This window comes from Sminthopsis crassicaudata, chromosome 3 (assembly GCF_048593235.1).
Source record: "Sminthopsis crassicaudata isolate SCR6 chromosome 3, ASM4859323v1, whole genome shotgun sequence".
In the NCBI taxonomy this organism is placed as follows: domain Eukaryota; kingdom Metazoa; phylum Chordata; class Mammalia; order Dasyuromorphia; family Dasyuridae; genus Sminthopsis; species Sminthopsis crassicaudata.
The window spans coordinates 394,881,728-394,953,816 of NC_133619.1; the positions used below are offsets into that span (position 1 = coordinate 394,881,728).

General features: G+C 39.0%; 1 protein-coding gene across 2 annotated transcripts; it reads right to left on the reverse strand.

Annotated features, from left to right (window-relative positions):
- Positions 1-9,544: 9,544 nt before the first annotated feature.
- On the reverse strand, positions 9,545-57,172 carry TMPRSS13 (transmembrane serine protease 13). Of its 2 annotated transcripts, none has more exons than XM_074302228.1 (13): positions 57,022-57,172; positions 33,422-33,782; positions 32,214-32,318; positions 28,995-29,117; positions 27,351-27,480; positions 25,256-25,348; positions 23,316-23,359; positions 20,742-20,904; positions 19,739-19,914; positions 14,896-14,994; positions 13,473-13,615; positions 13,135-13,287; positions 9,545-12,027 (listed from the first exon to the last, which is right to left on the reverse strand). In XM_074302228.1, exons 1-13 carry the CDS (start codon positions 57,040-57,042, stop codon positions 12,001-12,003), a joined length of 1,638 nt encoding a protein of 545 aa, XP_074158329.1. In that variant the 5' UTR covers positions 57,043-57,172; the 3' UTR covers positions 9,545-12,000. The 2 variants fall into 2 exon arrangements, with proteins under 2 accessions (XP_074158329.1, XP_074158330.1); XM_074302229.1 differs by having other exon boundaries at positions 19,739-19,911; positions 57,022-57,171.
- Between the last annotated feature and the right edge of the window lie 14,917 nt (positions 57,173-72,089).

Consider the following 72,089-nt stretch of genomic DNA (forward strand, 5'->3'; position numbering starts at 1 on the left):
GCAGTTTGGAATCATGCCGAGAAACTTCATTATCAAACTCTTTGACCCAGCTATACCACTACCAGACCTATGTTGTTAAAAAATTCAAAAAAAGAGGAAAAAGATCTCTATGTATAAAAAATATTTATAGCATCTTTTTTCATGGTAGCCAAAAATAGAAAATTAAGGAGCCATATTCCTATATAGTATATTCTTTCTTATGAAAATGGCTAAATAAATTGTGGTATATGAATATAATGCAAAATATTGTGCCATAAGAAATGATGGATTGTACAATTTCAAATGAAACTAGGAAGACCTTTGTGCCCTGATATAGAGTGGAATAAGCTGAACTATACAATTATATAATGACAACAACATTATGGAAAAAAGTACTTAGAAATACTTTAGAATTCTTATCAATGCAATAATAAACCATGAATTTTTAAGCAGAAGAGATAAACTTAAAATGGAGAAAATCTATTTTAGAATAAGGATAATATGGAAATTTATCTTACCAGACTATATGGATATATATTGAGAGATTTGTTTTTTCTTTTCTTTCTTTTTTACCTTTAATTTATTTATTTGATCAATGGTAGTAGGAAAGGAGGGAATAGGAATGAAAGAAGCAGATTAATAAAAGCAGAAAAAATAAACTTAAAATGGAGAAAATCTATAAAAGCAGAAAAGATAAACTTAAAATAGAGAAAATCTATTTTAGAATATGGATAATATGGAAATTTGTCTTACCAGACTATATGGATATATATTGAGAGATTTGTTTTTTCTTTTCTTTCTTTTTTCCCTTTCCCTTTAATTATTTGATCAATGGTAGTAGGAAGGGAGGGGATGGGAATGAAAGAAGCAGATTAATTAAAAAAACAATTTGCTACTTAAAGAAATAAATAAACATTTTTGTCTTCTCTGACCCTCCCGGAACAACTTTAGGACCCACTTAGAACAGTGAGCTGGGCTTTTACTTATATTTGGTATTTCATATTTACTCATACTGGTATTTCAGAGATAAAAGGCTTGGTTAAAAGGGAGGAAAGAGAGAGTAGGAGACATTTCTTCTTCTGGCCAAATACTCATGTTAATTGGAGACAGGAGTGGTAACCTCAAGGTGACAGTCTTAAATGGCATGAGAGGCCCCTGGAAATACCTCTGCCATAGGTGTGGTAGGATTCTGTGTCTGAGGGCAACCAGGCATCTGGCATACAGCCCACAGGGAATTTTCCACTTTTTGCATTTTTCTAAAAACTCCTAGTCCCCAGCTCATCATCTGGCATCAGGATTGGACCGCTCAGCTTTGGGGATCTTGCCTGCCCACACTACTTAGTCATGTACCCTATATCAGTAGATATTGTGGAGAAAAAAAGGTGGAAAAACACAGTGCACAAAAATCTCTCCCCCAATTTCTTCCCATTGCATAAGGACTCTTTTCCCAAGTAAATATGGAAAACAATGCTCTGTTGTATGTGGGTGGGTGTGGGTAGGGGTGGGCAACAAGGAAAGAGACCAACTGGCTGGATTATAACTGTAGCTGGCTCTTACTCCAAAGATCCCCCACTCCAAGAAAATTCCATGGAATCAAAAGAGAAGTTGTTTCCCATGCGGGTGACTATTTGATCCCCTCAGCAGCCCTCAAATTCAGATGCCCCTCTGTGATATCATTCAATCTTTCCTCATCTGGATTCCACCACTCCCCTTCCTCACCCTGCGGAGCTTGGATAAGACCTGGGAGGCTGTCATAAACATTTCTTTGATCTTTTAAAGTCTTAACTTACCAGTCTGAAGCAAAAAAAAAAATGTTTTCTCTTTTCCCAAACCCCTGGTCTTTTCCTATGCAACTCTTGGGGACCAGACCAAGCTTTTTGAAAAAATAATAATAATAACTAAAATTCAAATAAAAAAACTAGCCCCAAACCCCAAAATATCTTATAAAATATAAACAATCAAAAATTATTTTCGTATGAATAGAGCATCTGTATGTAAGCTATGGAACTCCAAATGGAGAGAGAGGCCATGTGTGGTGAGGAAATAAGAAAAAGAAAAATGAGGAGGAGGAGGGGAAGAGGAGGAAGAGGAGTAGCATCTCCCAATCTCTGCTAGAATTGGCAGGCTGGGTCCCCAGAAGAGAGCTACTGCTACTTTCAGGGTTCTAGGGATAACACTAAGAGACTGTGCTTCTCCTACTGTAGATTTTGAATGCCAAGTCCTTATTGAGTCACCCAATAGTCTTGATTAGTTTTTATCAGTTAGTTTACTCAGGTATTACTCGGTTTTAGGAAGAAATCTGGTTGAATGCAGCAGCGTATAAAAAATGGAAGTTCCCATTTGTAGCTTAGGGATGAGGTGTATATATCTGTATGTCCCCTACAGGTTTAATGTGCTATTAAAAAAAAAAAAAAAATACGGTTCTATAATTGTCTTAACAAAGATAAACCTAAATTTGAAAATTTACTTTCTTTACTTTTAGAAAAATTAAGGCTGTGTTAAGTCATATGTGACTGAGATCTGGTTCCTGAAGCTAAAACTTCAGAGTTAAGAGTGCCTGGCTTTTAGTCTTTATTTTGACCCAAAATCCTTGCCATATACAACCAACCAACCAGCATATATTACTGTGCTAGCGACATCTAGTGGGTTTATCTAATGTACTCAGTTCCTACTACAAGATGACCTGGGAGGGTTCAATTTGCATGTTCTGAGCCCTTGGACACTAAGTCCCGGGTTTGGGTTTTCTGGAGATTTCATCGTGGTCTGAGGAAGAGAATCCGACCCTGGCACTTGATGAAGATGTCACATACCCCATTCTCTCCCTACCTTTCCCCACCCCACGTTTCTCTGGGATGATGAAAATTTCAGAAGGAATCTATTAACCTACTTTCAACTATTATAAATTTCAAAAAAGGAAACTGAGAGCAAGAAAGGTTATGTTACCTATCCAAAGTCACATGGATTTCAGGGTTCAATCCAGCTCCTCCAACTCTAAATCTAGTTCATTCCTAAGGAAATGTATTCTTTCTATGACATTAGCAGGCTAACGGGACCAAGCTTCACATATATCAATACTTGGACACATGGAGGCAAACCTGGGAAATTTTGCAAATAAAATCGACTGTGTCCTTGAGCATCACTACTGTGGGGAGGGATAGGACTGAAATGTTCGATCTAGGATATATGAAGGGAACAAGAATAAGTTAGAAAAGATAAGTAGGGGAGGCAATGAAGAAAGCATCAAATTTGTAATTAGAATAATTTAATATCAAGGTTAGAATAGACTTTAGATTTAGATTTAGACTAATAAACTCCTGAATTAGAATTCCCTGACAATATTCTTAATTAAAAAGTCCTAAAAAATAAAGAATCCTTCAGACTTCTTGAAGACCTTTGATGAAGGAAAACCTAAAGAGATGGACCATTGATTCCACTGTTGGATAGTTCTCCTTGTTATGTATTTTTCCACACTAAACTGATGTTTGTCAGTTTGTAGCTACCATTCTAAATTAATAGTTCTGCCACTGGGACCAAGCAGCAAAAGGCTATTTTTCTTCCACATGAGAGCCCTTAAAGTTCCTGAATACAGTTATTATGTGCCTTTCAGTCTTTTGTTGGCTAAAGACGTCAGTTCCTTCAACCAGCCCTCACATAGTATGATATAGATATTAATAATTTGCTTTTCTTCTTTTTTTAAGTCAGATTAATCAATAGTTTATTTTTTCATAAAAGCAGCTCCTAGTTTTGGTTATTATTTCAATTTTTATTTTCAGTTTTATTGATCTCATTTAATTTTCAAGATTTTCATTTTAGTGTTTAATTGGCAGGTTTTTTTCTTTTTCTGTTTTTTTTTTTTTTAAGTTACATGCCCATTTTTCTCTTTTCATTTCTCTCTTTTATTGATGTACATTTTTAGAGATATAAATTTTCCCTTAAATAATGCTTTGGCTGCACCCCACACATTTTGGCATATTGTCTCATTGTTATCGTTATCTTTAATGAAATTGTTCTTGATTCTATGATTTGTTTTCGGTTTTTGACTCACTCATCATTTAGGATTAAAATACTTAGTTTCAGATTAATTTTTAATATGTGTTTCTATACAACCTTTTATTGATTGTAATTTTATTGCATTATAGTCTGAAAAGGATAAACTTAATATTTCTGTTTTTCTGAATTTGTTTGTCAAGTTTTTATATTCTAATACATGGTCAATTTTTGGGAATTTGCCATGTTCAACTGAAAAACATCAGCTTTTTTCTATTCCCACTTAATTTTCCTCCAGAGGTTTATCATTTCTAACTTTACTAACATTCAATTCACCTCAATTTTTTTCTTATTTATTTTATGGTTAGATTTATCTGTCTCTGAAAGGGGAATGTTGAAGTCCCCCACTGGTACAGTTTATTCTCTATTTCTTCCTGCAACTTATTTAACTGTTCCTTTGATGCTTTGCCATTTGATGCATATGTGTGTGTGTGTGTGTGTGTGTGTGTGTGTGTGTGTTTAGTATTCATATTGCTTCCTTATCTTTGGTGCCTTTGAGTAAGATGTAGTTTCTGTTATTATTTCTTTTATGTAAGTCTATTTTTGTTTTTTGTTTTTGTCTAAAGATCATGATTGTTACCCCTGCCTTTTTCACTTCAGCTAAAGTATAATAAAGTCTGTTCCAACTCCTTATTTTGGCTCTGGATATATTGCTCTGCCTTAAGTGTATTTCTGGTACACAACACATTGTTACATTCTGGTTTCTAATTCATTCTGCTATCTCTTTTCATTTTATAGGCAAGTTTATCTCATTCACATAAACAGTTATGATTTCTAACCGTTCATTTCCCTTCATCCTATTTTCTTCCATTTATCCTTCTCTCTCTCTCTCTCTCTCTCTCTCTCTCTCTCTCTCTCTCTCTCTCTCTCTCTCTCTTCTTTCTGTGTGTGTGTGTGTGTGTGTGTGTGTGTGTGTTTGTGTCTGTCTCTCTCTCTGTCTGTCTCTTTTTATCTTGTTACTCCTCAAAAGTCTGTTTTGTTCTGACTGCTGCTTCCCTTCACCCCTCCATTTCTTTTATCTCTTTTTCCTGCTAATTCCCTGTTGGGAAAGTTAGATTTCTATACCCAAATGAGTGGCCATATATTTTCTTCTCTCTTTGAACCAATTCAGATGAGTAAGGTTCAAATTACCTGCCCCCATCCTTCTCACACATTGTAAAAGCTCTTACAAGCCTCATTTATATGAGAGAAGTTTCCCCATTCTTCTTGGTCCCTTTTCCCCAGTACATCTTTCTCTTTGTGTTCATTTTTTTTAGATCCTCTCAACACAATCAACTCAGTCCTTTACTGTCTGTGTAGAGTCTTTCTAACTGCCCCCAAAATGATACAGTTTGTGGGCATTATATGTGTCATCTTCCCACATACAAATGTAAACAATTAAATCTGATTTTGTTCCTTATGGCTTTGCTTTCGCTTTTACCTTTTTATACTTTTATTTTATTTAAGAAAACTTGGAAAGTCTACATTTCATCAAATAATCATTTCCTTCCTATATGATTAAATTCAATTTTGCTGAGTTAATTATTTTTGGTTGTAACCCTAGTTCCCTTGCTCAAAATATCGTATTCTAAGCCTTCTGCTTTTTAAATGTATAAGCTGCTAAATCTTTTGTGATCCTGACTGTGGTTCCACAGTATTTGAATGCTTTCTTTCTGGCTTCTTCAGGTATTTTTTCTGATGTAGAAGTTCTGAAATTTGACTATAATATTCCTGACAGTTTTCATTTTGGGATCTCTTTTAGGAAGTGATTGCTAGATTCTTTCAATTTAATCCTTTGGTTCTAGGATACTGAGGTAATTTTATTGGATAATTTCTTGATATATGATTACCTCTTTGTTAATCACAATTTTCATTGTCTAAAAATTCTTAAATTATCTCTCAGTTTACTTTCTAAATCAATTTACTTTTTATGAGATATTTCATATTTTTCTATTTTTTATTCTTTTGACTTTGTTTTATTCTTTATGCTTCATTCAGGCATTAGCTTTCACTTGCCCAATTCTAATTTTTAAGGGGTTATTTTCATTGAGCTTTTGTGTCTCTTTTTCTATTTGGCAATTCTGATTTTTTAAGGAGTTATTTTTTCTATTTTTTAGCCTTTTACCAAGTTGTTAATTCTCTTTTCATAATTTTCTTACATCATTTCACTTTTCCCAATTTTTTGACTCTTATTTGATAGATTCTTTTATCTCTTCCAGGAATTCTTGTTGGGTTTATTTCAAATTAGAGTTTTCTTTGAGGCCTTTTCTTGTAGCTGTTTTGACATTGTCTTCTGAGTTTGTCTTGTTCTTTTCTATAGATTTTATGGCTAGATTCCTGTTGTTTTTGTTTGTTAATTTTTCATCCTATTTCTTGATTTTAAACTTTATAAGATTAGGCTTTGTTCCCAGGCTGGGAATGGGGTTGTTTCCAGGTTTTTGCACTGCTGTTTTCGGAGCTAGTTTTGAGTGTTTGGAAGTTTTCAGTTCTTCCAAGGTGGTGTGATCTAGGGACATGTGTAGATACTGATATCCTGGTCTGCTCTCTGGTCCTAACTTGGATGACTTCTAATTCCTTGTAACCACAAGAGCCACTGTTTCCCAGGACCCCTGACTCTTTGTGACCAAAGTGCTCCACCCATCCTAACTTCAACCTGGAAGTGGGGATAATCAATAGAGTTCTCAAACAATACACTGTCCTTCACCCTGCACTAGCACAGGGGTCCCCTGTAATTTCTTTCTGATCACTTGTCCAATCCTCTTATTTTTTTCTGGTTTGAGAACTCTTGAAGCTTCTGTTGCTGCTATCATTGCCCACAAGTCCCACTGCTGGTGCACTCCAGGTCAGCTCCCCATCCCATTGTCCTAGATCCTTCCAACTCTCTAAGTTGTCTTGGTCTGGAAAATGTCTCATCTGGATATTTTGTGGTCTCTGTCACCTCAGAATTTGATGTCAGGAAAAATTTTAAAGTTGTTTTCAGGGGAATGTTAGGAGTACTTGGCTATGCTTCCTCCACTTGCCTCTACAAAAGGCATGGTTTTGAGGCTCTTCACCATAGTATTCACCCTAGTCTGAATTTTCTCCTGCTTATCATCTTCTTGCCTATAACATGGCAACCAGAATCAAACATAATATGTCAGCTGTGATCTATACAGCTTCTACAGCAGGACTGACACCTCCATGGTCCTGGGTAGTAGAATTTTCTCTTGGCAACCCAATATCACTTTAATTTTTTAGCAACATTATCACAGTATTGATTCAAATAAAGTCTGAAATTCAATAACAAAAAAAATTTTTTTCAGATAAACTGCCATCTCCCCATGTATTATTTGGGTAGTTGATTTTCTGCACTCAAGCATAACTTTACTTTTATGCCTATTGAATTCCATCTTAAAATATTCACCCCAGTATTCTAGCCTGTCAATATATTTTGGCATCTTGGCTCTGCCATCCAATATACTAATCATCTCTTTCAACTTTGTGTCATCTGCAAATTCCAAAGTCTGTCATTTATGACTTTGTTCAAGCAATTGACAAAACAAGTTCAAAAATGCCTTCCAAGCAAAGGTCTCTGGAGTACCCTAATAAAGACCTTCAAAGATGCTATCTTCAGTAACTACTCTTTGGGTCTGGACATGCAATCAATTTGAAATACATCTAGCTATACTTTTTGTCCAGCCCATATTTCCCCATCTTGTCCACAAAAATATCATAAGATTAAACTCTGTATTATTCTTGTGGTCAAGATGGAGATGTGAGATTAGACAATAGTAAAATTAATTGCAGTCAGAGCTAGTTGCTAAATTTAGATAAATTAAATTACTGTGGCGAACTAAACATATTGCTAAAATATATATAAACTCAATCTATAGTAATCTCCTGATCTATCAGTTTTGTAAGTTGGCCAAAAGTTAAGTGAATTTGATTTGATATGATCTGTTTCTGATGAAACTATCCTGTTGTTTTGGGATTTTTTATGATCTTCACTTCCTTTTTTAGATGCTACTAACTATACCTTTCATAATACATTCTAGAAATTTTTTTTTACAGGAATAAAAGTAAAACTTGTAATTTTACTTTCTTTCTAGAAAAAAAAAAGAGATACTTCTCCTGTTCTCCATAATCTTTCATCAATCACACCGTTTCTTTTGGTACTTATATGGGATATAGGTTGGGTCTTATGATTTGAATTTATCAAGGGCAAATAAGTTCTCTCTAACTAACTGTCACATTTATAGTTACAACCTTGTAAATGTTCATTAACTGACTGACTGACCTATTATCCACATGTTTCCTGCCTAAATATTATTCTATTCTATTCTAAAAGCATTGTCAAAATAAAGTTGATTGAAAAGGTCTGCCTTCTCTCCATTATAAGTTTACATTTTCCATTCACCCTAAGTACACTTCTTTTCTCCGTTATACAGCTTTAAAATGAAATCAAAAATGTTTGTTGTCCTAAACTTTTTGGGGGGATTGTCTACTTAAGCAGCTCATCATTCTTACAAGAATTGACTGTCTCTTTGACTCCTTTTTCCCACTTACAATTCTTATCTCCATATTTTATACAGATTTTTTAAAAAATCTTGGGTTGCAGTTCAGTTCTTACAATCTACATTGGTCTATTGAAATAATTTCCCCCTTTTCTTCCTCAAAGGAATTATTTTTTTGTGTGTCTTCAGAATTTCATCATTGAAAGCTTATCCCCAATTTTAAGAATATCCTTTTTCTGAACCCTCTGATCTCTGCCCTCCCAAAATTCATATAAGACTACCTCTCTTTCTTTTTATCATAAATTCTAAGATGGTCCAGCCACTTTTCACTAAGCCTCACCATTTCTGCCCCAGCAACCAGTTAAGATTATTATTAAGAAGGACCTAGTCCATGCTAGTATTTTCCTTTGCTGTAGCTTGTTCTATCTTTTGAATGATTGAATTATAATTAAGACCAGCCAAGAATATAATAATAGCTTTGCCTTTGGCAGAGGGAGAGAGTTCCCACAGATGGCCAGATAATTGAAGTCCCCCATTAGTACTATCTAAGGCCTTAATACCAGGCTTTCGATCTATTTTCTAAATGTTTCATATAGTCGGGCATCCTGTCCAGGTGGTCTCTAGCACAAGGGTCAAACAGAGGCTGTAGGCTGTGCTGCTTGCAACATTTCCCAGTTGGCTGTAACCAAACTAAAATATAATGGGGAACTATTTAACAAATTAAATAAAAATACCACAGAATATATATAATATTAATATGTGATTTTCTAAGCCAATATAAGGACAGCAGCCCTTTTCTTTTTGAGTTTAATACTACTGATTTGTAGTATTCTTGTGATCACTTCTGCTGATTACTTAAATAAAATTATACTCCATGATTTGTAAGATCCTTAACAACTTTCAGGTCCAAAGATCTCTGAAATTTCCTTGCAAAATGGAAATAGCAGAGATGTAAAAGGCCATAAATTTAGTTTTTGATAAAGGAGGAAAGAAAGGGAAAAGGAATAAAAAAAAAAAAAAGAATCAGGACTGAGGTAGGAACAAAATGAGGGATGTTTGGGGCTTTATTTTGTCAATTTGATTCAAGAAATATTTAATAACCACCTACTTTGTACAGACACTGTGCTAGGAACACAAAAACAATCCTGCCCTCAAAGAGCTTACATTCTACTGAAATACAGGAGCCAAGGAGCAACAAGCACATTGGTAAGTAAATAAAAATATATATACAAAATAAATATAAGCTAATTTCAGGGGAACACTAATAATGGAAAAATCAGGGACGGCCTGTTGTAGGAGGCAAAATGTGAGCTGAATGCTAAAGGGAACTACAGATTCCAAGAGGAGAGTGAGGAGAGAGAGCATTCCAAATACAAACCAGGGACATGAAATGTTGAGAATGTAAATGGGAGGAGTGTGAAATCAGTCTGGAAAGACAGATTGGAGCCAGGCTTTCTGATGAGGCAAGTGGGACCAATGGAAGGGGAGCTATGTGGTCACAGTATGCTTTGGGACTCTCAGTTTGGCAGCTTGGTGGAAGATATATCAGAGAAAGGAGAGGAAGCAGAAGTGGAGAAGCAGCGGGTAATAAGGAGCAAGGTGGAAAGGACCAATGACTTGAGGTTGTGAACCAAGTATCCCAAAGATGCTGGTAATTTGCCAGAAATAGGAAAATTAGGAGAGATAGGATGAGGGGACAAGAACTTGGAATCCGGGACTGTCCTGCTAAGTCCTGGTGTCATGTTGCAGAAATGTGGCTGGGCACCCTCATGACCATGAAAGGAAGCCACCATAAGGCTGCCTCAGGCTAAGAAGGAAACCTGGTTTTGAGGTCAGCAACCCATGATGACTCCCTAAAGTTGAACACATTTTATTGTTGGAGCAGTTTGTGTGATGTAGGAAAAGGAAAAGAATATCCCAAGGAAAGGGGCCGGCATCCCCTACAGGGACATTAGCCAGTACATCTCAGGGCAGTGATCCCTGCTTTGGCAAAGAAGTGCCAGGATGTGGATAGAACTTGGTTTCTCTGCTCTGATTCTTCTCTTGCTGATGACCCCAAGCATAAGCAAGGAAGCCCCCCACTTCCCACAAGCGGATTGTTCCCTTTTTCTGCACCTGCTGCCCCATCTTCTGGCTCAGAGGCCCATGAGGGAGCAAGAGGTACTCCTGGGAGAATGAGAAGTGTGCAAGAAGAGGAAAAGACATTGTCCACATGTTCAGTATCTGGAGGGAAACGGGAAGCTGTCCACACTAGTATCTTCTGGGAGCAAAACCAGCTTGGATCCTCAGAAAGAGCAGTGGGGAGATGAGAGCAGGGGATGTACATCCAAGCTCATACAAAGGGGCCACATGGTCACACCCAAAGGGGAGAAGAGGAAAGCCTCTAGGGAATCTTAAGGCACTGAGGGCTTGGGAAAAGCCCGTGATAGGAAAGATGTATCTGTCCACAGGATTTTGCCAGGGATTCTCAGAAGCCGGGGCAAGGTCCCAAATCTTTACCACTTCCAGCCCTCGAGTCTTTCAGGTGGGGAAAATGTGGTTCACTTGCTGGGAGCCAAAGGAAAAACCAGGTATCTCAGAAGCCTGGCAAGTCTAAAGGAGTCCTAGGGGGACCTCTTGGACTCTGATGCCTTCTGGCAAAGTCCAGCTGCAGACTATGGACACAGGAGAGACTGGGAGGAAGATGTTGGCTCTGAGATTCTGTGAAGACCTCAAAAATATCTATCTAATTTCTTTACGATTCTTAAAAAAAAAAAAAAATCAGCCCTGAGATGGTTGAGCAGCAGACACAGTTTACTTTATAGCTGCTTCATTGACAGTCATGAGGTGGGATGGTTGATATGGTAGATTGAAGCATTAGAAGGACAATGGGGAGAGGTCCGGAGAGCCTTTACTAGATGGACATTGCAGATCCAGCTGAAACTTCCTTCTGGAAAACCATTATCTAAGGGCTAAGGGAGAATTTGTTTCACAGGCCCTCTACACACAGCCCACCTCCAGTACGGCTGCAGACTAAAGAATTGAGTGCCTTTGTCAACTTGTCTTTTTGCCACAATCCAGAAGTCAGAAATAATAAGAGCAGGAGAATGTATAGGTCATTGAAGGTATCTCCAAAGCTCCTCCATGACCCTGTTTGCTGAATCCAACCATGTCAACTCCTTTCCCTCTCTAAACTGGTGTGGATATCCCTGTTGAAAAGATCCATGGAATTCAAGGTCAACTCTTCCAATATTTTCCAGTTTGATTATGAAATTAGGCTCTTTTCCACTGTAATAATGTTGCCCAGCTTGGGAAAGCAGGGACACATAGGCACACAAACATACACACTTGTACATGCACACACACATACGTAAACCCATTGAATGAGATAATAAAGTTACTGAAAAGCATCTTTTGGGTCCACATTTCCAGGTGATACTGGAGAAATCCCTGTTGCTTAAGTCACAGGTAAGAGCCTTCAGAGTCACTGCTATGAGATGATCTGGCTTGCCATGCCAGCTGTTTAGGACTTCTGGCCCCGCACCTCACCCTGTGAATGGAAGAAAAATACAGAGCTCATTAGAAGGGCACTGAGGAATTCTCCTTGCCCTACTTAAAATGCATTTGTTCCCTGCCTCTCAGTTCATGTATCCATTCTGATCCTATCTTGGTAAATGGAATAATATATTGGCTTATGCCCAATTTCTTTATACTACTTTTTAGTTTTTCTCAATGCTTTTTTTTTTGCCAAATAATGAATTCTTATCCCACAATATCCCACAATATTGCCTTTACCTTTCTCAAATACAAGATCATCATATTTATTTGTTAAATTTGTTAAAACTATACGTATTTATCTTCTGTTCCATTGAACTAACTTTCTTTTTCTTAGCCAGGATAATGAAAAGTGAAATGATCAGAACCAAAAGAACATTGTATACAGTAAAAACAATATTGTTTTAAGGATGACTTTGAGGGGCAGCTTGGTGGCAGCACTAGTATTGGAATCAAGAAAACCTGAGTTCAAGTTTGCTTTAGATACTTAACATTTAATAGCTATATGACCCTAAGCAAGTCACTTAATCCTAAATTCCTTGCCAATAATAATAATGATTTTGAATGAATAAGTCATTTTGATTAGCATTAATGTCCAAGTTAACTATATGAAGAAAGATGCTATCTGCATCCAGAGAAAAAATGATAAATAGATGTACAGAATAATTATATATGTTTATATATACATATATATGTATACTTATACCTATTTGTGTCTAATAGTAGCTATCTCTGGGAGGGGGGAGAAAAAACAGGGGGGAAAGGAAATTTACATTATACTTTGTTGTGTATTTAAAAGAAATAGCAAGTTTATATAATGGATTTGTGGTTTCATGTGCAATAATCATTTAAAAATTGTAATATGTTATAGAAATGCTTGTTTTATGCCATAATGTTTCAGTAATTAATGTTACATTTTGATTATTATAGTAAATTATTATTATTATCTGTTTTATAACAAAATATATCTCATTAATTATGTAACAGTTTTCAAATGTCAAAAAAAATAATAAAAAGACTGGTATCCAATCAAACTGGACTATTGGAGAGCAAGGTCTAATACCCCCACCTCTCTCTAAAGAGCATTTTCTAGTTTTCTCACCTCCATTTTGCTATAAATCCAATGAAGGACTTCTGTCACTTTGGTATATACACCAGGTTTGTTCTTCTGGCCACAGCCTGTGCCCCAGCTGGTCACACCTGCGAGGTACCATCGGTTGTTCCTCTCACACACCAGTGGTCCCCCACTGTCCCCCTATAAGGAGAAGAAAGTGGTCACAAAGAGGGAAACCAGATTCTTCCCCAGGTATCTTAGGCATCTTACTATAGGGAAGCTTGAGTCTCCATTCCCCCTTTCCCCCAAATCTCCTCACTCTATCCCCTGAGACATTAGAATCCACTGTCCCCTCCCTCTCACCCAAATAGAAGTCATTCCCTCACCTGGCAAGAATCTCTCCCTCCACGAAGGTCCCCAGCACACATCATTCGAGGAGTCAGGTAATTATCGTAGACCAAATAATTATTGCACTTATTAAAGTCAATGAGATTGACTTGAACCTCTCGCAGGTAAGGGGAAGTCTTCTCTTCATGAAAAAAATGTGAGAAAGGGGGAGCAAGAAAAATGGGGAATGAAACCCAGAGTTTGATTTCCAGCCTCCAAAGCCAGTCCAACCTAGCCCAACCCATTCTCCACAGCGCCCGTGACCGGGGAGATCTCCTGGGGTTGTAGAAACCTTTTTGTTGGGGTCTTCCAAGTGTTATTGCTCTTTATACTTGACCCTAGACCCAAGTTAAATATATACCCCTCAATACACCTCTATAGATTCTAGTTGACACTCATAAACGTATACAGATACACACACACACATAATACTTTGATTTTGCATAAACTAGTCTACAAGGCACCTTCACATACCTGCACTGGTCCTCAAAAAAGTTCCTTGAAGAAAGCAGGTCAACTATCCTCATTCCCATTCTACTGATAAGGAAATTAAAGTTGAATGAGGTTGCCTTAAGTCATCTGACTGGTAACGGGGAACCTAATTCTTTTACTTCCAATATGCTATATTACCTTGTTTTCTGCATATGCTGCATTCATGCATATATAACCCCCCAAAATACCCTGCAGTTACACATGCATACACACAAAAAGAAACACTAACTTTACACAGGCATATAAACACAGACTTCTCTTACAGAGACCAGAAGCCTCCATCTGGTTCCTATCCCACTGCTGCACTTCCCCCAAGCCTTTCAATCTAAGAAGCCATAGAACACAATCATCATCATCATCAAAATGTATTTATATGTGCCCTAAGCATTTTGTGCAAAACATTTTATGTTATGTTATCTCATCTTACCAACCTTAATAACAACAAGTAATTGTTGCTATAATCCTCATTTTACAGATAAGGAAACTGAGGCAAACAGCCAAGTTAAGTGACTTACTCAGACTCATACAGCTAATATTTGAGGCAGAATTTGAATTCGGATTACCTTGATTTTAAGTACAATATTCTATTTTACTGCATTTAACACCAAAGACTTAAAGCTAAGCTGCCTGCCAGGACTCCTGGCTCTTTATGGTCAGTGATCTGTAGTAGTGACTATTGCTAGGGTCCTCCACCTCTCTCCAGAGGCAGATAACTTCCCTCTGGAATGCTCAGACCCCCGGTGCTAGTGGCTTCCCTTGCTCACAAGATCCCTAACTAGATTCTGGGGCGCAAGCCCCCCAATCTTATTCCCCACAGGTTATGGTCACTTCTGTACATAGCTCCCCTCTGGTTCAGGGCAGGGAAAGTAAGACTGTGACTCAGGCTGCCCACCACCAGCCACTGTCTCAGCATCACTGCTGGCTCCTTACCATCCGACTCCTTCGTCTTGCCAAAGCCTGTGATCCAGCAGGTCTCATTAAGACTGAAGGTTTGCCCATGCATAGGGAGGCAGGCAGGATGGACGTGAGCTACAATAAAGACACAACAGCATCAGCCCAAGCCCAGCACTGGAATTTTTTTTTCAATTTTTATCATAGGTATATAATCCACCAAAGGAAAAGGAAAAAAAAAAAAAAAAAGAATCCATCAAATGCCCTAAAAATCCTTGTTCTTCCCTCACCATGCTCCTGTGTCCCCCAGAGATCTCGGAACCCTCATGAAACCTGACACTGACCCCATGCCTTTTCTCAAGGAGGTCTCATGCCTCTAGGACTTCCTCTTCCCTTTTCACACATATACACATTGAATTTGAGAGTAAGAAGGAACTCTAAGCCTACAGCCATCCATACTTTGGTTTTACCCCAGTCCCAAGATCAGTGTTCAGACCACCCAGAGCCATGATAGGATTAAGTGTGTGGGCTGTGGACACTGAGCATCCTGGAAGCAGCTCCTTTGCTGCACACTGCGGCTCTCTTGTACCATCCATGCAATAGAGGGACATCTACCTGACAGAGCGCACACGGGACAGTGCTTTGTAGTCAGGGGGCACTTTTTACACTCTTTATTTTAGAGAGAAGAAAGCAGTAGTCTGAATTCCTGGACATCCAGGCCAATGGTCCGGCCTCCTAGAGCTATACCCATTCCACTCTGGTGATGGTGTCTCCCCCTTATCCCTGAGATTAATCCACAGAAGGAGGATCCAAGGAAAAGGGCTTCTAATTTGTTTACCATGGCTCCAACTCCAGCAAAATGCATAGAAGAACACTGAATAGAGAATCAAAAGATCTTGGTTCAAGGCTAAGTTCTGGCTTTTGCTAAGTATCTATGACCTTGGGGAAGCTACTTCTGTCCCCAGGCCTGTTTTTCAAATGAAGATTTGAAAACTGATTACTTGATCTCTAATTCTTTCTAAAATGTGGTCTTGAGCATGTCTGAAAATGCTTATTAAATTAAATTTCACACCTAGCAAATCTCTCAAGTATGGGTCCTTCCACTGCTTTCTCTGTTTTCCATTATGGGCCTCATAGGCAGAGGTTTTGTTTTTTTTTTTTTTTTTTCCCTCCAGCCTCCTTCTCTTCCCTTCAAAAGTTGTTTAAACTTTCCCATTACAGACTTTTCCTGCACAGGAATGAGTATTTCCTCTTGATAGTCTAAACATATTTTAGAGATGACAAGTTATCACACTTGAGACTCCCCCACCAATATCTAACCTGCATTCCTCAAAAGGGGACCCTCAAAATGGAAATCACTGAGGCAGGTCTTGTGATGGTCACAAGCCCTGGGTAGGCTTCCCGGGATCTCCCTGTGCCCCACTTCCAGTCCCACCCTATGCACCAGACCTCAATTTCCTCCTCATTCCAATGGACTAATTGCAATGACTCATGGTGTCATCTTCATAATTAAAGAACCAGATATCAGCCAGTACCCCAAGTCCCAAGAGCATGACAGTGGCAGGATTAACAAGGTTAAGATTCCTGGGACCTCCTGCTGGCACATGTTAGACACAGAGGAGGCATATTCCCACTATTCCTTCATTTCTTCACACCTTTGTAGGGCCATAAGATCAAAGATCTGAGAGTGTAAGGAATTCCCAACCTTTTTATTTTGCTCATGAGCAAACTAAAGTTCAAGGAAGCTAAGTAAGTTGCAGTAAACTGTCAGAGGTTAGATTTGAACCCAGGTTCTCTGTCTCCAGAGCTCTGTGTTCCTTGTACTCATTTTATGGGCAAAGACCTTGATTAGGGAAGTGATTTTTTTTTCATTGTCACATGGCTAGTTAGTGAGAGGAACAGAATTGGAGCCCAGAGGTTCTGACTCCAAAGTGTTCTTCCCACAGCATCAGGATTGATTGCAGGTCTTCATTCTTTTTTCCCTCTTCCCCAATTCTTCCCCATCTTTCAAAACCCAAATCAAGTGTCTCCTCCTCCATAAAGCCCCTCTTCGTAGCACAAATTACAGTGATTGCTATCCCTCCTTTGAACTTCCAAAATCCTTACTACCTGAATCCTTCTTTTGGTACTTATGAAAACTCTCTCCCTCCCCATCCCTACCACTGAAAGAACAGGAAAAACAAAACCATGCACATGAAGTCAAACTCAATTCCTGTGTTGACTATGTCCAAATCAAAAAAAATAAAAGTTTCAACCGGCAGTCTTTCACTTTCTATCTATAAAGAGGGATAGCACACACTTTTAAGAGTCATTTGACATTGTGTGGGTGACATTCCCAGATATTCTGGAAAGCAAAAGTGGAATTATGCCCCCTCAAAAGTCACAAAATTGTTCATACCCTTTAATCCAGTGGTAACACTACTATAACTATGTCCCAAATAGATCAAAGAAAGATAAAAAGGATTCATATATACAAAAATACTTATAGCAGCTCTTTTTGTGGAACATCAAGGGATTGGAATAAATTATGGGATGTTAATATAATGGAACACATTAGAAATGATGAATGGGATAAATCAAGAGAAACCTAGGAAAATTTGTATGTACTGAGGCCGAAGGATGTGAGAAGAACCAGGAGAACAATTTATAGAAAGATAATAATAGTATAAAGACCAACAAATTTGAAAGACCAACTATAATTCCAGAGGCCTGATAAGGAAGAATGGTGGCGATGGACTCCTCAAGAGGTAGATAACTTATAGGACATGACCAATGAAGGAATTTGTCTTGTTTGACTATGAATTTTTGTTTAAAGAGACTGGTTTTTCCTCTTCTTTTTTTCAATAAGGGGCAGAGGTAAAGAAAGATGATAATGAAAAAAATAAATTCTTGCTAATTGAAAACAAAAAGAAAAGAAAATAACAAAAACAAACTGAACAAAAATAAAATAATAATGCAGATATTTGATCTTTCCAGCTGGATTGAAAACTCCTGGAATCTAGGGGTCACAGAGAGAAAGTAAGGGATAACAGCTTCTGTGAAACAGACCCAGGATTTTTTAATGCAATGCATGCTCAATATGAGCCAACAGAACAGCAAAGCACTCTCAAACCTGGTAGTTCCTTGACTAGTTCAGGGGGTCTATTCTTGCATTGGCAAGAATATTCTCTCTACTCACAAAGTTTACAGCTTTTCTTTGCCATAGGAGTTAATTTTCATGAATTCCTGTGGCCCAAAGATACAACATCTAGGTCAGCATCCAGACCAGTACAAAAAGCCTCTATAGTCAAAATCTTTCAGCACATTAGGAGGTACCATAACATATGCTCCATTGGTCAGGATCACCTCCATGCTATAATGTAACCGCAGAAAAGGACTTCAGGTAGAGGTGGCCCAAATACAATCGTGGGCTATATCAGTATAAGCATAAAACAAGTGAGGTGTAAGTCCCTCTGAATTCTACCCTCACTAGACTCTGCTTTGGATATGGTGTTCAATTCTCTGAGCACCATATAAAAAGTTGGAGGAATTTAGGATTAGAATAACTAATTTAGGAATTAGTTAGAGATAACTTAACGGAAACATAATAGTTGTCTTCAAATATTTGAAGGAATGTCACCTGGAAGAGGGATTAGATTTGCTTTCTTAAAAAGGAACATGACTAGAAGCTTCAGATTTCATCTCAATATAATTAAAACCTCCCTAAAAATTAGATATTTGAGAGCAAGATGGAGCTCCTCAACGAGTAATTAAATTCCCCATAAGAACATTTAAGAACAGGGTTAGATGACATTTCTTTTAGATATTGTAGAGGAAATTAGTATTCAGACAAGACTAGATGACCCTGATCTCTGCTTGTTGAATCCATACCCATTTTCCAAAATACTGCTCTAATAATCTCTATAAACTTTTCTGTGGTACCACCAGCCCAAAATTATCTTTTCAAGATTCTCAGACTCTTTTGGTTTTTACTCTATTTCTCCATGGCATCTATAATGTATTTATTACATGTTTGTGTTTAAAATACTTTGTATTCATTTCTTATAAATTCTATAATTGTATTTGTTCATCTCCATCAGTAAAACGTAAGTTCTTTGAGGGTAGGGATCTTCACTTTTGCTTTTGTCTTCCCAGTGCTTAGCACAAAGTAAGTGCTAAATAACTGTTGATTGATTCATATATATGCGCCATGTGACCCATGCCATGTGATATCATGGGGAGCTAGGTGGTACAGTGTGGGAAACTTATCTTCCTGAGTTCAAATCTGGTCTCAGACACTTATTAACTAGGTGATCTGGACAAGTCACTTAACCCTGTTTGTCTGTTTCCTCATCTATAAAATGAGCTGGAGAAGGAAATGGCAAATCACTCTGACATCTTTGCCAAGAAAATCCCAAATGGGGTCATGAAGAGTTGGACGTGGCTGAAAAAAAAAAATTGAACAACAACAGCATGCCATCATCATAAATGAGATTATATAATGCCTTAAGGTTTGCAAAGCACTTAAAACATGCTTTCCTTTGCTCTTCACAACGAATCTAAAAGCCAGTGCTGCACGTATTATTATTATCCTGTTTTACAAATGAGGATACTGAGACTGGGAGAAGTTGCCCAGAGACACATAACTAGTATCAGAAGGGAGATTGAAGTCCAATTGTTCCTGTCTCAAACCTAACTCTCCATTCACTGTATCATGAAAACAGTCTCAAGTTTCATCATGTTCTCTCCCTGTCTCCCTTCCTCCATACCCCAATGTTTTGCACACAGTAGGCACTTAATTAATGCTTAATGAATGAATGAGTGACTTAATGGAGGCTACAAAGCTTTCTCTTTCTCTGGTATCATCTCCAGGGAGATCTGGGAAGAAGGATCTTGAACTCACCAGAAAGGGTCAAGGGTTTGTCAAGCTTCATGAGAGCAATGTCATAATCATCCTGCTCATCAGTATAGTTGGAATTGATGATAATCTGGGAGACAGAGGCTGCTTCAGGCAAGTGGAGCAGGTTAGTGGTCCCAGCATATACTTTCCAGCCCTCTAAGATCTTCTCTCGGGTCCTGCTAGAACAATAGTGAGAGTGGTATTGTGACCAGACGCCCACCTGCCCTGGCTGGCAGGTAACATCCAACCTCATTGGAAGCTCAGTGGTAAATGGGAGGGCCTTTCGGAGGGACAGAGTTTTTAAGGGTTCACTCACTCTGAGCTCCTGCCTCTTACTACACAAGCTAAGCAGAATACCTACTACTGCTGCTCCTCTCCCACCCAAAAATCCAGACACCGGGACAGCTGTCCATCCCTGACACCCCTGTGCCAGAAGGGATGCAAATGGGAAATTGCTCCTGTTCGATCCTTTCCCCATGAGCTCTGATTCAGTGGTTGCTGCCACAAGAAAGCCACCTTCTTGACTCCATTTCACAAATGCAATCTCATTTTCTCAGTAGGTTGAGGCTGCTTTTTCCCCCTGCCATCTTCCCCTTCTGAAATGTCCCAAGAGAGATGAGGAGAAAGAATGTTGAACTTAGCATCACAGGACCTGAATTCCAGCCTTCAGACTTGCCATTTCTGAAATCATTTAACCTTTCTCCACTTTCTAATCTGCAAAATAAGTGCTTTGGGCCAGAGTTCTAAGATGCCTTCTAGCTCTAGGCCCATGGCCTCGAATCGTGTTATTTAATTTTCATTCTACAGAAGAGATGAAGCTCCTGAGAGAGCAGTAGCATCTTTAACCTCCCCCTGACTGTGAGCATGACCAGCTGAGATAGCCCAGATGCATGGAGGAGAAGGAAATTCTTCACTTGGGAGTGTGTCCCAGCCCTTACCAACCATGCTAGTTTGGAAATTCCCTGCCCAGCCTAGCCCACTCTGCCCGTCCCAGATCCTCACTTACACAAAGAAGCAGTGGGCGGCTGTGAGCACCCACTGGGCATCGATGAGGGTCCCCCCGCAGATGTGAGTGGTACCGAACTGGAGACTAACTTGCCAGGGCCATTTGTTCTCAGGGGCCAGGGCTCCCCCCACAATCCGCCCAGTCATGACCCTCATACCACAGCCTGTGAAGGAAAAAAGAAGGGGAGAGACCTAGAAACTCTGATTCTTCACTGGGCTCCTCAACCTGGGCTCCCCGCTGTTCCTTCCTGGGCCCAGGAAAGGCTGAGAAGCCCCACCCCTGCAAAACACACCCACCCACACCCGCTGCATCATGTCCCAAACATGACCTGGCTTTATCATTTCCTAGTCTCACATTGCAAAACTGCAGGGACCTGCTTTGGGCATCAGTCACTTTGAGGATTGTCTAGTATTTGGAGATTCCAATGAGATAACATATGTAAAGCACTTAGTAAAATTCAGTGCTATTTAAAAATCTGTGAGGGTGGTGTAGTACTCTGTTGTTGTTTTTAATTATTCTCTCTAGTCTCTGAAGGCTATGACACTTCCTCTCTTTTTCAATCTAATTTTAATATCATTCTTAAGCAATATTTAATTAGGAGAATAAATCTATTTTTAAAATAATCATGTGATATACTTCAAAGCCCAGATTAAATATGTTTTAATTTATTTTAAATTATATTATATATATTTTATCCTCTACTCCATAGCTCCCAGATAACTGAGGATAACTCCTTATTCTGATTTAGCATATTCAAACAATCTATTTCATCAATGAGTTTCTTTGGTGATAGGTAATATGCAGGGGTAAATGCCATCGATAGAAATGCCAGGCCTGGAGTAGGGAAGGCTTATCTTCATGAGTTCAAATCTAGGCTAAGGCATTTAATGGGTGATTCTAGGCAAGTCACTTTGTTTCCCTCAGTAAAATAAGCTAGAGAAGGAAATGGCCAAGAAAACAGAAAATAAGGTCACAAAGAGTCAGAAAACTGACTAAAAACAATTGAACAACAACAATACTCTGGGGTATGTTGGTAAAAGTTTAACAAGGAAAAAAATATTTGCATACGTGCTTTAAGTTTAATCAACATGACACTTTTTTAAAGTCCAGACAAACAGCAAAGTCATAAATCAAGCCCTAATTTGTAGCAATAGCCCATTGTTAGAGCTGGCTCAAGCACATACATGCTAATAGGGGAGCAAACTTCAAACAAAGCACAGATTGGACAGAATTCCTCTAGAGGTCAGCGGTCCAGAAGCCAATGAGGAAGTTTACACTTTTTGTGATGCGGGCAGAGGGAAGAAATGATAGCTAAGTGAGCTTTTGGGTGCTCTGTCTACTAAGAGACACATCTGAGCTAAGACTCCTGCTTACTTACCCTTGTTCTTTTGAACAATGTTGTCAGAGTCAGATAGAAATGGGGCCACTAATCTGTACATAAGGATTTCTGCAGTTCACAGATTGACTTAGTTTTAAAATGTTATGTCACTTATATTTTGTCGTACTTTTTTTCCCAATTACATTTTTATCTGGGCCAGGCTGTGTTTTAGAGTAAGCTACATGTTTGACATTTCTGTCTTATAATACAATAGATTAAATATTCCCTTCTGGGCCTGAGTGCATTAAGCTCCACTCTGACCACAGTCAATGGAAATATGAAGCCATCATTCTGGGAATACAATGTGACATTGAGAGATTCCAGCCCTCTTCCAAAAGCCTGGCTTATATTTTGTAATGTTATTAGTAAAAGTAACACTGGCTAGCATTTACAAAGTACTTTAAGATTTGCAAACTGCTTTATAAATGTGATCTCTCATTTGACCTTCACAACTACCCTGTGAGGAAGATGCTATAAATATTCCCATTTTACAGATCACAAAGTTAAGGCAGACCAAGGTAAAGCGACTTGTCCAGGTGCCACAGAAAATGAGTCTCAGAAGCAGGATTTAAACTCAGGGCCTCTGACTTTTCAGTGCTTTTTCTCCTGCATCAGAGTGATGTTAGGTTAGAGGTAGACTGTCCAATCAGTAATAATGACTCATGTTTCTCTAGCACTTCACAGCTTACAAAGCATCTTCTTTATAACAGGCCCATGAAGTAGGTAATATAGATATTATGATTCCCATTTCACAGACGAGAATACTAAAGCTCAGAGGGCCAGCATGGTATAGGAAGGGGCACTGGTTTTAGAATCAGGAAGAAGTAGATTTAAATCCTGCCTCACACACTTATCTATGTGACCATCCCTATTTGTCTCAGTTTTTTCAACTTGTAAAATGAAAAAAATTGGACTTAATGGCTTCTAAATTTCTTTCAAATTTTAATCCTATGACCCTATAAATGGCTCCCCTACAGCCCCATAGCCAGCAAGTATCAGAACTCTTGATTTCTGATTCTTTTTGCTCCTATCCTGATATTCCATAAAAAGCTGTGTCTCTCAAGTAGTCTGTGGTCCAGAGCCACAGAAGCCTAGCCACACACTCCCCTCCAATTCCCTGATGCTGCTTTTAGCCCAAACCTGGCTCCCAGTGGGGCCGGTTCTACTCTGATCCAACAAAAAGGAAATCTTCTTACGGGTGCACTGAAGAGAGATGAACTGATGGGAAGGGCAGTCAGACCTAGAGAAGGAGATACACAAAAAGGTGGGAAGCAAAAAGGACAAAGTCATCACCCCAAGAGCCTCCCCTGATCCCCCCAGTCGATCTGTATTGCTACTACTGCAGCCATGCTGTTAGAATTCACTTCACATAAAAAGTCTAATAATACCAATCCTTACAGGACGAGCTGACTCACTGCCAGTAGAGCTAGCTATTAAATGTTGTTCTTGGGCAATCAGTTGCTCTTGTGGCTCAAGACCTGCGCTTGCCAGGATAGATGGGTTCCATAATTTATCTCTGAATAAATCTGATTTGTGGAATCTATGAGGGTGGTGTAGTTGGAAAAGTCCTGAAGTTGGACTCAGAAAACCTTGATTAGAATCCCAGCTTAGCTACCTTTTGACTGTGTGACTTTAAGCAAACTGCTCTGTTTTTCTATACCTCAGTTTTCCTATTTCTAAAATGAGGGGATTGGATTGGCTGAATCTTACACCATGAATCATGCTTATCTTCTACAGGCTCAGCGCCCTATTTACAGAGTGCTGTTAGTATTCCTCTGTTTAGCTCCAAAGAGGAGCTCAGGAAATGCTATCCACTGACAAATAGCAAGGTTTCAGGCACAGGAGACCAAGCTGCATCAGAGAAACCCATATCCATGGCAATGTTGGAAACTCACCCCCCCAAATCCTGACAGTTCTTGTAATTGCCTTTATCCTTCTACCACATTGATATATTCACCCTCCCCATTCCTATTCAAAATCCATTTCCTCCTAGCAGATTTATACTGAAAACAATGTAATATTTACCTTGGCATTAGCTTTATTAAATGTTATATTGTGCTTGTGGGTTCAAATTAGCCATTCTGTCCTTAATGCCAGCTTTCCAGAAGCCCACAAAATAAGAATTATATCTACATGGCATGTTCATTCTAAAAAGGCATTGCATATATGCTTATAGGCCATAAAAGAAGGGGAGGATTGAATTTCCTGTGATCTCCACAGATGTCACAAAATCACAGAATTTCAGAATTGGAAGAAACCTCCTAGGTCATGAAACCATGGTTTCCAAAAGTTAGAGCTGGAAACAGTCTTAGAGGTCATTTACAGATTTAAGAACGTGCTCTCCAGAGAGGTCATGGGACTATGCCCAACTATACTTGAGAAAGCATCCTCGATAACTTTCCCAATAAGTCATTATCTATCCTTCGCTTGAAAATCTCTAGTAAAAGTGGGACCCTCCACCTTTAAGAGCAAAATATTCCATTTTTAATAGCTCTAATTATTAGGAACTTTTTCCTACCATCAAGCTTAAATTTGTCTCCTTACTTGCTCCTAGTTCTGCCTTCTAGGGCTAAAAAGAACCAGCCTAATTCCTTTTCTAGATAAAAACCTTCATATACCAGGAGATAACAATCATATTTCCTTCTCCTCATCCCTTCTTCCTCAACCAAGTCACATCTCTTCTCTAGGCTAAAACATTTCCTATTCCTTCAACTGAACCTTGCATAGCATGGTCACCAGCCTTCTCAGTTTGCTGATCATACTTCTTTGATCCAGAACAATTTTGTTAATGTCCTTAATAAAAAGGGAAGCCCACAATTCCACAGTATTCAGACTATTAAACTAACTACTAATTATTAATAATGACAGAGAGACTTTCCCTTTCCTTTGCTGGAAACCATGACTTTCTGAGCACAGTTAAAGATGGTAAAAGTTTTTTGGCCACCATGTCACACTACTGATGTACTTGCCCATGGCTATAACCCAGGAGTCTCAAGTTCCACACCTAATCCAAGTTGAAGAAGATCCCTAACACCAACACTGGTCCTCTAGCCCTCTGGCCCACCTGACAGGTGAGAAAGAATGGAAGGACAGGTGGCCTCCAGACAAACTGGTAGCATACCTACTTGATCCTTACCTCTTGATGCTCTCCTGGATGGTGTTGTTGTACTCAGACACAGAATAACTACCGAAGACCCCTTGGAGAACAACTTCACCTGTGTAGTGAGCACTGCCAAGGAAAAGGAGAAAAGAATGAGAATCCTTGAACCCCTGGGGGTTCCCGCTCCAAGTCTCTGAACTTTAACACAATCCTGAAGTCAAATGATAAGCACTCACAATCACATACTCTTAACACTGATGGAACTCTTTCTTGACCCCCACCCAAAGCATTTTTGCCTATTGTCTTGTTTTATCCTTACAATATCATTGCAATGATGAATCGCAGGCACTGTCTCTACCTACTTCAATCTAGTAGAACAGCTACTTTGCCCTTCCTAATAGAAGTTCCCAGCATCCTTGGTCATCTCTCCCACAAGATAACAAGAATATAGGACTTGGATCTGGAAGGAGTCTTAGAATCACTTAGGTCAACTCTATTATTTTGCAGTAAAGAGACTGAGGCTCATAGAAGTGAAATATCTTGTCCAAGATATTATTTAACTGCCTCATTCTGTGGCATGAGATCCGTGCAATTACTGAATATCAGGTGTGAAATGGATATGAGAAGTCATCTAGTTTACCTCACTATCCAATGTAAGAGACTTCTCTATGACATCTCCACAAGTGGTGATTGAAGCCTGACTGCAATTATCTCTCTCAACAAGAAGTTCATCATTTTTACTATATTTATAGGACTTTAGCCAGCTGGATTCTTGGACAGCTCTCATGGTTAGGAGGTTCTTTCTTAGGCCAGAAGGAAGATTAGACTAGCAGGATGGCTTTGAAAGTGATAAGATGAACTTATTAAATGCTTTTTTTTAAAAAAGCAAGTAATAAATAATTGACATAAGCAAATTCATGTACAACTCTCTTCTGCTCTACTTTGTTATACAAATACTCATTCTATTTGGTGTTTGTTAAGATCAATAAAATTTAAATAAAATAAAAAACTAATTCTTAAAATTGTTCTCCCTTAGCTTTATATGAACTGATGCAAAGTGAAGTGAGGAGAACCAGGAGAATGTTGTACACAGTAACAATATTGTAACAGTCATCAACTGTGAAGGGCTCAGCTGTTCTGATCAAGACAATGATGCAATTCCAAAAGACCCATAACGAAAAATGCTATTCGTTTCCAGAGAGAACTGACTAACTTTTGAGTGTAGATTGAAGCGTATTTTTTTTAACTTTATTTTTCTTATGTTTCCGGGCATGTGTGTGTGTGTGTGTGTGTGTGTGTGTGTGTGTGTGTGTGTGTGTGTGTTTTCTTTTTCAACATGGGCTAATATAGAAATGCGTTTTGCATGACTTTATAGCAATACAATATTACTTGCCTTCTCAAAGGGTGGGGAAGGTATGGGAGAGAGGGAGAATTTAAAACTCAATTTTTTTAAGTGAATGTTTAAAAAATTGTAAAATTTGGGAAATATATGGGAAAATATTTGGGAAAAATAATTGGGAAATATAAATAAAAATTTGTTTATAGTAAAAAGTGTTCAAAGTTCTTTCTTATATGACATTCATTTTAGGACCCTTTTTGGGATTTAGAAAATCATTTCAGGATGGGTCCTTTCATAGGTGTGCTAGAACTCCCTCATTGGATTGTGAGGTAAATTAAATAAATGACTTTTCATATCCCAGTTTTCAGTGTGAAAATTTAATACCTCAAAAATCAGCAAACACTGCAAATCAGGGCTTGATTTATTGTTTTGTTGATTTACAGACTTAAGAAAGTAATGAAAAAAATTTTAATCATGTTGACTAAACTTTAAAATGTCATGCATTATTTTCCCCTCAGAGAACTGATTGTTAAATATTTACCAGCACACCTTTGAGTTCTTTGGATCCCAGCCATTTTATTAAATAGCACAGCTGCCTCTTCAGAGAATATTTTAGGCCAAAGGTTTAGTTTTCAGACTAATATTTTGTTAATTCAACTAATATTTAGCTATTATCAGACTTAGAAAGCTTTGGAGGCTGAGGGGGGGCAGTTGGATTGAAGGCAATGGGATGTAAAGCATGAGGGCATAGGCGCAGGACTGATGAAAGGATCAGTAAGCATCAGAAAGTACCTCTGAAAGCCAAGTTGTTGGCAGATCTTTTCAGAGTAGGAGTTGTTCCAGCCATCACTGCAGACAGGCAACCACTGGTGATGGACCCCAGAATAGAGTCTAAGCAGAGACTTGTCCCAGTCAAACCTCACTGGAAAGAAAAGAGAAAGTCTCTGAGGCTTGGGATCTATGGAGTTAGAAGCCAGCTTCACAGAACTGAAACTGAGAGGAAGAAAGCTAGACATACTGAGGGCTTGGACTTTTGTTTGTACAAGGAATAAGATTCCAAGACAAAATCTCCAAAACAGGAACCCAGCCAGGAAACTCAATATTCACTGAGGCTCAGGCATCCTGTGGCGGTATATGAAAAAAGAGAGGACACCTCAGTTGTTGTGTTGATTAATTTTGCTGAAATACTTTTTTTTTCTCTCCCCTTTTAAATTTTTTTGTGATAGGGAATGACTTACTGGAAAAAGAAGATTCAGTCACTTAGTCAACAAACATTAAGCCCCTACTTCACGCCAGGCATTATACAAAGAAAGATTAAAAAGAATTACATAAAACAACAATCTCTCCTCTCAAGGGGTTCATAATCGAATGGGGGAAGCAACATAAACACAACTATGTTCATAAAAAATTACATATATATATAATCTGTAAAATGAGCTAGAGAAGGAAATATAAAACCATTCTAATATCTTTGCCAAGAAAATTCCAAATGGGGTCACAAATGGATTGAATTGAAGCAAGTGAACAATGACAACAACAGCAAAAATTGAGGATAGTCTCAGAAGAAAGGCACTAATATTTTGGAGGGCTAGGAAAGAATAGAGGAGAGATATATTAGGAAGTGAAGGTGAAGTAACAAAATCAATAAAATTATAAATAAATATTTATAGATTTGTGGATAAATATATATAATATATAAATAAGAATTATAAATAAAATTATTTTTAAAACTAGAGTTTTTGTGATTATTGTTGCTTTAAAAAAAAAAGAAGAAGCAACTTCCTAAACCTTGGTTTCCTTATCTATCAAATGACAAGATTGGACCATATAATCCCTGATGTCCTTTCTAGCTCTAAATTGATGTCCTATGCTCCTAATCCCCTGGGTCATAAGACCTTGGCCAAGCTAACTGTCCCTGGGAGGGCCACAGCTGACCACTATGGTTGGGATGGAAAAACTTCTTTAAAAAAAAGACATCCTGTTCTAGGAAAAGGTGTGAGGTCCACAGAAGAGAGAGCAGGGACCACAATCTAAGCCAAATTCATACACATCAAAAGATAAAGCATCCTAAATTTGGAAATAGAAGGTATCTTTGAAGTACCTTAGATTCCAACCTATTTATAGAGAGAAATTCCCCTGAAACACATCTAGGCATATATACTGATCCAGGCTCCCATGTGTTTAGAATATAAACCCTAATATATATATATATATATATATATATATATATATATATATATATATATATATATATATATATATATTCCTAGATGTTAATATTCAGTATCCTGACTGGGGATGGGGCAGACATAGGAATCTTTTGTTTGTCTCACATTCACCTTCTCACCTACAGACCCTGCTGTGCATATCCAAGCACAGGCAGGATCATTCATACTTATGCCCAAAGTACTGCCCGCCCACCCTGATCCCACTTACCGCATCCCAGCTCATCACTCTTAAACTTGCAGTCCACAATCCCATCACAGCGCACGGCATTCCTATGGCAGCTCTCGGTGGGTTCCTTGTACTTGATCTCTGTGTGGCCCTTCCAGAAATAAACTGGGAAAGAAACAGGAGGCTCAGCAAAGAACCAGAGTCTGGCAGAAACAGAAATCTGGTTTCTCTTTAGGACTATTGGGTTCTCTTTCACCATTTTCAAAGAATAGATAATCGCAAAGGGTTATAACATGGAGAGCAACCTCAAGGGAATTAAACCAAGTCCTTTCACTCTTTAGACTCAGTTTGTGAAATGACAGACTTGGACTGGTCCAAGTTGGTTTAAACTATAAATGGTCAAGAAGGTAATGTGACAAAGTGGAGAGAGAGAGCAATGAACTTGGACTTGGAAAACTTTGGATTCTGCCTCTGACAGCCCAGTTGTGTGACCACTGGACAATATTCTTAAATTCTCCGAACCTAGGTTTCCTCATGTGTAAAATTAGGTTGACAATTTCTATACTACATACTTCATAGAAAAGTTGTAAGGTTTAAATAGTATCTTTATGATAATAGGTAAGGTAAAAGTGAAGTGAAAGTGAAAACTCTCATAAGTGACTATGAATCCAAACTTAATGGAGAAAATGTCCTCTATGCTGTTAATGCTATGTGCCGTTTGTCCCCATCACATCTCAGCCCTAAAACCCCTTGAGATTCTTTCTATACCACTAACCCACACAAATTCTGTCCACTGACTGACTTCCACCATCCCCCAGAACTTCAAACATTCATTACAGGCTTCCTTTCCTCTTTTTATCCATTCAATGAAGGAGCCCCTCAACATGTTATCCTGACCCCTTTTAAATTCATTCCCTCATTAACTATACTGGATTACCTCTAAAGCCCCTTCTAACTCTGATGATAGATGACTACCAGTGGTAGACAATGTGACATAGTCAATAGAGAATTGCCTAGAAGCCAGAAGAACCTAATTTCAAGCTCCACCTCTGAAAGGTATCAAGTTGTTTGATCAAATTGATCAGATTTAATCTTTCAGTATTCTAGGACATCCTCTAAAAAAAAAAAAAATATATATATATATATATATATATATATATATATATATATATATATATATATATATATATATATATATATATATATATATATATTTCAAGAAGCTACTGACTTGCACTGGTGGAGGGAATTTCCTTACCTGTGAGTTCACCAACAAAAGTACAGAAACATTTATATCCATTAATCTTTTGGTGAAAGAAGACTCATCTATGATCACAATCATAATTACCATCTCTTTGTGGTACATTAGATCATTTTGCTGACTCTATAAGCAATGAAACAAACACCACAAGCCACATACCACAATCCATCCCGTTACTTTTTTGGTCATACCTTTTCTAATAACTCTATCCAGCCCTGAAGTCTCATCTAAGTTCTAGTCCCTACTACTTCAGCTGACTCCTAGTCATCTCCACATCCACATCCTCATCATCACTCACATTTTAAGGTTTACACCTTCCTCACCACAGGCCTATGAAGTAGGGATAGCAAATATTATTAATTCAATTTCACAGGTGAGGAAATTAGACTTTGAAAAATTGAGTGATTCTCCTAAAGTTAACGTACCTCATAAGGGTTGGAGCTTGGATTCTAACCCAATATCTTCTGACTACAAGTTCAAATTTTTCTACTACATAATGCTATCCAGTATCTCCTCCATCTCAATGTCCATCCTCTCCTCATTTCCTACTGCTGATATTGGTGGTGCCATTCTCCCAATACTGCAATCTTGGATAAGCTTTGACTTTTCCTTTCTTTAATATTATCTATCAAATCTGTTGCTAAGGCCTGTTACTTCATCCTTTGCAAATCTCTTGAATTCGTTCTTTCTTTTTTGTTACCGTTACCATCCCTCTAATCTAGACTTTTTCGTCTTGGATCACTATTTTAATCAATTGGTCAGTCTTTCTGACATCAGTATATCTATTCCTGACTTGCCCACCTCCAAATCAAACCATGATGAATATCATTTAATTAATTTTAAATGCCACTTAAATCCTATCATTCCCTTTCTCAAGAACCTACAATATCCTCACTGTGTATCAGAGCAAGTCCAAAATAAGATTACTGAGACTTAAGTATGAGTCCATTATCTGGTCCATTTTACCTAAACTAAATCTCTCTCTTACCACTTCACATTACATATCCTTTGCTCTGTCAGTCAGGGCTGAATCCTCACCAACTTCAGAAGTTGTTTCTATGCTTATTCTTACTTGCTTCACCTACAATGGAGCTGTGCATCCCACCTGGAATGAACTACCTGGAATATCTTTTCTCTTTCTTGTTACCAGTCCAAAGTATAGCCTTTCTAAGTCTACCTTAAGTCTTCCTTCTTCCATAAAGTTTCATCCTACATATTCTTCCAAAAGTTTGGTCTCAGATACTTAATTGTGTGACTCTGGATAACTATCTAAACTCCTATGAGTCTTGGTTTCCTCATTTGTAAGATAATAATAATAGAATAATGGAAGTTATACAACATTATAATGTTTATAAAGCACTTTACCTATATTATCTTCTTTAATCACACAATCTTATGAGGAAGGTGCTATTATTAGCTCCATTTTACAAATAAGGAAACGGAGAGAGTCAGATACTGACAGGGGCAGGGTTACACAGCTAATAAGTGCCAGAGTCAGTATTTGAATTCAATTCTTCCTGACTGTAAGCCCAATATCCCATTGTACCATCTTTCTGCCTTTTGATGGAGATGAGACAGTAACAGTTCCTTCCTATAAAGATATAATATATATATATATATATGTATATATATATATATATTAGGTATATGTTAGGAATATTAAACAAGATAATATGTGTAAATTGCTCCAAAAGCCATTAAGCACATACATTAGCTATTATTATTATTGTTAGGGGAAAAGTTAAGTGGGTTGTTTCTGGTCACTTCCTGCCAAGGAATCAGAGTATCACTGAATAAGAAGGAATCTAAGGCCATGACCATTATGATCCAGAATCTGCTCTATGCCATGCCAGACATATGGATGACTAGCTTTTGTTTGAAGGCCTCCAATTAAGGGGCACCCACTATTTCCCAAGATAACTCATTCCACTTTGGGAGAACTCTAATGAGGATGCACTTGACCTTGTCTGCCCAGCCCACCCAGCCAAAGCAGGACTCACACAACAGGATGAGTGCAACAACCAAGGCAATGAGCAGCAGGATACAGCCAATGAGGCTAAGTCTCTTCTGGCTCCCCTGCCAGGTGATCTTGGGCATGGACACACCTAGGAGTAGGGTGACAGTACAGGAAGGTGAGGTTCTTGGGAAGGATACAGGTACCGTAGAAGAGGGAAAAGGAAACAAAGTGAAGGAAACAAATCCCACATGGGACCTGTTAGGGCTGTAACTCTCCATAAAAAAATTCTCTCAATTGATTGACTTAAACTTCCCCAAATTGCAACCATTTAAAGCAAAGTACCTAGACACTCATTCCCACTATTAGGAGATCATTTGGGTCTGGGACAAATTGGTAACATGTCCAGGGAATTAGGGCACAGTTGGGATGGCTAGCAGAATGAGCATGGATAAAATTTGAATATTATAAGAAGTAATCCATTCACAATGACTAATTGTCCTGTAGATCAGTGATTCTTAACATTATCGGTACCTTAAACTTCTTTGACCATCATTTGAAATCTGTGGATTCATTTAATGTATTCAAATAATTGAAGGAAATGCCAAATTTCATTTAGAGGTTGTGGAAAGTTAAAATATTTTTTTAATCACTCAAGTCCACAGACCCTCTGAAATCTATCCACAGGTTCTTTTCCCCACCTCACACCCCTTGCTGTAGAGGAATTATCCATTGACATGCTTCATCTCCTTCAAGAGAGGGAAGCTTTTGATCTTAGTCTTTCTTCACAGATGGATCTTGCTTACTGTCACTTCAATCCAGAGCTAGCAGTGTGTGGAACCAGATGGCTCCATAGCTAGTTAAATAGGATGACCCAGTGGGAAAAGCTGTGGTTTTTAATTCACTTTGTAATGGACTACCCCATGCCAGGAAATCAGAAGATCAGACAGAACAATAGCAGTCAAAGTTCTTATAGATCTTACTGGTACTCTATATTCCCTACCTCCTGTATTGCCATAGTGACAGTGGTCTCCTATTTAATTATTTCTTCAACATCTCAATAAATACTCAGTGATTGATAGGTCTTCATCACCAGCTCTTCTTATTCTCTTAACACATATAAACACACCCCAATTCCAGAAACAGAACCATTAGCTGAACCTTCCCCCTTATTCTGTGGGTTTAAAATGCCTACTCTTTCCCTATGAGCCTCAATCCTGCTTTTGTTCCCCTTCACTCAATATCCCATCTTACTTCTGCTTTCTGGGGCTGCTCGTGTGGCTGGAGATGATCTTGTCGGGGTTGATCTGACAGCAGATCTCACTGGGGTTGATCTAACCAATCTGACTGGGGATGCTCTGGCAGGGGATGAACTTGCTGGGGATGATGCAGTGGATGGTGATCTGTTGGGTGATGACCTTGCTGGGGATGATGCAGTGGATGGTGATCTGTTGGGTGATGACCTTGCTGGGGATGATGCAGTGGATGGTGATCTGTTGGGTGTTGACCTTGCTGGGGATGATCCAGTGGATGGTGACCTGTTGGGTGAAGACCTTATGGGGGGTGGTGTGTTGGATGGGGATCTCGTGGATGATGACCTAGAAGGCAAGGCATTCTGAAAGGAGAGGAGATGGATAGGACATTTTTGGTAATATCCCTGAACTTTCAAATGTTTATAACTCCCAAATATTCCCAAACCAGCAGATAGAAGCCACATATTAAGAGTATATTTTTCTATGAAATTTCTTTATAAATCAGAGTCTGAAATGGTTTCAGCATGAAACACTATAGCTCCCCCAAACTATCACCTCTAGAGATCTGCTAAGGGTAAGATGGGATCTTGAGGGCAATTGGACATTTTCCCGGAGGGCCTTTGGGGCTTTTTCTATGCAATGGAAAACAAAAGTGGAATTAAGTCACCCTAGACCAGGCTTACAAGATGCTAGATATATACAAAGACAGAAAAATAGATATAGATAGATAAATATAAAGAGAGAGAGATAAAGACAGAGAGAGAGAAAGAAAGAAAGAAAGAAAGAAAGAAAGAAAGAAAGAAAGAAAGAAAGAAAGAAAGAAAGAAAGAAAGAAAGAAAGAAAGAAAGAAAGAAAGAAAGAAAGGAAGGAAGGAAGAAAGAAAAAGAAAGAAAGAGAGAGAGAAAGAAAGAAAGAAAGAAAGAAAGAAAGAAAGAAAGAAAGAAAGAAAGAAAGAAAGAAAGAAAGAAAGAAAGAAAGAAAGAAAGAAAGAAAGAAAGAAAGAGAGAGAGAGAGAAGGAGGGAGGGAGGGAGGAAGAAAGGAAGACAAAGGGGGGAGAAGGGGAGAGAGAGAGAGAGAGAGAGAGAGAGAGAGAGAGAGAGAGAGAGAGAGAGAGAGAGAGAAATGTGGTTCATCCTTCATTTTCAAAGATAACTAATGACATCATGGCTGATGTATTGACTCACATATGAATTGGATTTAAGTAAGGCAGAATTGTGCAAAGTCATCACCTTCACTCTCTCTTTCAACATCACTGAAGTCCAGTGCCAGGACAAAAGTCAAGACAAATGGCAATGGCCCAGGATATAGTTGATGACTTTGGCAGCTCTGATGTCTGACCAAGCTCTGAGTGCTCCACCACCCACTTTAGTTGCCTTCATGGCCATTGGAACAAATTGTTCTCATCCACCCATTGCACAGGGAAAGTCTTCACATGCCTAGGATAGTGATGGATTTGAGGACTATTAGTTAACCTCAACTTCCTTCAGTCTATCTGCTGAGATGGTTTACCAGAGTGTAGCTGCTTGCACATGCTGCAGCTTCTTGGAGCCACAGGATAGAGAGTCTTAAGTGGCCCCCAAGGTTGATGAGCAGCCCCGAAAAGAGCTCAGCAAGCCCTCACAGCAGAAATGTAGTCCTAATCATCCCATATACTTCAGATGGATGACATACACCTGTACTTATAGCATACACTTCCCAGAGTTGTTGTGAAGATCAAGTGAAATAATATTTTTAAAATATTTTTTAAAAAGGCTTAGCACAATGCCTGGAACATAATAGATCCTTAACAAACGTTTGTTTCCTTCCTTCTTTCCTTCCTTCCTTTCTCCTTCCCTCCCTTCTTTCCTCTCTTTCACCACCCCTCTCTTGGTTCCTCTTTCCCTTCCTTGTTTCCTCCCTCCATTCTTCCTCTCCTCTCTCTTTTTTTCACTCTCTCCCTTTCTTCCTCCTTCTTCCTTCCTTCCTTCCATTCATGAAGTGTTTTCTATGTGCCAAGCACTATATTAAGCATTAAGACATTCTCTGGGCTAAAGTTCACATTCTAAAAAGGGAAGACAATACAAAAAGAAGAGTTGGTAAGGGAGGCGAGAGACAGGGTGAGGGAGGAGAGGGGCACAGCTGCTGCTGGTAAAAAGCTGGAAAACATGGGGAGGGAAGAACACAAGAAATGAAATGAGCATGACTGAGGGCCCCTCCTGAGGCAGGGCTGGGGACTCACCAATCCTGAGAGCAGTCTCAGGACACAGACATTGAGCTACTCAGCTACCAGTAGGCATCAGCACTAAGAGACCTGGGGAGGCTTCTTAGTAAAAGCCACCAGACCTTGGGACCTGCAGCTGTCCTTGGCCAGTGTTTTGGAAGCCACGTCTCCCCCTCTCATCCCCCTGCTGAACGCTAGGCCTGTGGAGTATCCGATTTCCCCTTCCAAGCTCTGACTACCACCCTGGAACAGGGCCCGTGTGCTGATGCATCTTTGCTGCCGGGTATTTTCCAGCATCCAAGCTCGCTGTTCTCAGGTGATGCTTCCTGTTTGTGCCTGGCACTGCTGCAGCTGGAGCAGGCCTCCTCTTCCTTCTTCCAATCAGCCCCTTGGGGATAGCAGGCCAGTCCCTGTGTCCCTGTGCTCCTCATATAATTCTTGATCCAAGCTGCTTGGAGTGATACCAATCAAACTGCCAAGAAATTACTTTACAGAGCTAGAAAAAAATCATAACAAAATTCATCTGGAAGAACAAAAGGTCAAGAAATTCAAGGAAATTATGAAAAAAATCAAATGAAGGTAGCCTAACTATACCAAATCTAAAATATATTATAAAGCAGTGGTCACCAAAACCATTGGTACTGGCTAAGAAACAGTAGTGAAACAGTGGAATAGATAATGTTTATAAGACACAATAGTCAATAACTATAGTAATCCTAGTGTTTGATAAACCTAAAGACTCCAGTTTCTGAGATTGGAACTCACTATTTGACAAAACAGCTGGGAAACTGGAAACTAGTATGGCAAAAACTAGTCATTGACTAACACCCTAAACCCAGATAAGGTCAAAATGATTGATGATTTAGACATAAAGAATGATATAAGCAAATTAAGAGAACAAGGGATAGTCTCGATCTCACATCTGTGGAGAAGAAAGAAATTTATGGACAAAGAAGAACTAGAGAACACTATGGAATGCAAAATGGATAATTTTGATAATACTAAATATAAAATATTTTATACAAGCAAAACCAATACAACCAAGATTAGAAGAGAAGCAGAGAACAGGGGGAAAAGTTTTTGCATCAAGGAGCTCTGATAAAAGTCTCATTTCTAAAATATATAGAGAATTGATACAAATGTATAAGAACACAAGCCATTCTCCAATTAGTAAATGGTCAAAGGATATGAACAATTTTCAGACAAAGAAACTAAAGTCCTTTCTAGTCATATGGAAAAATGCTCTAAATAATTATTGATTAGAGAAATGCAAATTAAGACAATTCTGAAATATTACTACACAACTCTCAAATTGTCTATGATGACAGGAAAAGATAATGATAAATGATGGAGGGGATGTGGCAAAACTGGGACACTAATACATTGTTGCTAGAGTTGTGAACTGATCTAACCATTCTGGACAAAGAGCAGTATCTCCACTGGGTCTATATCCCAAAGACATAATAAAAAAGGAAAAAGGATCCGTCTGTGCAAAAATGTTTGTGGCAGCCCACTTTGTAGTGGCAAGAAACTGGAAACTGAGTGATGACTGTCAGTTATAGAATGGCTGAATAAGTTATGGTATATGAATGTTATGGAGAATTATTGATATATACAAAACGATCAGCAGGATGATTTCAGAGAGGCCTAGAGAGATGTGCATGAACTGATGCTGAGTGAAGTGAGCAGAACCAAGAGAAGAATATTGTATATAGCAACAACAAGATTATTGTGATGATCAACTCTAAGGAACTTGGCTTTTTTCAACAATGAGATGATTGATGCCAGTTCCAATAGACTTGTGATGGAGAGAGCCGTTTGCATCCAGAAAAAGGACTATGATCACAACATAGTATTTTCTACCTTTGTTGTTGTTGTTTGCTTGCATTTTGTTTTCTTTCTCATTTTTTTCCTTTTTGATCTGATTTTTCTTGTGCAGCATAATTGGGGAAATATATATAAAAGAATTGCACATGGTTAACCTATACTGGATTACTTTGCTGCTGAGGGAGAGGGGAAGGGGAAGGGAAGGAGAAAAATTTGGAACACAAAGTTTTGCAAGGGTGAATATAAAAAAACTATCTTTGCAGTATTTTGAAGGAAAAAAGCTATAATTAAAAACAACAACAAACTGCTTAAGCTGACAGGTGAATGAGGTAGAACCGGGAAGAGTAGGCTCCTAGGAGTCCCAAATTTAGAGTTAGAAGGGACCTCAGAAAACTATCTAGTCCAACTCCTTATTTTATAGCATGAAAGGATTCAGCATCTAGGAAAGCTAAGGGAGAGATGGCCAAGGTCACACAGGGAAAAAGTAGCAGAGCTGTAATATAAAGCCAGATGCTCTAATTCCAAGCCATTACATATAGTCATGCTGAATAAGAAACTGGATACTCTATAGGCCAAGTTATGCCAGTTGCTTTGGGGAACATAAAGAAAGTTGGCTCTGAGATCTAATATATTTGCTGTGCTAGGTGAGTATGAAAAAGTCACCTCTCTAAAGGTCTCCAGTTAATTTAAAGGCATAGTAGAACCTCCCTTATAATTATTTAACTTTATTACTAGGGATAACAATTAATAAAAATGATCTATCTAGTTACTAAAATCCTTGCCTCAATCCAACACTAGCATCCCTTTTGGGAGGGATACATCATCAGCATTATTATTATCATTATTGTTATTGATAATTGCTGTGTTATTATTAAGGTAATAAAGTGATAGTGGATAAGGTTTCCCATCCCACTTCTGACCCATACTAAATGTGTGTCCTGGGCAAGTACTTAACCTGATCATGCTCCCAAGTAACACCTCTAGTCCCTAAATTGCCAGCAGGTACCCTCTGTATGGGTAGAAGTTTTCTCATTGCAAGTTCTCTATATAGGTGGAATCCTTCATCCAGTCCCATCCCCAAAAAATCTTATTATTCACAGCTCTGAAGGTGAGTGATACGGAGTTCTGGGAAAGAAGGGCCTCTTTGTGATAATACCCAAGGCTCAGCAATGGAGGACCATTCCATATGCCATATTCCACTGGCTGAAGAAGTGAATAGAAAGCATGGTAACTTGGCTAGCTTGTTGCTAGAATTAATTATGGAATATCTGCTACTGGTGTTGATTTCCCAAATGATTTTCTCAAATGAGATATTTGTAAAGCACTTAGCACTGTGCCTGGCACATGGTAGGCATTTAATAAATGTTTGTTCCATTCAATTGTTTTACTCTCAGGAGTGTCTGGCTTAAAGTGCTCAGAGATATTTTTGTCTAACTGATGATGATCATGACTGATCTATCTAGGACATTGCTTAGTAGGGAAATTTTCACCTGGGGTAAAAACAATGGGGGGCAGTGGGGAGTGCACTTTCCATGGACTAACCCTGTCCATGACTTGCCTTCCTCCTTAACTCTCATAGGATATGAGGCGCAGGCTACACAGGGAAAAGGACCTTTGTCACTCAAATTCTCTTCCCTATAAGGGGGATGGGTTGTGGAGGAACTACAATGTGTGATTCTTGCTTGGCCTGCCCTAGTTTTGGTTCTGTTCTCCTAAGCTAGAGGCTGGCTTTGCAGAAATCTCCCAGTGAAGATTTACACAGGAGAAGATGTGTGCTTCCCCCACACATTTCATCCTCCTGTTTTCACAGCCATATAAATCATTAGCCATGAGATAGTGATTAACCCTTGAAATACTTTTGTCAAAGTCCCTGAAGCATCTGGCCAGTGGCCTAGTACTATAAGCATTTGCCCAGCCTATTTTCCCTGTGTACAAGACGTGAGCCTTCCCTGGTCTTTGGAAGAAAAGGGAACATGCAGAATCTTTTCTGAACTATTCCCCAAAATATAAGCCAGGCATTAAGTTTGGTACTGGGGTGGGCTGTACAGAGTTAATACAAGTATTCCTCATCCTGGGGTCTGAAGCTGGAGATTGTTGAATGGCTCTCCTGTGTCAATTTGAGTTTCCTTTCATCCCAAAGATTTCAACCTGGAGAAACTACAGGAAGAGGGTGAGAAGGGCCTCAGAAGGGCATCATCTTTCCTTCCAGGTTCATTTTCTTCTAGCAAGTAAGCAGGTTAAAAATATTTGCCCACCCACTGCTTCAGCCCCAGCAGGAAATGGGGGTGCCAGGCTCAGGGGTAAGGGAAGTATGTAAGGGATGTAAGGGATACCAAGTCCCATTTTATCTCAAAAGAAAGATAGTAGAAAGGGACAGTCATCCCCAGAACTAGGAGCTTAAATAAATAAATAAGTTCCTAGTTTCCTGTGGCTCATTGTGAAATGTTCACAAACCTGGAGGGTGGAGGCAAAATGCCAGGAATGAGATCCTGTCCTGGGAATGAAGTATGTGTGAAGAGGAGGCTAGGGAGGGGAAGAAGTAAAGAGATTAAGTACAGGACAGAAGACACCCTAGAATTCAGAAGGGACTAGGGTCCTACTCTACCCGAACTCTATTCCCAAGACCCAGCTTTGGGCAAAGGTACTCAGGGAAGCAGAAGAACAGGTAGGCTGATTGGCAAAGCTGCTGGGAGGTGGGGAGGGTAGAGAATCATTGGAAGAAACCACAGATATTAGCAACCTCCCTTGGGAGAATCCCTCTTAGGGAAAGCACTCAAACAAAGCTCCCTTAGAGTACCAGGAGCTAAGTGAGAGAGTCTCCTGTGAGAGATCTGCTTCCCTCACAGGGATAGAGTGGTAAGGAGATTAAAATCCAGAGGAAACAGCATCTGGGGTGTCCTAGAGTGGCTTTGGGTTCGAATCCCTGTTCTGCCCCGACCAGCTGAGCCTCAGTTTCCACAAAAGTAAAATTAATGGATTGAATTAGGTGATCTTGCACACCTGTAAGTTTATGAAATCTTTGGTTAGAAAGGGCAGAATCAGGGTCTTCCAGCACAGACACAGCTCTTGAGGCGGAGCCACACCCCAACTGGTTCACAAAGTACATAGAGTGATCTAGCTTGTAGCACCCACCTAGGAAGACTAATGTTTTGCATACAGGGTGCACTTGATAATGAATGTTTATTTAATAGGATTCCACAGTATTCCTCTTCACTGCTTCTAGTATTTGGCATTCCTCCCAATAAGGAATTCCTTCTTAAGCTGTAAACTAGAACACAGTGACTAAACTGTCTCTTCTTCCTTCTTCAGTAAATATGGAGAATCCAATTCCACAAACGTTTATTTTTACAATATGCAAAGGACTGCTCTATGAACAGGAGGTATAAAAACAGGAAAAAAAATTAAATAAAAACAATTCCTGTCCTCCAGGAGTTTGCATCCCACTGGAATCTTGTTGGGGTTGGTGAGAATCTAGTGTTTTGACCATAGTTCTGACATTTTCCCCACCCGCCCTCACCTTCAGCAACAGCTCATATTCATCTATCTCTGCAGACTCTAGGTGCTTTCATTACTCAAAACAATTTATTAAGGACCTATTTTGTGCTAGGTAGGAGCAGAACATGGGGCTCAGGGCCAGGAAAACTAATTTTCCTGAATTCACATCTGACCTCAGACACTCACAAGTTACTTAGCTCTGTTTGCCTCAGTTTCCTCAACTGTAAAATGAACTACTAGAGAAGAGAATGTCAAACCACTCAAATATCTTTATTAAGAAACCCCCAAATGGGTTCAGAAAGAATTGGGCGTGATTAAAACAAATGAACAACCACAAAATTGGGCTAGGGACTTTGTTTTTTATCTTTGTACTCCTAGCATCTAACACACTAGCTCCTAACTTCAAGGAACTTACATTCTAAAACAAGGTTATTAATTTTCCCTGTGTCATAGATACTTTCAACAATCTGGTGAAGTCTTTTGATCCCTCTTTGGAATAATGTTTTTAAATGAATACAATTTAAATATATAGGATTATAATTATATTGAAATAGTAATTATTTTTTTTTAAGTTTATGGATCCTCTCCCAGGTTAAGAACCCTTGTTCTACAAGATGAACCATCACATACACAAATTATGCTCTACATGCCAGATGATGAAACTTCCTGGTCTTAGGCAGCTATCACATAGACAGCTTAGCTTGCCTAGAATCAACCAAGTAATGACCTTGTTGGGGCTAACTTTTCCATGCTGCTTTTTTGTGTGTATTCAAAATATGTACAAATTAAATATAGAAAGAATCAGGAAGTTCCAGGTTCAAATCCTGCCTCTGACAAATACTGGCTATATGATACTTAGTACATCATTAAACCCCAGTGAGTCCTGAACAGCTCTCGGATTTTTAAAGCTGCAGTTGCTAGTCCTCTTCAATAGAGGAAGTTTTCCTTACTGACAGCCCCCTCCATTTATGAAATCACAAATTCATACTCTTGCCCCCCACCCCCCATCCCTCAAAGAAAACACAAAGGAGTTTGAAGGAAGGAGAGCAGTAACAGAGGCCAAATGCAGGAGTCCCTTGAGTTGGGCTTTGGAGGAATCAAAGTGTTTGGAGGTGAGGAGAGAGAGTCTTCTGGAGAGGAGTGACAGTCAGAGATGGGATGCTATATATAGGGAACAACAAGTCGGACAATTTGCCTGAGAAGTAGACTTGAGGGTGAGGCTGTTGTGGAGTAGTGGGGAAGCCCTGGAATTGTGATCTGTTGAAATCCTAGATCTATCCCATGTAAATAATCTGAGTTTACCAACTCAGAGAACTTCAGAGTTAGAAGGAACCTCAGATGCCATTTAGCCTCCTGTATAGCTGAGCAGTATCCCCTCTACAGCAAATCTGATAGACCATTCAACAACAACTCTAATGATAAGGAAACCCAATACTTCCTATTACTTTGGATAATGCTAATTGCTAGAAAGTTTTATTTAAGTCAGACCTAAACCTACTCATTGACTTCTCTGAAACTTCTCTCCATTTTTCCTGATTCTAAGATCATCTAGTAGAACAATCTAATTCTTATTGCCCATGCCTGTACTTAGAGACAGTTTTTTCTTAGTGGTCTTTTCTAAAGGTTAGCTATCTCTCATCCCTTAAATTATGCCAGTCTTTGTTTGGCAGGATCTCAAGGTCCTAAATTATCCTGATCATCTTCTCTGTAATGGCTTGAGTTTGACCTTCCTAAAATTTGGTCCTCAGAAAATAATATTCTATATGTGGTCTGAACAATTTAAAGGACAAGGAGACCATAACTGGCTTTTTTCTAAAGCCTGGGCTGCTTTTAACTCAGCTTAAGAGTATGTTTACTTTTTTGACTGCCATATGATACCAGTAATTCATATCAGGGTGGCAGTATGCTAAAATTCCCAGATTTTTTTCATATAAACCTCTGATTAACCTTACCAGTCACCTGTATTTATAAAGTTGATTTTTTTTTAGAAAAAATCATTTTCTTTTAGAACTTTAATTTATCCCCACTAGAACTCTTAAAAAAAGATGATGAAAAAAATATTTATTGAGAACTTACTAAGTGAAAAGCATTGTGCAAAGAACTGAGGATATATAAAGATAGTCTCTGCTCTCAAGGAGCTCACATTCTAATGGAAGAGACAACATATATAGAAGGTTTCAGCTGCAAGAATTAAGGCTATTGTTCCAGCTTGACAAGATGCTTTTGGATCTTGACTCTGTCATCCAATCTGTTAGTTATTCATCCTAGCTTTGTGACATTTATACCTACTCTGTTTCTTAATGTGAAGTAATTAGGCTACAAAAAATTTCTAAGATGAGAGGGTTCTCAAGCTGCAATTCATATTTCAGGCCAGAATGCTTCCTTCTCAACCAAAAAATTTCTGTTACCACTACTACTACTACTACCACTACCATCACCACCACCATCACTCCTCCTCCTCCTCCTCCTCCTCCTCTTCCTTCTCCTCCTCCTACTATTACTATTTATTATGTTGATTAATATTTTTTAGTTCTGAATATTTTAATGAGCCTATAAAAATAAACTCATAACCTAAATTTTTTATTGAATTACACAAAAACAATTATTTTAGCCACTTGTGCAGCTGTCCTCAAGCCAACATCTTTCCCTGCATACAGGTTCATTTCCAGTCATCCTGATCTATATCTTGCCACAGGGACCAGATGGCTGTGGAGGAGAAAGTAAGGCTGATGGCTCGGCACAGCCCTTCCTCACTTTAATCCAATTCATTTGCACATCATGGCATCACATCCTTGATGTCATGGTCATTTTCGAGAATGAAGGACAAATAACATTAAGTAGAAAATACCAATAACAGAATACTGACTTACCCTAAGACCATTTCTATTTGAATTCCATAGAAGATGAGAAAAGTTGATAATTGTTATTAATAATGAAGTATTGTTTTATTAATAATTATAATTATATGTTGTATATTAGAATATAATATGAACAATAATTATATAATAATAACAATTAGTGTTGCTGCTACTAATAACAACAACCATTCACTTCTCTATAAGGTTTTCTTCACAGCAAATCCTTGCAGGTAGGTAATACAAGATTTATTATCCCCATTTTACAAATGATACAGCTAAGTTCAGAGAGGTTAAATGACTTGTTCAGGATCACAGTCTTAGGCCTAAGATTTGATTTTGCTCAAGCTTTCTCAGTAACAAAACGGGGAAGGAATAAGTACTGGAGAGAATAATGAAGGAGGAGAATCTGTGAGTGTCTGGCTTCTCATGGGCCTCAGTGACATAGGGGACTTCCCTTCTCTAGCTTGCATGGCCCTGCCCTTCCCCATCTCCATTTTCACCTCAATTCTCAATTCTCTCCTCCACTCCCTGAGGCAGTGACCTCTATAACCCTCAGCCTTCTTCTTCATGAATTCAACCCCTTCTAGATCTGAGAGACAAGAGACATATTATCTTAGCTGTGAAAAAGTCAGCAATAACACACTTCCCTTATTCCTTTCCACTCCCACCCCATTACTCAACCCCTCGCACCTTCAGAAGAGCAAAGAGAGAAGCTCTAAGAGGAAGAGAGAAATCTCTTCTATACCCACAGGTCTTGGTACTTTTCAGAGCATTCCTATTCACAACTAATGAGTGCATTTTATCCTTCACAATCCTGTGAGATAAATAGGGAATATCATGCTCAACTTATCCATAAAGAAATGAAGATATAGAGAGAGCAAATGATTTTCCCACACTGTTATTTAGTAGCTGAACCAGGATCAAAATTATTTTAATCTTTAAGGCAAAATTTTTCCCTTAAGAGGTGTTTTGCCATTTGTCTATTATCTGTAATCTGGACCTTTTCTGCTTTCATAAGGGGAGAAGGAACAAATAAATCAGTAGACCCTCTGTGCTTTCTGGGGCAACAGTTGCCTGCTCTAGGGAGGGAAGATGACCCTTGTGCTTTTTTGAAGAAAGAGATGAAGACTTTATTGTCAGAATCCTTGGACCAGAGCACCAATGGAATTCCCCACAAATTTCCAAGATTCCTAACTACTTTCCCCAAAAAAACCTCCCCAGACACTTTATTTTGGGCCTTAATAACTGACCAATCAAGTTGGATTTTGAATATATTTATTTGTACATATGACCCAACTCCTTATTATATAAAGACTATATTACTACATATATAAATATATATATGTAAATCATATATATAATATATAATTAAAATATAAAGACTATATAATTATATAAAGACTATAAAGATTTATTATATAAAGACTATAAGCCTCATAAAGCCCCCTAACTACTTAAGGAGTCAGAGGATCTGGGATCTAGTCCTTGCCACGAAACTCAATATCTGTGTGACTAAGAGCAAGACCCTTTACCTCTTCCTTTCTGCATCTATTAAACGGAGTTACAAATGTTTGAATTCTGGCAGATGGGCAGACCAGTGGATAGAGTGCTGGGCCTGAAATCAAGAAAACTTTTTTTATGAGTTCCAATCTGGCATCAGACACTTCCTAGCTATGTGACCCTGGGCAAGGCACTTAACCCTATTTGCTTCAGTTTACTCATCTGTAAAACGAGCTGGAAAAGGAAATGGCAAACCATTCCAGTATTTTTGCCAAGAAAACTCCAAATGGGCAGATGGAAAGTCAGATATGACTAAAATAACAACAGCAACAGCAATGCTAATTTCTCTCACTGGATCACTATAGACACATAGTTCTTACAAGCAGTAGGCACTTAATAAATGTGTAAAAGAATTGCTCTGTGACATTCTGGGACCATAGATCTGGAACTGGAGAACCTCAGAGGTCATGTAGTTTAATCTCCTCATTTAGTATTTACTAACTATATGATCCTGCTCATTTCACCTTTGTTTGCCTCAGTTTCTTCATCTGTACAATTGGGATAATAATAGCACCTATTTTTCATGATTGCCATGAGAATAAGCTCCAAAATGCTCAGTAAACTCTAAGGGGATATATAAATACACTTATTGTTTCAGAGTTGAGGAAATTAAGACCCAGGAAGATTAAATGAGTTTGCTTAAGGTCACAGAGATAATAAAGTCACACAACTAGGATTTGAACTCAGCTTTTCTGACTTGATACTATTGCTTTCTCCATGTTGCTTCTAAAAAAAGAGGGAAGGAGTTTTGTAACTTCCTGCATTGTGTATAAGGGGTTACCTCACACCTTCTGCTCATAAGGAAGAAGATGAGGTCATGGTATAGGAAAGACATACAATGGTGTCAAATATGACCTACAATACTCCCTAGTGTAGCCTGAACCAGATCAAAATGTAACTGGGAAATATGATACAAATAAGAAATACAAGGTGATACAACCTGATACAGGTCAGGAAGACCTGAGTTCAAATCCAGTTTCAGACACTTGACACTTACAAGCTGTGTGATCTTGATCAATACTCTGACTTCCCCACTTCCCCACCCCCCCAAAAAAATTAGCTTATAATTTTCTTTTTTAAGTTTATAATTTTCTAAGTCAGTATGTGGCCCTACAGAGATGCATTTCTATTTAAGTATGAAACCAGTCAAGTAGCAGATTTGGAGCTGGATTGGAATCCTGACTCTGCTATTTCCTACTTTTATAAATATGGATGTTACTTTCTTTTTCAACATTTCCATCTCCTCTTCTGTAAAACTGAGTATGATACTAAAGTTTCCTTCCATCTCTACATTCTATAATCTTATCCTGGTGTAAAGAGCAATGGTTTATGGAAGGAACGCAGCTCATCTCTTACAGGGATACCCTCCATCCCCAGCCCTGACCATTTGGGTCATCCCTATAGAGAGATGGTAGAGGGAAATTCAAACATTTGTCAAATAACAATGTTAGCATAGAGAGAAACCTTAGCAATCATCTAATATAAGAGTTATTAACCTGGGGTATTTGAGCTTTTTAAAAAAATAATTTAACAACTATATTTCAATATAATTACAAAATCACAAAGGTAGTGTCCAAGGTGAAATCTGAGCCAAGTTCCTCTGCTTTCATAGCCAGTGTCTTCATTTGTGTGATACTAAATAGTTGGTTAGATCATGGGGCTAATGAAGTTGAGACTGTAGGAGCAGCTCTCTGCAGACTTATTAACTCCTGAGTCACTTCACAAGCAAAGTTGGAGAGGGGAGAAGGCAGGAAATGAGAGAACATGATTGAATGTAAGGATTGGGATAACTCTATTGGAATATTAATTTGTCTCAATGTTTAGAAGAAAAGCAGTTGAAGCTTCTATATAAATAAAGTCAGATCTAAGCAATTGGAAAAATATCAAGTGTTCTTGGATAGACCAAGCTAATATAATAAAGATGGCAATACTAACTAAACTAATCTATTTATTTAGTACTATATCAATCAAACTCCCAAGAAATTATCTTACAGATCTAGAAAAAGCAAATAACAAAGTTCATCTGGAAGAACAAAAGGTCAAGAATTTCAAGGGAACTAATGAAAAAAAATCAAATGAAGGTGACCTAGCTGTACCTGATCTAAAACTATATTATAAAACAGCAGTCACCAAAACCATTTGGTCTTGGCTAAGAAATAGACTTGTTGATCAATGGAATAGGTTAGATTCATAGGACAAAATAGTCAATAACTATAGCAATCTAGTATTTGACAAACCCAAAGACCCCAGCTTTTGGGATAAGAACTCACTATTTTACAAAATCTGCCAGGAAAATTGGAAACTAGTATGGTAAAAACTAGGCATTGACCCACACCTAACACCACATAAGGTCAAAATGGGTTCATGATCTAGGCATAAAGAATGAGATTATAAATAAATTATAACAAGATAGCATAGTTTACCTCTCAGACCTGTGGAGGAAGAAGGAATGTGTGACCAAAGAAGAACTAGAGGTCATTATTAATCACAAAATAAGATCATTTTGGTTATATTAAGTTAAGAAGCTTTTGTACAAACAAAACTAAAGCAGACAAAATTAGAAGGGAAGCAATAAACTGGGAAAACATTTTTATATTCAAGGGTTCTGATAAAGGCCTTATTTCTAAATCTATATAGAACTGATTCAAATTTATAACAGTTCAAACCATTCCCCAGTTGACAAATGGTCAAAGGATATGAACAGACAATTTTCAGATGAAGAAATTGAAACTATTTAGAGTCATATGAAAAGGTCCTCTAAACACTACTGATGAGAGAAATGCAAATTAAACAACTCTGAGATACTACTTACACACCTCTCAAATTGGCTAAGATGACAGGAACAAATAATGATGAATGTTGGAGGGGCTGTGGGAAAACTGGGACACTGATGCATTGTTGGTGGAGCTGTGAACTGATCCAACCATTCTGGAGAGCAATCTGGAACTATTCCCAAAGAGTTATCAAACTTCATACCTTTTGATCCAGCAGTGTTTCTATTGGGCTTATCTCCCAAAGAGATTTTAAAGGAAGGAAAAGGATCCACATGTGCAAAAATGTTTGTGGCAGCTCTCTCTGTAGTGCAAAGAAACTGGAAACTGAGTGGATGTCCATCAATTGGAGAATGGTTGGGTAAATTATGATATATGAATGTTATGGAATATTATTGCTCTGTAAGAAATGACCAGCAGGATGAATACAGAGAGGCTTGGGGAGACTTATATGAACTGATGCTGAGTGAAACGAGCAGAACTAGGAGATCATTGTACATGGCAACAAGAAGATTATACGATGATTAATTCTGATGGACATGGCTCTCTTCAATAATGAGATGATTCAGAGCACTTCCAACAGTCTTGTGATGAAGAGAGCCATCTACACCTAAGGAGAGAGGACTGTGGGAACTGAGTGTGGTTCACAACATAGCATTTTCACTCTTTTTGTTGTTGTTTGATTGCATTTTATTTTCTTTCTCATTTTTCCCAGTTTGATTTGATTTTTCTTGTACAGCAAAATAATTGTATAAATATGTATGCATATTTTGTATTTAACATACATTTCTACCATGTTTAGCATATATTGGACTACTTGCAAGGAATGGGTGACAGGGGGAAAAACTGGAAAACAAGGTTTTGCAAGGGTTAAGATCACAGAATTACCCATGCATATGTTTTGAAAAATAAAAAGCTTTAATAAAAGGAAATAGATTGAACTATTTTTAAAAAAGAGAGAAGTAGTTGCTAAAATAATCATCTGAGAGAAAATTTGAACACAAGTTCTCTGACTCTCTATCTAATATTTCTTTCACTGTATTATTCTGTATTTGTATTTTCTGAAATATTGTTGTTATTGTTGCTGTACAATCATTTCTGACTCTTTGGGACCCTGTGGGCAATAGTACACCATTACTGGCAAAGGCATTTTCTCAGCAAGGATACTGAAGTAGATTGCCATTTCCTTCTCCAATGGATTAAAGTAAACAGGGAAAGTAATAGTTAATAAGTGTCTGAGGCTGAATTTGAATTCAGCTCCAGAGCTCTACCCACTGAACCACCTAGCTATCTCTGTTCTGAGATAAAAGTTGCTGAACTGCATCTAGCAAGTTTGAAAGGATATACTTTCTTCTCTCATGTGCTGCTTGATGCTGAGGAAAAGTAAAAATGATACTTTGCTTTCTACCAACCAGAGCTTCTGACAAAAATATAAAATTGACAAAAAATGTAAAAATGACAAAAAAATAAGAGAAGACAGAAGATATTTCTCTGCATTGCATGAGAATTGTTGCAAAGTGGGCAAGAAGAACCCTGCCAAAAGAACTGTGAAAAGATTTTTGCCAATATTAAGATAAAAGTCATCACTTTTTCCAAAAAGAATATAACAATGCTTCAGCTGTAGGCAACTACTAAGTCAGAGTCCAGTCGTGATAGATACTACATCTTGTCAAGGATTAGGCCCAGCTGGGCAGTGGAACAGATCATCAGAGAAGCCTTCTGACAGAACCGGGGTCACTCAGCAAAGATTGTGCCTAGAAAGGTTGTTAGCCCAGCCCAGCCCAGCCCAGCTTTAGTAGTAGAAATACCCGGTCCACACTGGAACTACAGGTAACTTGTAGAGACAGTCCCTAAGAAGCATGGAAACATAAATCTTTAGTTCCAGAATTCTTCACACCACGGTCACACTTACTGCCTTGGTGCCTTAAGTAGATGTCCACTCTTTCCAACAGGCATTAAGTGTGTTGCTGGGAGAGTGTGATACAGGTTTATGAGTGGAATATTATGCAAATATTATGTATGTTTTACATTTTTAGTAAATGTTTTGGTTAAAGTTAATGGAGTGATAGTGACTGATATGTTAATGGAAAATACCCTGATAGGGATAGAAGGAAGGGGTTTACAAACACTAATGTTAGTAACCCTATGATTGCCGCTCTGAGAGTATCAAATATAGAAACTGCCCTCCCTCTGGTGAAACTCCTGCTTGCTAGCTTGGAGGCAGATTGGCGAGGGAGAAGTTGCAGAGAGAAAAAGGGAACTCCTCTGGGGGCTCAGGGTACAATGCTGCAATGCATTACTTGGAATAACACAGAGTGCATGTTCTTCTGATAATCAGTCATATTATTCTTAGTGCGAGACACCCAAGAGTCCAGGAGCCATCCCATTTTTAGAGTGAGAGACCTATCTGAGACCCATGGTCTGGGAGTCCAGAAACCTCAGGAAACACGCCAGAGCTGCAGAGAACTTCCCAGCACCTCTCCTGGGACTTGGGATTTGTGGTTCAATAAAAGACACTGGCACAAAGGCAGCTGCATGTGGCCCACCGGCTAGATGCTGCCCCTTCCCCCCAGAACTCACACGTAGAAAGGTAGCACCCAGAGGCCAGGTTCCTACACCAGCCCCTGGTGCCTTGCTGAAGCACAAGGGTCCTGTTGTCCCCCTAAAGAATAAAAGGACATAGGGAACATCAGGACCTTCCACCTTGACTTCTTTCTGAAGGGGGAGGAGGAGCAGAGAGAACGTTTTCTCCTGGAAGCCCTAAGGGCTTCAGAAAGACCTGGCATTCCCTAGAGTGAGTAGATGGAGCCCTTTGTCTGTGGAAAGCCAAACAAAATTAGATCAGGTTTGGGTTGTTAGTTGGACTGGACTGGACTGGAGGGAATAACAGTTTCTTTCTTATTGAAAGAAATATATAACCAGGAATATATCAAACCCCCAAGCTACTGACTCCCAGTAGTGAGTTTTCAACATGCTCATGCTTTCATGTCACTGAAAGAGTGCTCCCTCTTCTCCTTTGTTCAGGAAGAGCACAGAACCTGCTGCCATAGAGCAAAGCTGGTGCAGACACGAGTAGGGAGGAAAGTGCTCTTCCTTTAATCTTGATTCCATCTCCTCCCACCTCCCATCCCCAGAGTGGAGCCAAGGATGCCCCCAGTGCTCTCTCCATCACCCAAAAGGCTAAATAGAGTAGGATTCGGCCTCCAAGCTTCAGGGTGCCAGTCCGTCCCCATTCAAGGCCCTGGCACTTGTCCTCCCCCCACCCACCCTAAACAGCTTCCTGCATGCCTTAGATTGTCACCTCCACCCCCAATATTGCTGCACAAAGAGGAAGATACATTTCAAGACAATAAGCCATTTAATTATTACACAAATCAGAATTGCCAGACGTCAGCTTAGGAGTCATACACCTACACACACACACACACACACACACACACACACACACCCTACATACTGTGCTCAATACAAAAGGATAAATCCATTGGGGAGAAGGGGAGCCTGCAACCTAAGGGAGATACCTACATATGATTGACAACATCAAATCCAGGGCTCTTCCATCAGGCTAACACAAAGCCTCACTCTCTCAATGCTCTGAGAAGAACGTACATTTTGTATGCTTTGTTTATGGTATGTTATGTTTAGAATATCTAATAGAGCACTGGATTTGGTAATCAGGGAGTCCTAGATTTGAATCCTGTCTGAGACATACACTAGCTATGTAATGTTGGTCAGATCATTTAGTCTCTTTGAACAAATAAAAAGTCACTTGTAAAATGGGAATAAAAACAGCACCTGCTTAGAATCACAGAATTTTAGAGTTGGAAAGCTCCTCAACAGTTATCTAATATAATTTATATCCTCCCAAAAGAACACCCACCTCCACACAGAATCCACTCCCTCCCAAGAAAAGCTATTTTGGATAGATCCAGAAGCCACCATCGACAGAAAGTTTTTCCTGACTTCAAGGCCGCATTTCCACTTCATAGGGTTGAATTGAGGATCAACAGAGATTACACATGCAAAGCTCTTCGCAAACCTTGAAGCACTATATAAACATTAACTATTACTCTGGGAGAGGTGGTGAGAAGGGAGGGAGCCCGAGCAACAGGATTAGAGCAAGGATTTTCTGTTGGATGGTCTGACATCTTGATGTTGGGCCAGGGCTGCTTTTGGGAGGGTGTCTCCAGCCATCCCCACGGACCTAGTCTCACTCTTACTAGGGTGATGTTTTAAGAGTGCTTGATATAAGAAAATCTGATTTTTGAAAACATGAATTCAGAGGTTATTATTCTATAAAGAGGAATTAAACCTGAAGAAGGTCCAAAAAACAGTGGGAAGATGAATGCTAAAGATGCAAGGTTACACTTACTAGTAAATGGAGGCTGGCCAGCCACGAAGAGGAATAAGAAAGAATAGATAACCATCCCCAGTCTTGCACTGTAATCTCTCCCCCACAAATATGGGAAGAACTAAAGGAAGACCACCAACAGCTTGGGTATGTTTCACAAAGTAGACTTATGGAAGGATGTGGACAAGAATTAAAGACTACCCAGGATGAGGAAGTGTAGACAGGCTGTAACCTGCAGTGATGGAGCTAGGACCCAGTTTATGTAGCTGTACTACTTGGGACTCCGCTGACCCACCTTTCCACCATGCCCCAGGAATGTCATCATTGGGAAACCTCATCATTCTGCAAGATCAAATTAGCCTCAAACCTCACAACTGGTTACTACCTTCGGCCCCTCAGGAAGGTGGAGCGGAGAACACCTCCATTTAGAGGCTCATTACAAACAACTTACTTCTCATCTGGCTGCTCTTCACGAATTTCCTTGTTCTCACCCACTTTATACCCCCATATAGTACTTTCCCCTTTTCCTTCTCAATTTCCTTTTATGTATTGTCTTTACCTGTAGACTGCAAGCTCCTTGAAAGCAGCAACTGCCTTTTTTTTCATATTTGCATTCTCAATATTTAGCACAGGGTCTGGCCTGAAATAGGGGCTTAACAAATATCTATTGACTATGATTACTTCAAGGAACCAAAATACTCCTTTATAAAGGAATTATTTGCTTAACAAAAGGGCTTGCAGCAGTTTGCTTAAATATCAAGTTCATAACATGTGTTAAATTACATTTTGCGTGCAAAAATTCAATTTGCAGACTATTTTACTTTCATTCCCCCTTTACTACCTCTGCCTGATCTTTGACAGACTACTTAAGGCCTCTTTAGGTCTCAGTTTCCTCATCAGTAAAATGGCAGAGTTAGACTAAATGATGCACAGACCATTAAAAGAAAATCTATTCTGTAAGTGGAAAAAAATACTGTACAATGGAAAGGGCACTGGCTTTGGAAGCCATTTCCTGGTTCTGTCATTTGTTATCTGGATAGCCTTGAGCAACTGACTTAACCTTCTGATCTCAGCTTTCTTATCTGTAAAATGAGGGGGCTGAACTAAGATCCCTTTCAACTTTAAATTTATTATCTTTGAAAAGGCCAATATTCCAATTCTATGACATTTGAAAGGTCCCATGCTTCTTCCTTGTATGAAGAAGGGAAAATAGTATTCCTTCTTCTCTTCTATATTATCCCTAGAGGCTTTAGAGAAAATATAATGAATGGCCATCATTAAGCCAGCAATCTTTTTAAGCCACCAGCTCCCAGACTGAAGGCCTAAGATTGTCCTTGTGTTTCTAGTGGGACACAACAGGGTCTGTAAAGCTCAGGGATGATTGGTCAGCTGTGTTCTGCCCTAAGCCTACCTCATCAGCATGAAGCTCCAGACTGTGCCTTCTAAGGGTTTTAAAGAGCCCTGCCTCCCCAAGCTCTGGAATGCTACCCAAAGGGGAGGAGCCACACCAAACAAAGGGATGAGTTCAAAGATCACAGAGGAGGGAATGATGATTTAAAATTGCTCACCCCAAGAGTGAAAGTTTGCCACTCAGGGGCCTATATGGCACCCAGGAATTCACTGTTCATTAGTCATCATCCTTCTGTCCACAAGAATAAGCCCACTCTTCCATGTTGGAAGTGACTGTTCTTTAGCAAATGCTGACCCAAGATCACCCTCACCCACCTTGATTGGCAAGTTCCACTCACCCAAATCAATGATTACTGAAAGTGTGGGACTCCAAGATGAACTTAGCAAATTGGAGGACCGAACAAAAATAAACAAAACAAAACTCACTGGACAAGAAAATAGCTATCCAAAATGTGGGGGTGGAGGGAGGGGTGGGTATGGGGGTTGTAGCCAGAAAGACTAAAGAGAAGGATAGAAAATGACAAGTGCCAAGGTAGAAAATGAAGCTGACTCCAAATCAGCTTTGTGCCTCTGTTATTGGGGGTGTTGTGAGGCTCAAATAAATTAATGGAGATAAAGCACTTTCCAAACTTAAAATGCTAGATAAAGGCCTATTATTATTATTAATCTACAGTCACCAGACCTCTAGTCTGATGACTTCATTCTCTGAGCCTTAGATTCCAGTTGAGCTCAAACAAGATGTGTAGAACAATATAGGGGTGCTCTAGTAAATGTTTAACACCCAGGCTTGGGGGAAGAAGGGAGTGCATGAACACACCCTTTTAATTTTAATCTATATTATTAAACGCTTTCTTAAATCTAGACAATCAACAAAACATCGAATCAAGGCTTGATTTATAGAGATTAAGCTTTTCTGAAGTCTGAGTGTTCACAATGAATATTTAACAATGGGCTTTCTCAGCCTTCTCTGAGCTGGTGCTAATATATCTCACTTGCCTAAGGAGAAGTAAAACATGGAATAAACCTTCTCTCTAAAATCAGTAAATGGTTGGACCTTTTAAAAGTCCTGGACCTGCTCTTCAGGACTAAGGGAGGACTGTAAGGATGGGAGTCTGAGGCCAGGTTTCAGAGAACAGGTTCAGGAAATTGGAATGTTTTCATCTGGAGAAGAGAAGCCTGAGGTATAATTTACCACTAGACTTTGGGTTTACTTCTAGCTTCTCAACTGCCTTATTATGGAATGGAGGTGATTCTGAGCTCACAAAAGTTCTGGCAGGTCCTTTCAATCCTAAAAGACCAGGTCCAATGGGATGCTCGTTGTCCTAAGAAGCACAAAGATCAGAGTGCTGGATCTGGAGTTCGAATCCAGCCTCAGACACTGGGAGCTGTGCCCTGGGCATCTCGCTTAAATTCTGTCTGTCCTTCAATTTCCTCCCCTTTAAAACAGAAATAATCCTTCACAAAGTTGTTATGTTGATCAAGTGAGGTACTTTAAAAAGTACCTGGTACATATTATGCACTTAACAAGTGCTTACTACCTAGCTAAATCCAGCAAGATTTATCGCCAATTCTTGGGCCACCAAGTGATAAAGTAGTTAGATTTTTTTTTTTACAATTCTCATAAATTATGTCCTTAAACTCAGAGAGATTTATAGAGAGAATAATCACAAAGATATCACAGATATTTTGAAATCTAAAAAACTACCTCAAGTATCTAGGGCAACGTAGTTATGATGGATTGAGCATCAAAGGCAGAGGGCCTGGGTTCAAATGCTGATTGCCAATTATGAGACCATTTAAGCTCCCTAGACCTCAGTTTCTCCATTCGTAAAATGAGAGTTTATACTAGATGACTTCTGAGGTTCCTTTCAGCTCAAGATCCTCTGATATCTACGAGAAGTTCTTACACAGAGGAGAGAGTAACCAAGAACAGAACAGAGAAAAGGAGCTTATAGTAGGAAAAAAGTTATAGTTAAGGGTAACAAAGAATGGGGAAGTTAGATGGCTCTATAGTGCATAGTGCACCAGACCCAGAATAAAGATGCATTTTATGAGTTCAAATCTGGCCTCAGACTCCTGGGCAAGATACCTAAACCTTTTTGCCTCGATTTCTTCATTTGTAAAATGAGATGGAGAAGGAAATGGTAAACTGTTCTAGTATATCAAGAAAATCACAAAAAGGATGACAAAAAGTCAGGCATGAATGAAAACTACTAAACAAAATAAGAACCAACTTGCCAGCATTATAATAGCAAAAATTATTAAGTGAGAGGATGGGTGAGCAAGGAAGACTGAACCCTCCTTTAAAATTATGTTACAAAATATTCACATCTATCTGAAATATTTTAAATGTCTGCAAGTAGAGATAAATCACATCATTACTAAAGGTCCTTTCTCCTTCCATGAGTTCCTAAACCCCAGAAAAGTTATGCTCAAGTATGATAAGTAATTGGAAATGACTGAATACCCACAGAGTGCAAGGTACAGTAAGTTGCAATAGAGAAAATTCGGGGGTCTTGACCTTCCCCCTATCCCAACCTAGCTACTCCCACTGATCAGATCCCAATTCATTGGCTTCTCTCCCCCATCAATTCCTTTCTGAACAAAAAGAGATGATCCAAAGTAGTCATTAAAGGTTAAAAAAAAAAAGCTGCATTCGAAATCTAAGGGGGAGAAAAAAAGTAAGGGAGAGAGGGCTGGAGGGAGGGAAGGAAGGAGGAAGGGGGAGGGAGAAAGGAAGGAAGAAAGGAAGGAAGGAAGGAAGGAAAGAAAGAAGGAAGGAAGGAAGGAAGGAAGGAAGGAAGGAAGGAAGGAAGGAAGGAAGGAAGGAAGGAAGGAAGGAAGGAAGGAAGGAAGGAAGGAAGGAAGGAAGGAAGGAAGGAAGGAAGGAAGGAAGGAGAGAAGAGAGAGAAAGAAAGAGAGGAGAGAAAGAAAGAGAGAGAGAGAGAGAGGAGAGGAGGGAAGGAGAGGAGGGAAGGAGGGAAGGAGGGAAGGAAGGAAGAATCTGAAGCAAATGATGAAACCACATGATTCTCCTTCTCCTGAGCCTTCCTTTTAAATCTTTATTAGAACCTAACCACCTTCTGAGAATGACTAGATGAGCAGGGTTCCCCCAAAGCTAGCTTACCGAGTGGTTGTCCCCCTCCATGATTTCTGGTGGGATGAAACTTCCCAACTCAGCTGATGGGGAGATCCATGTTGTACTGGACTCTGGTGTCCCAGGGATAGGAGGGGAAAAAGAGGTTGGCTCAAAGGCCTATAGGGCTGGCCCCCGTCAGAGATGGGGCGGGGGAGCAAGGTGGTTGGGATGTGTGAGGTAATGTGATGTATAAACAACAAGGCAGAACTAGCTGGACCTGTCTCTCCACCCCTCCTCCAGCTGGTTCCCCAGTTACTCAGCGAATACTAGGGACTTTGCCTGAAACTATCATCCTATTGCTACTCTTGAGTGAAGCTTTGTGTGAGGGGTGAGCCTGATACTTAAGGAGAAAGAGCAGGAATCCTTAGGGGAATGTAGATAATGTTATCACCCTAAGCATCAAAAAAAAAAAAAATCTCCCACCAAATTCTCTCCACTATCACCTAGTCCACACAGGAGGCAGGACAGGATTCATGCCAACAGAGGGTAAAATCTATGTTACTGCCTGTGTTCCATCTCAAATCTTAGAATTCAAAGAAATAGAAAAAGAAGCAGAGTGGTATGAGAGAGAGTGCCCAGGAATAAGAGGGAAACAGAGTTTGAATTCTAGTTTGGCTTCTTACTAGTTGTGTGACCATGAGCAAGTAATATAATCTTTCTCAGCCACAATAAAATGAAGGGGGAATGGGTGACGAGGATCACTGTGAATAAGTTTGCAGTATTTGCCTTTCAGAGTAGTTGTGAGGGAAATGATTTGCTTTTTACAAAACACTATAAAATTATGAATTATTATTAATATAGTGGGACCAATAATCTCAGGACAAATAAAAGAAGGAATTATCCAAAATTGCAATAAGAAAGATATAATTGAATTTTCAAGAACTTTTCCTTATCCTCCTGAAGAAATTCAACAGAATTCTGGTCATTTTTTTAATCACCTAGGGCAAAGAATTAAGACTATGGAGGGGAGTTAATGGTACACAGGACCATCCAAATGGGTGTAGTCATTCAGGAAAAAGGGCACCCTTGTCCCCTAGGAAATCTGGCCCTCAGCTCTGCTAGAATTTGGGGAAAGGGGGGCCACAGTAACAGGGTTTTAGAGGCAGCACCAGTCCCATGGATGGTTTTTGGCACGGGCTATCAAAGTTTCAGGGAAACAAGGGATATGAATGGTGGTCACAGGAGGGAGTAAGAATGGCTCCAAACAGGAAATAAATATAATCATCATCTCAGTCAGCAGTTTGCCCCATGCTAATTACAACTAGGTAGTACAGTGTAGCTTAGGTGGCACAGTGGTTAGAGTGCCAGGCCTGGAGTTAGAAAGACTCATATTCCTGTTGTCAAATCTTACCTCAGAGACCTATTAGCTGGGTGATTCTGGGCTTTTTGCCTCAGTTTCCTCATTTGTAAAAATGAGCTGGAGAAGGAAATGACAAACCAGTCCAGCATCTTTGCCAAGAAAACCCCAAATGGGGTCATAAAGAGTTGGTCATGACTGAGAACAACTGAATGACAACAACAACAACAGAATTATATGCTAGAAATTCAGCAATCTCACCTATATGGGGTAGTTTGAGAAGTGATAAAATACGGAAGGATCACTGTACTGAAACGTAGGAGACAGCTGCCTTCTAGTCCCAGCTGTGCTCGCTCCCTGTGTGAATTGTAGAGAGTCGGGGAGATTGCATGACCTCAGAGCTTCTGTTTGTGTTTATATTCCATGAAATCTTCGTGGGGAAGTGGAGAAGATGGCATGTAGAGAGTTAAATATAAATTTAGGAGTTTGGGATTGGGGATTATTTCCAAGTACCGTATTCTGTTTCCAAGAGGAATGATCACTGTGAAGATAATGGAATTTATACCCTTTATTCATGGACTAGTCATCTCACCAAGATATTTATAGCTCAGGATCCATGAGATCAACCAGAATGGGAGGCAGAGCCAAGATGGAAGCTCCTTGCCATTCCCTTTGTTTCTGCTCTTCCTGGTGGGACCCGGGGAAGTTAATCCTCACCCAGAGGAATGAGCACTCTGGCTGTCTTGGAGTCTTCCCTTCTACACACCAATCAGTGGGGGAAATGGATGCTATAAAGGGAGGAGCAGATAGACACTACTTCCTTGAAACAGAGAAACTCTTTGATCCCAGGACCTGGAACTAAGTTTTCTAGAAAGTTTGAATTAATCATTTCAATCTTTTATTTTTTTCCACAAAAAGTATAAAAATTTCTATTTTATTTTACCTGTTTGAAAGTTAGTCATTTATGTATACATATATTGTATTTAATTTATACTCTAACATATTTAACATGTATGGGTCAACCTGCCATCTGGGGGGGAGGGGAAAAATTAGAACAAAAGGTTTGGCAATGGTCAATGTTGTAAAATTACCCATGCCTTTATCCCACTGCCTTTTACAGGAATAATATGACTTAGGCTTGTAGCTCCTTGAAACCCCAATGCTAGCTTCCTTAGTGGATCACAGCAGGAGGGAGAATTAAAGAACACTGAATTTGTGGTCAGAGGGTGAAATCTTGCCCCTGACTTTGGGAAGTCATTTAATTTCTCTGAACAAAAAAGGCCTGAGTTTCCTTTTCTATAAAATGGAGAAGTTGGGCCCTCTGAGGTCCCTTCCAGCTGTAAGCAATGAACTTGAGATAATGACAACCTACCACCACTTCTATGTTTTAAAACTATTTCTAAATAAGTTTCAGGGGCTCGGCCTGAGAGAGAGAAGACAAAAACCCATGCCCAGTGAGTTCTGAAGGAATGTAACTTTTTCTGCTTCTCGTCTGAGGGGAGGGAGCTTTCCTGTGGCCTGAGCCCATGGACTCGCCATTTTTGACTGCCAGTACACCTTGCCTAGATACAGTGATTCTACCTTCATGGCCTGGGATCTTGGGTATTTGTCCTCAGTCACATACTTTCTCCCTCTCTTTCTGTAACCAGCTCAGTCTGGCAGGTTTCACTCTGCCTCATTTCTTGGTCTTAACACCACCTGCAATCCTGCCCAGTCTCACCTCTGACCTCTCCCTTGGTCTCCCTCCCACCTCCCCTCCTGAGAGTGGAACCAAGAGTCCTTACTCATTGGTTCTCTGCTTTCCCATCTGCCTCCCCTGCAGGGTCCCCTACCTGTTCTAGAGAACTGAACCTGTCAGCCTGGTTGGGCAATAGGTATTGGGGCCCCAGCTTCCTCCACACTGGGCCGTTAAAAATAGGCCATAATCAGCACTCCAGGTCCTCTGGGGGAGGGAACTCCATCAGGAAAGCCCAGGTTAAAAATAACACTCACCTTCTATTCTCCAGCTGCTTAGGAGTGCCCATCCCTGGCAGCAGAGCCACAGGCCCCCACCCTGAAACCATGAGCACTTGTTCTCTCTGGTCATTTCTACTTTGGGATTTTTCCATCTCGAGTCCAGGAAAGTTTCACCTCAAATAATAGCAATTATTATAATTATAACATAGCAATTGAAAATAAATTTCTATTTAAGATAAACTAGGAGTCAGGCCTAAAAGAAATCAGGCAGACGGTTAGTGAAAAAAATGGCAGACTCTGCCTTCTTGGGTCTTGGAGAAAGTTACCTTCCTGGGGGCTACAGCCTCAGGAAAATCATCACAACTGCTGGCACTCATGCAGTGAGTATGTGATAGTCCAAAGAAACTTTCTGGTTTTATGGACCCTCTCTATTGTCAGACTGCCTCTGTTCGTTACATTCCCCCTGTTTCCTACATGACACCCTCCCCAGCCTTCTATTTTTTGGAAACATCTCTACCTCTCTGGTTTTATCTTTCTCTGGTTCCCCCTAATCCCCACAGTATCATCTCTAAGTGTTTTGTGTTTGGCTTAAAGCATTACCTTAATGAATTAAAGTGCACCAGCTTGAATCATTCGCTGACCACTCTGATCCTTTTGTGAAATTGCCACAGAGGACTAAGACAGCCCTTCATAATTCCTAGAACATTTCTCATGCATTTTCTCATTTGGCCATGCAGGAAATAATGAGCAGCAGGAAAAGCCCTGACTCCGGGTTCAAATACTGTCTCTACCACTTACTAGATCTATGACTTTGAGTAAATCATTTGATCTCCTTCAGTCAGTTTCCTCAGCAGTTAAATAAAGAGGCTGGCCTGTGAGATCTCCTCCAGTTCTAACTCTATGACCAAATGATCCTCTTCCCACCCTTATCTTATAAATGAAAAACTGAGGTTCAAAGAGGATTCTAAAGTTGCAGCACAGTTATAAGTGGGTTCTTCTAGACTTTCCCATGAGATACTACAGATGCTTCATGTATCTGACCGATTTTCCCTTAACCCATCTCAGTGCCTGTTCATTGGTCAGCCAGTCAGTCAACAAGCATTTATTAAGTGCTTACTGTGTGCCTGACTCTGGGAACAGAAAGAACGGTAAAGACATTGTCCCTGCCCTCAAGGAACTCACAGTTTAATGGGAGAAACAATAGAAAAATAACTATATTCACAAAATATATAAGTATACATAAAAATATTCAAAATAACTACAGACATATAGTAAATGTAAGATAATCTCAAAAGGAGTAGTGGTAGGGAAGAACTGGGAAAGGTTTCCTGGAGAAGATGAGATATAAACTGAATCTTGAAGGAAATTAGGAAGTGGCAGGGTGGAGGGAGAACCCTAGGTTTGGGGGAAAGCCAGTGAAAATTCTTGGAATCAGGAAGTGGATTCTCCTGTGAGAAAAGGCTAGAGGCCAGGTGGAGCTTAGAGTACATGGAGGGGAGTTGATTATATGACTAGAAATGTAGGGAGGGCCTAAGTTGTAAAGGGATTTAAAAGCCCAACAGAAGACTTTGTATTTGATGGCGGTAATATGAAGCCAGTGGAGTTTTATTGTTCAGAGGATGACGTGCAGACTTGTGCTTTGGGGAAATCACCTTGGCAACTGAGTGCAGGAGAAACTAAAAGGAAGAGAGACAGAGATTGATTTGAGAACTATTGTAATAGTCTAGGGAACAGGTAATAAGGGCCCCTGATGAGAGTAGTGACTATTTCAAAGAGGAGAACACACAAGAGAGTTGTTATAAAGGCTAAAAAAGGAGAAGATTTGGACAACTGATTGGATTTGTGGAGGGAGAGAGAGCCAATGATCACAGTGACTCCAGGTAACTGAAAGGATGGTGGTGTTCTCTGTAACAAAGCTTCTTAAATTATGCATCATGGCTATACAGAGCCGCATAATTAAATGTGGGAGTCACAAAAAATTTGATAATGATAAAACATATCAAATATTCTATCAACATTTAATTCTTTATGTAAAAATAAACAATCACATCCAGATCATTAGTGTGCAAATTTGCTTTCATCTTTAATAAATGATAAAAACTACATATATTCCAAAGGATTGTTTTAAAATAAATTTGTTTATGATTTATTATGAGTAAATGATTGATTTGTATGCTTATTTGAAACACCTATATACCCCGAGGTCATATAAAATTTTCTTAGCAAAAAAGGGTCATAAATGGAAAAAGTTTAAGAAGCCCTGCTCTATAGTTGTAGGAAGGTGGGAGATAGGGTAGAATTGGGATTGGGGAAGGAATGAATTCATTTTTGGACATATTGAGTTTGAGATACCCACAAGGATCTAGTTTGAGATATCTAATAAGGCAGTTGGTAATGGAGACCTAGAACTTCGGAGAGAGATTAGGACTCGATATATACATGTAGGAATCCTCTAAGTGGAAATAATAGTTGGCTCCATGGAAGTGAATAAGATCATAGAGCAAGACAGCATATAGAGGAAAAAGAGCAGAAGTCAAAGAAAAAAAAAAGACTATTCGATTTAGCAATGGCAGTTTTTTTATCATTGGTAACTTTGGAGAAAACAATTTCAGTTCAGTGATAATGTCAGAAAGAAGGAGTACCTAGCATAAGCAACTTTCTTGAATTTAGCCAAAAGAAGTAAAAGAAATAGAATGTGATAGCCACTGGAAATGGTTAAATCAAGTAGGGATTTTTTTTCCTAAGGATGAAGGAGACATTTGTAATTAATTTGTTAATTTGTAATTAACAAGGAAGAGGCTGGTAGATAGGAAGGGACCTGAATATTGCAGCCAGTATAATATATGCTGGAGAAGATGAAAGGGGATGAGACCAAGGGTGGATATAGAAAGATTTTCCTTTGTCAGTATTATTCTTGTGGGACAAGGTGTGAAAGAGGAGTTCTTAGGAGAAGAATAATGGAGGAAGTGAGAAAATAGATCTTTCAATTAATAGTCTCCAATTTTTCCATAAAGTATGAAACTATTTTATTGTATGAATAATGAGAATAAGATAATCCAGCCACTGGAGATTGGTAGGGCAGCCACTGTAGGTTCAAAGCATCACTTTAGAAAAAGCTCAGAAGTGGGAGTCAGAATTGTGGGCAGTTGCATCTGCATTCAAAGATGGAAGGAAAAGACTAGAGGAGACCAAATCATTACTGGCTCAACTGACGGGCTTCCTCCTACAGGACAGAAGCATATCTTGATGTCTTCCCATCCTCCCCCTACACAGTTGTTCGTATTTTTTCCCCTTCTGAATTTGCCTTATTTTTCCTTCTCAGAATACATGCAAAAAGGAAACTTCCTAAAGACAGTACTGTTTCACTTTGGTTTTGTTTCATTTTTTTTCCCCCCAAGTCCCTCATACTAGTAATGCTAACCAAATATTTTGAATTGAATTGAACAGCAGATTCAGGAATCTTTGGCATCTATTTTTAACCTTCTGAGATCAATAGCAGCCACACTGAGTGAATTTCACAAAGCCTAGATTCTGATTTGACAAAGAGTTACCAGGAGGCCAATTTTATGCTAACAGATCATAAAATTATAGACTCATGGAAGCTTAGAGCTGGGAGGAATCTTAAAGAGAATCTCATTTCACAGATAAAGAAAAAGATATGATGAGATTAAGGGATGTGTCCAAACATAGGAAAGTAAGTAAAGCATGAATATTCTCCATGGCAATTATAACTTTTTACTTGAAAAGTACATTTTTACTATCATTATTTTATTTGTTCCTCAAAACATAAAGTTAGCCCTAAAGGTAAAAACACAGCTAGTTAATAGCATTGTGCCTGGACTAGAGCCCTAATCACTTGATTTAACCCAGTATAGTACTTATCCACCTCAAGAACTTAGAGGTATATCCCAAACATCCCTAACTGCTCTCAACAACCCCAAAGTCATCTATATACTTCCTTGAATCTATTTTTATTTTTAGATTGTACCAGATCACACTGTATCAATTGTACAAATATACAACAAATTATGCTTAATAGTATTTTTATTTTTTTTTTCCTGAGGCAATTGAGGTTAAGTGACTTGCCCAGGGTCCCACAGCTAGGAAGTGTTAAGTGTCTGAGGCCAGATTTGAACTTAGGTATTCCTGACTTCAGGGCTGGTGCTCTATCTACTTGGTCACCTAGCTGCCCCTAGTATTTTAATTTTTTTTTGTCAAATAATAGCCTTTTCAGATTTCATGGAGTCATCTCTTGTTCTATTATAGCAGGATTTAATTTTATTTTATTACTTAAAATTTGTGTTCACTCTCTGAAGAAACGCTCTAGGCAGAAAAGAACTCTCAGCCAAATTGTAACCAGATTGTAAATCTTTTTCTATCTTCACTGCCACAAATACCACCCTGGAATCTAGGATACTGGGATCTCGCCCTATCCCATCCCAATTATAGTCTAGTTGGGAACAATCATCATCTATAATTGGCAATTCTATCTCCCAGGGCAAGTAGCATGAAAGATGCTAGTGGTGAGGGCAATACTTCTGTGATAGATTTTTGGAATATAAGGTCTGAATTGAGGGGTAATCCCAGGAACTCCATGGGAACAAGGCAAAAATCACAAGATCTCAAGAAGTCATTGCTGGGGAGACTGCTTCCAAGGGAAGAAGCAGAGTCAGGGAAGGAAGTTTTTTATTAATATCTTTTATTGTTATATCATCAAAACTCCTCTTAGTATACCTCTCCTTTCCTTTTCCCAGAAAGTGATCCCCTAAAATAAACATTTTTAAGGAAAAAATGAGGGAGAAGAGGAAATCAGTAAAAAACAAATCAATATGCTCCCAAAATCTGAAAATATCTGCAACCTGTGAACTTCCCACCTCTGGAAACGAATGGGACAAGGGTGTATACACCCATTGACCAAGCATTCCCCTACTAGGCACATATACCAAAGAAGTCATTAAAAAGAAGAAAGCTCCCATGTAAACCTAAATAAAAGAACTGGAAGCAAAATAGCTTCCCATTGATGTGGGGAATGGCTAAACAAATCTGTGACATAAAGCTGTAATGTAATATAACTGCTGTAAGAAACAGCAAATATGATGAATATAGAGAAGCATGGAAATATCTACATAAACTGAAAAAGAGTAAAGGAAGCAAAGCCAAAAAACCAAGCAAATCTAAAACACAAAATGACAATCTAAGTGGAAAAACAGTCACAAAAATTAAATGTGGCAGAATTACAATGAACAAACATAAGCCTAAAGAAGAAAGATGTTATATAATTTTTCTTATTAGGCGATCAATTAACTTTGTTTTTACCTACTAAAGAAATACAAGTGCTTTATGTATCCTATGAATTTTGGCACCCACCAAAAAACCTCAGTTGTACCACCTTAGTTAAAGCTTTGTTTTTCTCCCTTTTATTCAAATAAGAAACTGTAAGAGTTTAAAAAAAAAAAAAAGTTTTTCTGAAGAGTTGAAATAAAACAACCTAAGACAAAACAAGTATAAAAATTTCAAATAGTTATTGTATTAACTTATGAAACTTTTTAATTCCATGAAGAAGTAAGACAAACTTCATAGAGGCAACCAATGAACCCCAAATGTCATGGGGTTTTCCAGCATAAGTGATTCTGAGATGATATAACGAAACCACACTCAATGTAACACAATAAGGGCAAAGACCAGCAGATAGAAAAGATAATGAAGGAGTAGAATGAGGTAAGTGCCAGCCAGGAGTCTAATTCAGACTAAACAGGATGGCTACAGCAGAGCTAATAGGACCCAAAGCACTTCAGCCATGTGGTTGATTGTCAGATAATATGCCAATATAGGTAACCAAGAACCAAGTGAAACTTTAACTGAGTCACTAACTAGGAGAGGATGGCATGGGGCAGTAGAACAGGACCCACAGGTGCCCTGAGAGATTGCTTGGCAAACAGGCTAGACCACACCCTGAAAGCCAGCCAACTTGGGAAGGATGTGCTCTTCTACAAGATCATATGCTTTAGAGTAGAAGGGGATTTTTGTTATGTTTGTTGAGTCATTTAAGTTGTATCCAATTCTTCATGACTCTATTTGGGGTTTTCTTGGCAAAGATACTGGAGTGGTTTTCCAGCAACTGAGGCAGACTGAATTAAGTGGCTTGCCAAGGGTCACATAACTAGTAAGTGTCTGAGAGCATATTCGTACTCAAGTTGTCCTGACTTTGAGGTTGGTGTTCTATCCATTGCAGTCACTATTCAGCTGTCCTAAAGGGGATTTTAGAGATCACCTAATCCAATTAACCCACTTTCTAGATTAGATCTAGACTATTTCTATTAAGTAGCAAAGCTTGAATTTGCAATCTGGTTTTTGGATTACAAATCCAGTATTCTTTCTACCTTATCCATGCAGACCAAGAGAAGTAACGGAAAGGGGGGGGGGGGGAGAGAGAGAGAGAGAGAGAGAGAGAGAGAGAGAGAGAGAGAGAGAGAGAGAGAGAGAGAGAATTAACTTAAAGAAGGAAATGGTTTAAGCCATAAGAGAAACGCTTTGGCAGAGTCACCATTAAAAAAAAAAAAGATTTCCTATGTAAAATCTCTCTCTACATATCCAGCCATGAATGATGATTTTCTGGACCTTCAAAGGGGCAGTAGCCAAGGGAAAGATTCCAGATTCAGAGGTAATATAGAATCTCTCCAGCAATAGAACTGGGAAGTTATTTGTGGTATACAGACACCACCCAAAGGGAGGGAAAGGAATCTACTGAGACAGTAGTCACCTATGAAATGTTCAATTATGACCCTGAATATTGCCTGGGAAAATTCTGAAATCTAGTTTTCACCCCGAAGCAGCGCACAACAGAATCCATCACAGAACTAACAGGTCAGGAGGAGATTGACAGTAGGAGGCCAAAACATTGACTTTCTGGCAATAGCATCCCACATAAGATTCTCAACATATGATACATCAAATGGCTTCTGAAAGACTTTAATAAATATAATCCCCCTAATCTGGTGCAAACATAGCCATTGTAAGCTTTGATGCCTTCCTGGGGCTTTATGTTTAGCTTTTTCTTTTTAATTCTCAACCAAAACAATTTAAGCTTATCCTATTTTATTTGAATTAAAGAGAAAAAAGATATTTGTCTATTCCTAGGCCAAGAAAACTAGAGAAATCCATGTACCATAGAGGTCAGGTGGCAGAGGAAAAGAAATAAGATCCAGCATTTCCACAGATCTATCTTTAGTATTAACCCTATCTCCATCCAACCCATCTCCATTGACATCCTATTCATCCTTCAAGGCTCAGCTCAAATGTTCTTTCCTTCATAAAGCCTTTCCTCATAAAATATAGACATGTTACACACAAGAATTACTTTTCACATTATAATTTGTATTATATTTTTCTTTATATATGCCTCCAATGTATCTAGTAGACCCCCTTGGTGAATTTATGGGAGATTTGAGGTGGGGGAACCAGACAAGAACTTCACTGGATGAAAAGAAATGGAGGGACTACAATCTGAATCAGTGGAAGGAGAACCCACATGGAAAAAATCAGGACCCATCAGTAAACAATTTTTGTCTTCCCCATTAGGCTGTAGAAGGTAGCTAGGTGGCCCAGTGGTTAGAGTGTCGGGTCTAAAGTCAGGAAGTCTTCATCTTTATGACTTCAAAAATAGCTTCACATACTTAATAGCTGTATGAATCTGGACAAGTCCTATTTTCCTCCGTTTCCTCATCTATAAAATGAGTTAGAAAAGAAAATGACAAACTATTCTAGTATCTTTGTGAAAAAAAAAATCCCAAATGGGGTCACAAAGAGTTGGACATGATTAAAACTACTGAATGAAAGGTACACTAGAATGTAATCCTTTCATGAAGGAAGGAACAGTTTCTCATTTGTCTTTTAACTTCCCCAGATGTAGCACAGTGCTTTATATAAGTAGAATAAATAAATGAAAGGTATTATATACAACAGGTGCTCAGTTAATCATTGTGGATTGATTTATATACTTCTTTTAATTCCCCTATCTACCTCTATAACATTTATTATCTAGCCAGTGACAGGCATCCAGTATGATATATATAATAATTATTTTAATTAATTGATTCAATTGCACCCACTATAATGGAAGATGATTACCTCAAAATATCTCTCAAATGACAGATCTGAGTCAATGAGACATTACTTAAGTTTTTTAAAGTAGCCAGAAAGAGGCTTTCTGCATATTCTCATTTATTCAAATCAACTGACTTTAAAGAAATATCATAACTTTTGTTTTCAGAGACTTTGATAAACATAGATTCCTGAATTATTCTCATTATAAACTAACATCCCAGTGGCCAGAGACATAATCCAAAATTCTGGTCCCTGGGGGTAAATTCAATTGTTCAGAGAAAGGGAGGAACAGAAAGCAATCTTCCTGGTTTGGTAGAGATGATCTAGGATAGAGAGCAGCCCTTTTCTCAGAAAATCTCATTCTAGCCCCTGTGACTAGAAATCCCAGATTTCTAACTCCCAGGAGGAAGTTGGGGAAGGTGAAGGAGATGGGCAGAACCAGAGAGTGAAGTGGGACCCTTAGGGATGGCCAACACAAAACACAAATGGCTGGCCATATTATGGCTTCAGGCAAGAAGCACATTGTCTAGAGGGACAAAATCCTGGTTGTGCCACATTAGGTATAGCTTTGCCAAAGTAAGATTATTTGCAAATTTTGTCTTAACTAACACACACTTTTTCTTACCTACACTAGAGTTCTAAAATGTGTATGTGTGTGTGTGTGTGTCTGTGTGTTTGTGTGTGTTATTGGGGAAGGGGTGGTCAGAGGTTGTCCAGAAAACATTCTGTCCTGAGAACTGCTGCTGCCATCTCCTGTTTCCTGACTCTGTAGTTCTCCACATCTCCCTTCTCACTTCTCAACCCTGTGAAAGCCAGTTCTTCCAGTTTGAGACTAATGACGTGAATGGGGATGGTGCAACACTGCCAGCCCCACATGCAGTTTAATTATCCCAAGGTAGAAATGATACAGAGGGGCTAAAGAGGGAGTAATTAGACAGGGTGGGGCAGTACATACTGGATTGACTAATTAGATGAAGAAAAAGAAAGAAAGAAAGAAAGAAAGAAAGAAAGAAAGAAAGAAAGAAAGAAGAAGAAAGAAAGAAAGAAAGAAAGAAAGAAAGAAGAAAGAAGAAAGAAAGAAAGAAAGAAAGAAAGAAGAGAAGAAAAAGAAAAGAAAGAAGAAGAAAGAAAGAAAGAAAGAAGAAAGAAAGAAAGAAAGAAAGAAAGAAAGAAAGAAAGAAAAAGAAGAAAGAAAGAAGAAGGAAGAAGGAAGAAGGAAAGGAAAAGAAAGAAAGAAAGAAGAAAGAAGAAAGAAAGAAAGAAAGAAAGAAAGAAAGAAAGAAAAGAAAGAAAGAAAGAAAAAGAAAGAAAGAAAGAAAGAAAGAAAGAAAGAAAGAAAGAAAGAAAAGAAAGAAAAAGAAGAAAGAAAGAAAGAAAGAAAGAAAGAAAGAAAAGAAAGAAAGAAAGAAGAAAGAAAAGAAAGAAAGAATAGAAAGAAAGAAAGAAGAAGAAAGAAGAAAGAAAGAAGGAAGAGGAGGAGAAGGAAGGAAGGAAGGAAGGAAGGAGGAAGGAAGGAGGAAGGAAGGAAGGAAGAGGAAGGAAGGAAGGAAGGAAGGAAGGAAGGAAGGAAGGAAGGAAGGAAGGAAGGAATGAGAGGAGAGGGACGAAGAGAGGGTTAGGGAAAAAGGAAGGAAGGAGGAAAGCCTAGAAAGTAAAATTGCCTATTATTTATCAACTTCAGTTGGTATTCCTTTGAGCTTCACACCATGACTTTTCCAAAGAATCAAGTGGAATACAATTAAAGCCTCTAAAATATTCCACCCTCACCCCAAACACACACAACTAATCCCTCAGTACTAGATTCCCTAGAATTTGTGTGCCCAGAGGCCTATGGGAGAAGCTATATTTGATACTTTTCTATGGGAGAGCAGAGGCCTGAAATCACTGTCTAGTGATCCAGCTTCCCTTTCTTTATATTAATTAATCAATAAATCAAGTACTTAGTAAGTACTTATTATATGTCAGATACTCTACTGACCAATTAACTAAAAATGATATGGTCTCTGTCCTGGAGGTGCTTATATTCTTAGTTAGCAAGGGGTACCCCATAAGGCGAGAGTTGATATGTAAAGGTGGTTGGATATAGCTGGGAATGGTGTGACCCTTTGGTTTCAGTGGAGGGACAATATGGTGGCTCTCTATTCTTAGATGATTGAGTTATGCCTGAGATGAGGGCATTGAGAAAGATTGTATCCACATGCCTAGATCATTAGCTATCAGCACAAGAGTGATTAGGAGGCATATCACACTTGATCAAGTAGGGTGGGGATATTGTGTGGGCTGCCCCAGCCCTCGATATTGTCAGGAGGGACAGTTTGATATATACCCACCTGTGACCCTGGTGTCAAGAATGTAACCAGGATTTTTGATCATCCTCACAGACCTGAGTTGTGTCAGAGTCGAGACCAATTCCTGTTCTGACCAGAGAAACCCGCAATAGATGCTCTCATTGAGAAAATGCAGGGGAAAGGAATTCCTGAGGTCTAACACCTAAGTGTTCTCCCCAGAAAGTTCCCTTCAAAAATAATACGTGGCCAGAAAAGCAACATAACTCCAGAGGGGTGAAATGTATACATGCCCATGTGCTCTCGAAGAGAGGACAAGAATGAGAAGTCATGAAAGAGGAGCTGGGTGTAAGGGGGGAAAAGAGGTGGGAAAAGGAGTGGGACAGGAACTATTGTCTCACTTGTGCTTGGCAAAAAAATGGCCAAGTAGATTTATGGCTAAGGAATCATAGATAAGGCATGTAGGCAAAGTAAAGATTTCATTCAAGTCAAAGAAAGAAAAAATAGAAGCTACAAAGAATAGGAGGGAAGATTGAATGTTCTAACAAGATTGAACAATAACAATAACAATAGACACCAGTAGTTAGTCCTCAAATTTAAACGAATGCATGTACAGTAATGTCTGTGAAAAGTAAACGAGAAGAATAAAATAAAGTCATAGAATCACCAACTCTGAGTCGGAAGAAATCTCAACATCAATCTAGTTCAATCTTGTACTCAAAAGTATTCCTACTGAAATGTATCTAATAAGTAATCATTCTTTTTATGTATGAAGTCTTGCAAGGAGAAAAAAAATTCTCCACTTTCCAAATAAATTCATTTTACTTTTGGAAAACTTAAATGTAAGGAATTCTTTCCAGTCATTAAGCCCAAATTTGCCTCCTTTGCTATTTATCCATTGCTGCTGGATCTACCCTATGAAATCAAACAGAATAAATCTAATCTCTCTATCAAAGTGGAGTCCTTCATATCCTTGAAGACAAATTTTCCCCTAGTCTTCTCCTCTCTATTCAAAACATTCCAACTAATCATTATATAACTTTTCTATAAAATAGGATAGGATAAGACAGGATTGGACAGGACAGGATGGGAAAGCATAGAACAGGATAAGACAGGTTAGGATAGGATGGGACAGGCCAGGATAGGACAGGACAGAGAAGGGCAGGACAGGACAAAACAGAACAGGATAGGTCAGACAGGATAGGACAGTATGGACAGGACAGAACAGGATAGGATAGGATAGAACAGGACAGGATAAGACAGGACAGGACAAGATAGGACAAACAGGACAGGACAGGACAGGACAGGATAGGACAAGACAGGATAGGATAGGGCAGGATAGGATACGTTGGGATAGATAGGTCAAGATGAGATAGGATGGGATGAGAAAGGGCAGAACAGGATGGGACAGAATG

What these genes read in the sequence shown, in the direction of transcription:
- TMPRSS13 (XM_074302228.1), bottom strand. Translation starts at nt 57,042, where the DNA reads ATGGAGGGGGACAACCACTCG. An exon ending in GAGTGATGAGCTGGGATGCG is followed by an intron (nt 27,481 to 28,994) that starts GTAAGTGGGATC and finishes TTTTCTTTCCAG; the next exon opens with TGAGGTTTGACTGGGACAAG. An exon ending in GGATTTATAGCAAAATGGAG is followed by an intron (nt 12,028 to 13,134) that starts GTGAGAAAACTA and finishes TTCCATTCACAG; the next exon opens with GGTGAGGTGCGGGGCCAGAA.